The following is a 72,089-nucleotide window of genomic DNA, read 5'->3' as shown; positions in this document are numbered from 1 at the left end:
CGTAGGATCGTGACACGCTTGGGACACACAGTCATACACACAGATATACATATATACAGTATATTTGGGCAAGATCCAATTTACCTACCAGCATGTCTTTGGAGTGTGGGAGGAAACCGGAGTACCCGGAGGAAACCCACGCAGGCACAGGGAGAACTTGCAAACTCCAGGCAGATGGTGTCATGGTCGGGATTCGAACCAGCGACCCTTTTGCTGCTAGGCGAAAGTGCTACTCACTACACCACTGTGCTGCCCTGGGTAGGATAGCATGTTAGTGATGGCAAATATGCATGTAGGCCAAAAATGGATCATTCAAAGGTTACAACATGCATGGGGACAAAGGGGACATTCACAGCATAATACAATCATGGTAATTAGGGAATGATGCAAAACATACAAGACATTAGCATACATTAAAGACATAGATTGTGATGTGAAAGGAGACAACTTACATTAATATAGACCTTCTGCATCACTTGTATGATGGAAGAACACTTAAAACAGAAAGCAACCAAGTACAGCAAGGCCTGTAAAGAACGAACTGAAAAACAGAAATCGAGCGGACAGGAAAGCACTGCAAAACAGATACGACCTGACTGCAAGCACTGAAAGACAGATACGAACCCACAAGCACAAACTGAACCCGAGAAAACGATCTGCAAAGCACGGAGACTGAAAAGCGTGAATCGGCTCTAACCAAACTTTTACTAACACGCGGTAACACGGAATCAGCAAAAGCAGCCCCAAGGGTGGCGCCATTGGATTTGACCTTCCCCTTTATAGTGCCGTCGTACGTGGTTTACGTGTCCGCGTTCTGACACAATCGGTTATTTAACCGATGGTGTGTAGGCGTGACAGACCATCAGTCAGCTTCATCGGTTAACCGATGAAAACGGTCCATCGGTCCGTTCTCATCGGATGGACCGATCGTGTGTACGCGGCATCGGAGGCGTTCCTGGTCACGTCCAGCTTCTTCCGGATTTGGCACAGAGAGGCGTGGAACGCACGCTACACTTACCCATGCGAGTGAGACACAGTGCAGCTGGTGCTCCACGTCACATCTAGCTGTAACACGCTTGATTCCTTAGTGCCAAGGTCTCTGCACTTGCACAAGTAAGCAGCCATTTGGCTTTTGCTTTTAATCTGTTTTACAATAAATTGCAGAACTTCACTATGGCCCTTTTTTCTTCATTTTATCCATGATAATTTCTTCTGTTGGAGTCCATTCCTGGCCAGTCCCATCCAGGTACCAGTACAGATCTTAGGCCACCAACTGTACTAAAGCTCCACCTGATCCTTTTTTTTAAATGAAGGGTCATGGTGGTCTGGTAAGTAGGCACTTACCTCTACCTCTCACCGGGTGTGGTCAGTTTGATATCTGTTCCGTGGTGATGGTGTCTACTCTCAAGTCAACCATTTGATACATGGACTTACCAATGCTTATCATTTAGTGACCATTGCTGCATTTTTTTGGCCCTGTTTGCACCTATTTGTTGATGTTATTATATAAGCACTTGCACTTTAAATCACTATTGCATTGTTGACCTTATAGTTAATACATTGTTTCAAGCTAGAATTTGAAATTTATCTATCACCTACTATTATACACCCCCCACACTCCACAGAAACTGCCCTCCTAAAACTCACAAACAACTTACTAACAGCCAAAACCAATGGTCACTCTTATGCCGCGTACACACTATCACTTTATGTGATGAAAAAAAACGACATTTTCTGTGAAGTAAAAAATGACACTTTTGAAACTTCAATTTTCAAAGACGAAGTTGCCTACACACCATCGTTTTTCTCACAATGTTCTAGCAAAGCGAGGTTACGTTCCACCACGTTTTTCCATTGAAGCTTGCTTCATAACTAGCTTCTGGGCATGCGCGGATGAAAAAACGTCGTTTTAAACGACGTTTTTGCTACACACGGTCAATTTCTGTGAAGTAAAAGTTGACGTTTTGAAAAACGACACATAAAATTGAAGCATGCTTCAATTTTTTTTGGTCGTTTTTTTAGAAGACATAAAACGACGTTTTCCCCCACACACGGTCAATTAAAGTGACGTTTTTAAAAACGTCATTTTTTTTCATCACATAAAGTGATGGTGTGTATGGGGCATTACTCTTGGAGCATTCTGCTGCCTTTGATACAGTTGACCACGCCCTCCTACTCAAAAAAATCTATTTGCTTGGTCTCCATGACTGTGCTCTCCGTTGGTTTGAATCTTACTTATCTCATCGCACCTTCAGTGTCACTTACAACTCCACTTCCTCCTCTCCAACTCCTTGTACCGTTGGGGTCCCCCAATGTTCTGTCCTAGGACCCCTACTATTCTCGATCTACACGTCCTCCCTCGGTCAGCTGATAGCCTCCCATGGCTTCCACTACCATTTATATGCTAATGACACCCAAATCTATCTCTTTGCCCTTCAGGTCACCCCATCAATCTCATCACGCATCACTGATTTAATAACAGACATATCAGCCTGGATGTCAAGCCCCTTCCTCAAACTGAATCTAAAACCAAGCTCTTAATAATTCCTAACCCACGTGCCCCTTCCCCTGACTTTTCTGTCAAGATCAATGGCAAATCTATCAGTCCATCCCCACATGCTAGGGTGCTTGGGTTAACCTTAGGCTCTGAACTGTCCTTTCAGGTCCACATCCAATCCCTGTCCAAATCATGCCGCCTTAGCCTCAGCAACATTTCCAGAACACGCCCCTTTTTAACTAATGACACTACCAAGCTTCTAGTTCACTCCCTGGTTGTCTCTTGCCTTGACTACTGCAACTCACTCCTCATTGGATTACCTTTACATAGACTATCCCCCCTTCAGTCTATAATGAATGCTGCTGCAAGACTCATCCACCTTCCCAACCATTCAGTATCCTCCACCCCTCTCTGGCAATCCCTCCACTGGCTTCCACTCACCCAACAAATAGAATTCAAAGTACTAACAATAATTTACAAAGCAGTCCACAACTCTGCCCCCAGCTACATCACTAACCTAGTCTCAAAATACCAATCAAGCCGCTATCTTCCGTCATCCCAAAACCTCTTGCTCTCTAGCTCCCTTGTCACCTCCTCCCATGCTTGCCTACAGGATTTCTCCAGAGCTCCTCCCATCCTTTGGAACTCCCTACCCCAATCTGTCAGACTGTCCCCTAATCTATCCATCTTTAAACGATCCCTGAAAACTCTTCTCTTTAAAGAAGCCTATCCTGCTTCTAACTAATACACCGTTTTACTTCCTCCATCAGCTCATCCCCCACAGCTATTACCTTTTGTATCAATTGACCCTCCCTTTTTAGACTGTAAGCTCTAATAAGCAGGGCCTTCTGATTTCTCTTGTACCAAATTGTAATGTAACTGTAATGTCTGCCTTTACTTTGTTAAGTGCTGCGCAAACTGTTGGCACTATATAAATCCTGTATAATAATAATAATAATAATGATAACTTAATATATACTGTACAGTCAGATATTTATGCTGTCATTTTTAAATTGTTGTTCTTTACCTAATCAATCAATAGCAGTTTTTTAAAAACTTGTTACTTGATAAAATGGTACTGGATTTTTTATTGTACACTATTTAAATCTGTTTATGCAGGATAGAACACGGTGGCTCATATCCTCTTGCTCAGCTGTCTATCCTAATTATCTATTTATTGTTCGTCATCACCATAATACTTTTTAGTACATTCAAATTTGAAGTGCCTTTTGCTATGCTAAGGACCCTAATGCACTGAATACTCAAACCGTACAAATTAGGAGTTTACGTACTTAGCTTTTTTTGTTCTCTTTTTTACTGATTAACTGGTTTAGAGGTCTTGGAACATCAATAAACCACGCATACCAACAATCATCTCCCTGAGAAAAGATGTTTGCTCATTTTGTTCTACTCGTAGTTAGATTAATAGTTAATAATCCATTTATAAATTATAAAAATGTATGACTAATTATAGTTTTGACTTTAAAACTAATATCCAAGCACCATACTTACAGCAGTGTGTAAGTACTTAAATATGATTTGGTATCAGCAGTTCTCTGTTCAGCAGAGCTTGGACTAGGAGAAGGAGAAGAAGGGCAAGGTCCAATCATTTGTGCTTCAGCGTTCATGTACTATCCAGGAAGATGCTGATAGAGAGAGCAAAATGTTAAAAAGATGAGCTCATCAGTTTACTGCTTCTTTCTCTGTTCAGTCACAGGCTCAGGGCCGTACAATACCCGGAAGTGTTACCTAAATTCTGCAGACAAAAAACAGTCCTTCTGCCCTGTCAGTAAGGGTTGTGCCCTGTGCCAAGCAATGTACACCTTAGAACTGAATAATCAAAATAAAAAAAACATTGGCAGGTAAAACTGCTCTTATATATGTGTTTTATATGTATATTTAGCTATTTACAAGGAGTTTAGGTTTACATTTCAAGGGTGCCACTACTGCAAATAAAAGGCTTAAATATTTAGCAATAAGCTGGATGCATAATTTAAAGCGGTGTTCCAGCCATATAATATTTTTTTAAAAAGTCAGCAGCTACAAACACTGTAGCTGCTGACTTTTAATAAGGACACTTACCTGTCCAGGGCGCCCACAATGTCGGACCCCGAGGCCAATCCGTCCATCGTATCGTGTCCCGGCACCGCCATCCTCACTAAGGGAAAGCCTTGCGGCTTCACTGCCCACTTCCTACTGTGCAAGCGATTTGTGAATGGCCGGCTGTCTTCTGAGACACACACAGGGCCCAGAAGACAGTGCGCCCAAATTTCCCAGAAGACAACGCGAGGAGGAGAAGAATGAAGAGTGTCGCGGTATAGGAAGTGGCAGTTTTCAAATGTGTTTTAATGTATTTTAAGGAGCGTGTTTATGTATTTTTTTTTAGGGTGGACCTCCGCTTTAAATGCAAACTATTTATTTATTTATTTTTACTAGCAACCAAACAATTACTGACAGTGGAGGACATATTATTGCAACTAAGTATCAAATAATGTGTGTTCCATATGCAAAAACATTAGCATTAGTCTTCTGGAATCTGGCAAGTAACAGATTTTGTTTTGCATCATCGGGGAGCCAACTAGCGAAGGTACATCTATTTTTTCATTTGTACATAACTGTGAACATTTCTGAATAAAATGTAACCTCAGAATTGTCTCATAACTTAGAAGTGTTAGGCCTTGTTCACACAAAGCGCACTAAATTATATGCAAAAACGAAAAGAACTCTGGACAGCCGCACTCCAAAATGACTTAAAATAAAGTTGGTCTTTTAATGTAAAAAGTACATACAGGCACTGCAAACAACAGATACAGATTGGCCGACGCGTTTCACGCTGCAATTCAGCGCTTAGTCATGGCTAACATAGGTTCACACTGAAAATACATATATACCCATACCACCATCATGTGAGAAAACATTCGCCTATGGCGAGACTGGATCAATTAAACAATTAGATAGTTAATTGCATGCATATTAAAACCAATTTATATGGAACAGGTGATGTAGCATATCTTGCAATTAACATGTTAAAGTGAAGAAAAAAAGAAACAAAAACAAAATAAGACCATACATATGCCTAGGACATGTGGATAGACAAACCGCACCTATATATATCTTGGGGTTTCCAAATAGGCAAGATAACCATTGTAACTAGTGTATGACTCCACTTAGAGTTAGTAAAAATAATAATATAAAATAAAATAAAATGAAAATAAAATAAAATAAAATTTCGTTTATTGTGTTTTGTGAAAGACACAACTATTATAAAAATATGTATGTGAACACTCCTGTGTAAAATAGTGAATATACCCATCGAACTATGTCCTGGGGGTGAATATTGAAGTGCTTCTAAATCTTTTATATTTTATTTTATTTTTTATTTTTTATTTTTTATTTTTTATTTGTGTCATATTTTCTAGACTATAATTGTCTTTTATTATTAAATTTTTTTTAGGTTTTTTAAAGGTTTTTTAGAATCAATTATCTAGTGTTTTACTATATGTGTTATTCTAAACAAAGAATGAAAAATAAAGTGTTAAATATAGAAGATTATCGTAATCGCAATTGCAATTGAAAAGATAAACTTCTGTGTATTAGTGTTAATACCAATATTTTAAATTTCATTGATATTCTTATATATAATATATCAACTGTGACTTAGTGTTAATAAGCACATAGTGGAAGTCAAGATGTAATCCATCTATTTTATACGGTAAACCCGAGAAGATTGCCTCAGGTCATGTATATCAGACCAAAAAATGTATATATATGGAGATTGCTAATGTCAAAGCCTCTATGTGTCTAGTTACGAGTTGAAGACATAGTACTCTTATAGTATGAAGATTAATTGTCGGGAGACAAATACAGGCTCTCCAATACAGTAATCAATATCTAGAACACAGAGGCATGACTCTCCAAAAGGCTATACCGATGTATATGGAGTAAATATCTTTCTCATGGACAGAAAATAAGTATGGAACAAGCTCAAAGAGTTTGCCGTAAAAAGCGGGAAGGAAAAGAACATCCCCTGTACATAAGGGTTAACAGTAATATATGGCTAATGGTTTAACATGATCATAACTGGGTCAAGATTACGTTCTGGTGTGTATGGACATTAAGTCAACAGTGATATAACACTGTGTTAGACACGATAGAAAATCGATATGTCATAGGGACCCTGATCATGACTCTCCAGAAGGCCGGAATGTAAAACCGTTAAGGGCAATAATGCTTGATGTGCATTATCCAGCATATGTGGAACTAAGCTGAAAAATAGATCATGGATTTGAGAAAGATGTGGTTATGATGTATGTTATAGAGGAGGACACATGGTCCCCAAAAAAAGAAAGAAAGAAAAAAGAAAAAAGAAGAAAAAGAAAAAAAGGGAGAAAAGAAGAAAAAATGGTGATGGATATAATGTTCCGTAAAATTGGGCTTCAAAGAAGCACCGTTGGAACCGAAAGGGGGGGAGAGAGGGGGGGGGGGATTTAAATCTTTAGTATCAAGACACAAATGAGAAATGTTCCCATGTTGTGTGAAATGTTATGAAATGAAATATGTGGAAATAAAGATTGAATGTCAATGAACAAAAATATGGTAGACAAAGCAACACAGACACTGTAATGATAACTATGTGTCTGGCCGGCTAGACTGAGTGAAAGTCCATAGTAAGTGTATCAATTGAAATGAAATTGACATTCAAAATGAAATGGCCATAACTGTGAATACTCTAAACACAGATATGTGCCAATCCGTCCCCTCTCCCCTCCTAGCAGAACCCCTCTGCATCTCAAGACATTTAATGAGTAACCCGATTGATGATTGGTCTAAATAAAAGTGAAGTGCAGCAAAATGATGCATGTATATCGGACCCGCATGGAGACTGGTCCGTCTATGTTCCAATATGTACCTGTGTTGTGCAGTGTCATTGACACCGCACAATACATGTATTTTAGACCTAGTGTACTAAGGCAGTATTGTAAATAGATAAAAAACAGTCACTATGTGTGAAATAATATAATATAGGCATGTGGAATGAGGAAAAAGGAAAAAAGGAGAAGAATAGATAATATATGATATAATATGACTGGAGGAATGTGGGAAGAATAAATTAGGAGAGGGCATGTATCTCCACGAGAGGAGGGAATGAGACAGAGGCGGGGAAGGAAGGCGATGTTCAGTCATGATAATGAGAGACATCCCAGTCAAAGTTGAGTCCCCGCGGCTGTCTGCAGTCAAGATGGAAAATCCAAAAAACTTCCCGTTTACAGAGAAGCTTGAACTTATCTCCTCCTCTGGGTGGACACACTACCCTCTCCATACCCTGTATGGATAAACTGGAAATATTTTTGTTGTGTAAATTATTCCAGTGTTTGGCCACGTTTGTGTTATGATTCTTCTCAATGTCGTATAAATGATCACTAAGTCTATCCCTTAATCTCCTTATAGTTCTTCCAACATACTGAACATGACAAATACTACACGAGATGACATAAACTACAAATTTTGTGTTGCAGTTGACATACTGTTTAATTTTAAAATCTCTGCCGTTGGAACATGACTGAACCGTGTTGCCAATGCCTATTAAAGGACAGTATCTGCACCCATGAGTGCCACATCTAAAAGTACCAACAAAATCAAGCCATGTGGGGGAGGCAGATTGTGAGACGTATAGGCTGGGTGAAAGGACACCCCCTAAAGTGGGGGCTCTACGGCTCACTGATTTGATACCCTCAGACAGAATAGACGCATAAGTACTGTCACTATAGAGGACAGGTAGATACTTATTAACGATGTGTTTAATCTTATGGTACTCTGTACTGTAGGCTGTGGAAAAAAGGGGGGCAAATCTGTGAGCCGAGGATCCAGTCTGGATGTCCTTTACTCGTTTTTTGGCCAATAATGAATCTCTAGATATAGTGTTAACCCTACGTAGGGCGTTGTTAATGACAGTTGCTGAGTAGCCTCTGTCCCTAAATCTAAGCGCCATTTGATCTGCCTCTTTTAGAAAATCATTGGGAGAAGTGCATAGCCTCTTCAAACGTAAAAACTGTCCATATGGGATGCTATTGATGGTATGTATCGGGTGGGATGAGTCAGCTCGCAGCAAAGCATTGCCAGCTGTACTTTTCCTGTAGAGTCCCGTGGAAATGCTGCCATTAGCTCCTGTGAGCGTTACATCCAGGAACTCTATGGTGGTGGTTTGTAGATTACCCGTGAATTGCAGGTTCAGCTTGTTGTCATTGAGATATTTCAGCCATTCGTTTAAATCTGCAAATTCATCAGATACGATAAGTAGCAGGTCGTCTATGTAACGACAATATAGAATAGTATCTAGGCGGCGGGGGCTGGTATCTCCAAATATGCGGGACTTTTCCCACCATCCCATGTACAAATTGGCCAGGGATGGTGAGAACTTGGCCCCCATCGAAGCCCCGCATCTCTGGAGGTAGCAGACCCCGTCAAACATAAAAAAATTATGTGTAAGCAGATAACGTAAGGCTGAAATAATGAACTCTTGTAGGGCAAGCGAATGGCAACCCGATTGCTGTAAAAAATAGGACACCGCCTGCAATCCCAGATGGTGTGGGATGCTGGAATAAAGGCTGCACACGTCAAAGCTCATCCACCTGTATCCATGCCCCCAGGGAACCCCCGTTAACTTGCATAGAAGATGCTTGGTGTCCCTAAGGTACCCCGGGAGGACGGATACTAGTGGCTGCAGCTGGCCATCCACCCACTCACCGAGTCGCTCGTTGAGCGATCCGATGCCGGCCACAATCGGTCTGCCGGTCAGGGGTGTAAACCCCTTGTGTACTTTGGGCAGATAATGAAAAACAGGTAAAATAGGATGTGGGGGAACAAAAAGTTTGCTGTCAGACTCTGAAAAGATACCGGCAGATACGCCCCTATCCAAGAGACAAATTAGATCTTGTGTGAACTTAGCAGTGGGATTATTGTTAAGGCATTCATATGTGGAAACGTCCAACAATTGTCTCATGGCCTCAGCCTTATACATACAAGAGTCCAGAACTACTACCGCACCCCCTTTGTCAGCATTTCTTATGACAATGTCCCGGTTAGAACTTAATGCTGTCAAGGCTTCTCTCTCGGAGTGTGTCAAATTAGAGGGGTGCGGAACACCATGACATCTGTGTGCCAGGTGAGTAAGATCTCTCTCCACTAATTTTTGATATAAATCAAGCTCGCTGCCCCTGGAACCCAGCGGATAGAACCGAGATAGTACATTAAAAGATATTGGGGTAGGGGCATCCGCAGGATCTAAAAGGCAGGGATCCGATTCTATGAGTAGATCGGTGAGATCTTGCAGACAGCACACGTCTTTAAACAAAGTGGGAGAAGAGACTGACTCACCCGACTCCAGACTGTTAACCGATGCGGTGTCCTCTTCGGTGGATGATGAAAAAAAATGTTTCTTAAGCGTGAGCTTTCTAGCAAACTTGTTGACATCCAGGATAGTCCCAAACAAATTAAAATGATTAGAAGGGCAGAAGTTTAGACCCTTGGATAAAAGATGTAGTTCATCCGTGTTTAAATCTTTCTTAGAGATATTAATAACATTATCGGTCACTTCCTTCTGGTTCCTCGCAAGGCATATGGGGTGTGTGTGGTTTTTGTTCCCCTTGCCTCCCCTTCTAGTCTTTTTATGGTGGGTTTTCTTTTCTTGGTGTCTTTGTTCCCGTGAGGGTGTCCATCCGATTGTGGTTCCTGATCCGGCTGTGAGTTAAGGGTGGTGTTGGGGCGATCTGGAGATGACTCTGACCCTGATGTGGCTAAGGTGTCGTATGATATGGCATACGACACCTTAGCCACATCAGGGTCAGAGTCATCTCCAGATCGCCCCAACACCACCCTTAACTCACAGCCGGATCAGGAACCACAATCGGATGGACACCCTCACGGGAACAAAGACACCAAGAAAAGAAAACCCACCATAAAAAGACTAGAAGGGGAGGCAAGGGGAACAAAAACCACACACACCCCATATGCCTTGCGAGGAACCAGAAGGAAGTGACCGATAATGTTATTAATATCTCTAAGAAAGATTTAAACACGGATGAACTACATCTTTTATCCAAGGGTCTAAACTTCTGCCCTTCTAATCATTTTAATTTGTTTGGGACTATCCTGGATGTCAACAAGTTTGCTAGAAAGCTCACGCTTAAGAAACATTTTTTTTCATCATCCACCGAAGAGGACACCGCATCGGTTAACAGTCTGGAGTCGGGTGAGTCAGTCTCTTCTCCCACTTTGTTTAAAGACGTGTGCTGTCTGCAAGATCTCACCGATCTACTCATAGAATCGGATCCCTGCCTTTTAGATCCTGCGGATGCCCCTACCCCAATATCTTTTAATGTACTATCTCGGTTCTATCCGCTGGGTTCCAGGGGCAGCGAGCTTGATTTATATCAAAAATTAGTGGAGAGAGATCTTACTCACCTGGCACACAGATGTCATGGTGTTCCGCACCCCTCTAATTTGACACACTCCGAGAGAGAAGCCTTGACAGCATTAAGTTCTAACCGGGACATTGTCATAAGAAATGCTGACAAAGGGGGTGCGGTAGTAGTTCTGGACTCTTGTATGTATAAGGCTGAGGCCATGAGACAATTGTTGGACGTTTCCACATATGAATGCCTTAACAATAATCCCACTGCTAAGTTCACACAAGATCTAATTTGTCTCTTGGATAGGGGCGTATCTGCCGGTATCTTTTCAGAGTCTGACAGCAAACTTTTTGTTCCCCCACATCCTATTTTACCTGTTTTTCATTATCTGCCCAAAGTACACAAGGGGTTTACACCCCTGACCGGCAGACCGATTGTGGCCGGCATCGGATCGCTCAACGAGCGACTCGGTGAGTGGGTGGATGGCCAGCTGCAGCCACTAGTATCCGTCCTCCCGGGGTACCTTAGGGACACCAAGCATCTTCTATGCAAGTTAACGGGGGTTCCCTGGGGGCATGGATACAGGTGGATGAGCTTTGACGTGTGCAGCCTTTATTCCAGCATCCCACACCATCTGGGATTGCAGGCGGTGTCCTATTTTTTACAGCAATCGGGTTGCCATTCGCTTGCCCTACAAGAGTTCATTATTTCAGCCTTACGTTATCTGCTTACACATAATTTTTTTATGTTTGACGGGGTCTGCTACCTCCAGAGATGCGGGGCTTCGATGGGGGCCAAGTTCTCACCATCCCTGGCCAATTTGTACATGGGATGGTGGGAAAAGTCCCGCATATTTGGAGATACCAGCCCCCGCCGCCTAGATACTATTCTATATTGTCGTTACATAGACGACCTGCTACTTATCGTATCTGATGAATTTGCAGATTTAAACGAATGGCTGAAATATCTCAATGACAACAAGCTGAACCTGCAATTCACGGGTAATCTACAAACCACCACCATAGAGTTCCTGGATGTAACGCTCACAGGAGCTAATGGCAGCATTTCCACGGGACTCTACAGGAAAAGTACAGCTGGCAATGCTTTGCTGCGAGCTGACTCATCCCACCCGATACATACCATCAATAGCATCCCATATGGACAGTTTTTACGTTTGAAGAGGCTATGCACTTCTCCCAATGATTTTCTAAAAGAGGCAGATCAAATGGCGCTTAGATTTAGGGACAGAGGCTACTCAGCAACTGTCATTAACAACGCCCTACGTAGGGTTAACACTATATCTAGAGATTCATTATTGGCCAAAAAACGAGTAAAGGACATCCAGACTGGATCCTCGGCTCACAGATTTGCCCCCCTTTTTTCCACAGCCTACAGTACAGAGTACCATAAGATTAAACACATCGTTAATAAGTATCTACCTGTCCTCTATAGTGACAGTACTTATGCGTCTATTCTGTCTGAGGGTATCAAATCAGTGAGCCGTAGAGCCCCCACTTTAGGGGGTGTCCTTTCACCCAGCCTATACGTCTCACAATCTGCCTCCCCCACATGGCTTGATTTTGTTGGTACTTTTAGATGTGGCACTCATGGGTGCAGATACTGTCCTTTAATAGGCATTGGCAACACGGTTCAGTCATGTTCCAACGGCAGAGATTTTAAAATTAAACAGTATGTCAACTGCAACACAAAATTTGTAGTTTATGTCATCTCGTGTAGTATTTGTCATGTTCAGTATGTTGGAAGAACTATAAGGAGATTAAGGGATAGACTTAGTGATCATTTATACGACATTGAGAAGAATCATAACACAAACGTGGCCAAACACTGGAATAATTTACACAACAAAAATATTTCCAGTTTATCCATACAGGGTATGGAGAGGGTAGTGTGTCCACCCAGAGGAGGAGATAAGTTCAAGCTTCTCTGTAAACGGGAAGTTTTTTGGATTTTCCATCTTGACTGCAGACAGCCGCGGGGACTCAACTTTGACTGGGATGTCTCTCATTATCATGACTGAACATCGCCTTCCTTCCCCGCCTCTGTCTCATTCCCTCCTCTCGTGGAGATACATGCCCTCTCCTAATTTATTCTTCCCACATTCCTCCAGTCATATTATATCATATATTATCTATTCTTCTCCTTTTTTCCTTTTTCCTCATTCCACATGCCTATATTATATTATTTCACACATAGTGACTGTTTTTTATCTATTTACAATACTGCCTTAGTACACTAGGCCTAAAATACATGTATTGTGCGGTGTCAATGACACTGCACAACACAGGTACATATTGGAACATAGACGGACCAGTCTCCATGCGGGTCCGATATACATGCATCATTTTGCTGCACTTCACTTTTATTTAGACCAATCATCAATCGGGTTACTCATTAAATGTCTTGAGATGCAGAGGGGTTCTGCTAGGAGGGGAGAGGGGACGGATTGGCACATATCTGTGTTTAGAGTATTCACAGTTATGGCCATTTCATTTTGAATGTCAATTTCATTTCAATTGATACACTTACTATGGACTTTCACTCAGTCTAGCCGGCCAGACACATAGTTATCATTACAGTGTCTGTGTTGCTTTGTCTACCATATTTTTGTTCATTGACATTCAATCTTTATTTCCACATATTTCATTTCATAACATTTCACACAACATGGGAACATTTCTCATTTGTGTCTTGATACTAAAGATTTAAATCCCCCCCCCCCTCTCTCCCCCCCTTTCGGTTCCAACGGTGCTTCTTTGAAGCCCAATTTTACGGAACATTATATCCATCACCATTTTTTCTTCTTTTCTCCCTTTTTTTCTTTTTCTTCTTTTTTCTTTTTTCTTTCTTTCTTTTTTTGGGGACCATGTGTCCTCCTCTATAACATACATCATAACCACATCTTTCTCAAATCCATGATCTATTTTTCAGCTTAGTTCCACATATGCTGGATAATGCACATCAAGCATTATTGCCCTTAACGGTTTTACATTCCGGCCTTCTGGAGAGTCATGATCAGGGTCCCTATGACATATCGATTTTCTATCGTGTCTAACACAGTGTTATATCACTGTTGACTTAATGTCCATACACACCAGAACGTAATCTTGACCCAGTTATGATCATGTTAAACCATTAGCCATATATTACTGTTAACCCTTATGTACAGGGGATGTTCTTTTCCTTCCCGCTTTTTACGGCAAACTCTTTGAGCTTGTTCCATACTTATTCTCTGTCCATGAGAAAGATATTTACTCCATATACATCGGTATAGCCTTTTGGAGAGTCATGCCTCTGTGTTCTAGATATTGATTACTGTATTGGAGAGCCTGTATTTGTCTCCCGACAATTAATCTTCATACTATAAGAGTACTATGTCTTCAACTCGTAACTAGACACATAGAGGCTTTGACATTAGCAATCTCCATATATATACATTTTTTGGTCTGATATACATGACCTGAGGCAATCTTCTCGGGTTTACCGTATAAAATAGATGGATTACATCTTGACTTCCACTATGTGCTTATTAACACTAAGTCACAGTTGATATATTATATATAAGAATATCAATGAAATTTAAAATATTGGTATTAACACTAATACACAGAAGTTTATCTTTTCAATTGCAATTGCGATTACGATAATCTTCTATATTTAACACTTTATTTTTCATTCTTTGTTTAGAATAACACATATAGTAAAACACTAGATAATTGATTCTAAAAAACCTTTAAAAAACCTAAAAAAAATTTAATAATAAAAGACAATTATAGTCTAGAAAATATGACACAAATAAAAAATAAAAAATAAAAAATAAAAAATAAAATAAAATATAAAAGATTTAGAAGCACTTCAATATTCACCCCCAGGACATAGTTCGATGGGTATATTCACTATTTTACACAGGAGTGTTCACATACATATTTTTATAATAGTTGTGTCTTTCACAAAACACAATAAACGAAATTTTATTTTATTTTATTTTCATTTTATTTTATTTTATATTATTATTTTTACTAACTCTAAGTGGAGTCATACACTAGTTACAATGGTTATCTTGCCTATTTGGAAACCCCAAGATATATATAGGTGCGGTTTGTCTATCCACATGTCCTAGGCATATGTATGGTCTTATTTTGTTTTTGTTTCTTTTTTTCTTCACTTTAACATGTTAATTGCAAGATATGCTACATCACCTGTTCCATATAAATTGGTTTTAATATGCATGCAATTAACTATCTAATTGTTTAATTGATCCAGTCTCGCCATAGGCGAATGTTTTCTCACATGATGGTGGTATGGGTATATATGTATTTTCAGTGTGAACCTATGTTAGCCATGACTAAGCGCTGAATTGCAGCGTGAAACGCGTCGGCCAATCTGTATCTGTTGTTTGCAGTGCCTGTATGTACTTTTTACATTAAAAGACCAACTTTATTTTAAGTCATTTTGGAGTGCGGCTGTCCAGAGTTCTTTTCGTTTTTGCTACAATCAGCATTGCCGGCACCCTGGTGGTTCAAACTACCCTTGATGATCTACGAGACTCACCTGGAGCGGTGAAAGAAATTGCCCACTAAATTATATGCCCATGATGGGCTGTGTTTACCCACACAGGGATGCACATGGGCATCCTCACGCAGGCAATCCTCACTCGAACATCGTATGTTCGATCGTTCGTCGAATTACGAACATTTTGGGCCGTTCGCGCCAAATTCGAGTGGAGTGTCTCAGCCCATAATTCACTGCGGCATTGCAGTGCATTGCTGGCTGATGATTGGCCAAGCATGCACTATGACCCGCATGCTTGGCCAATCACAGCGCGCAAAAATGGTGAGCCATAATTGGCCAAAGCCAGGGTGGCTTTGGCCAATTATGGCTCAGGGGGTTTAGTACATGCCCCACACTATATAATGCTGCCTGGAAGTCGGCCTTGTGTAGTGTGTTGGTGGTTGACAGAGAGAGAGAGAGTGTCATTTTTTGGAGTTAGATAGAGCAGGCAGGCAGGCAGGCTGGTCAGTTAAAGTTACAGTGTGTAGAGGATAAATATGCATCCCAGGTGTTGTATATATATGTAGCGCTACCCCCGCAGGAGCCGCTGGTTTGTTGTTGGGATTGGCATATTAAGTTACCTCAATGTTGTCTAGGGGTGTAGCCGATGAATAAAGCAGTGAGCGAATGTCCAGTACATGAAGGAAGGTTTTCAAATGCTTTATTTCAGGCCCAACATCAACATGCAGTAGGAAGGAAAAGGTTGATGAAGCGATAGAGAACTTGCGGTATCAGGCCTGAATATGAACAGAGCAATCTTGCTCTCAGCAGCACAATAATAGTAGTTACAGTTCGTCGCCACTCTAGCCAGAGTGGGTGAAGTGCCCCCGGACAGACTCCTGCCACGAGCCTGGCAGCTGAAGTGTCACTTTAAATTGCTGGGAGGAACAGGCCTCAGCCACAGACCTGGCTCTCGGGCCTCTGCCACAGGCCAATTACTTGAATGAGCTAAATGAACGAATTGAGCGAATCCTCCCAGTAGATTGAACATAGGTCACCGGATGACAGCAAAGAGTACCTGTCAGCATTCCGGTCACCAGATCCCCGATGGTTCGTTCAAGCCCTGTTGGACAACCTGCCTCCGGGTTCTCCTCAAGCCGACCCCCCAATCGAGCGGCACCGAGCCTGGGATCTTCTCAGTAAAGCGGGGGACCCAGTAAGTCACTGGGGCCCCTCTCAGCCATATGGAGCTCCGCATAGCATGCGACCCCGACCTGGAAGGCCATCGCCGGGGTCTGTTGGATGCGCACACCCTAAAGGTGGATGCCGCACCTGGAACCCGCGGGAGGAACTAACAAAAATGGCGTCTGCCACAGATATACCCCTCCCCAGCATGCCCCACGAGGGAAAAACTCCTCCAATTGGCTGCTGGGGAAAAGTGGCTCTGCCAGAACCCCTCTAGCGCTACCTGTTGCCCAGGGGTGGAAACAACACCCCTGGAGCGCAGACTGACCTACAGGATAGTTCAGGAATGACAGCAGCCCACAATTTAACAAATTGTGAATGGGAGCAAAATAACTCTCCCATTCCCCACTAACTTTAGCGTAGTGCCCATACTGAAAGTAAGGGGGCGCTACATACTCCCCCCACTTGAAATGACACTGTCCCCAGTGTCCTAAGGCATTCAAGCCTGAATGCCAGCCTGATACCTGCTAAACAGTACAGGGAAGGGAGGAAAAGAAGAAAGGACAGAATGTAAAACATTGCATTATAATATTGACATTAGTTAAATAACAGGAGACATACAAACACACACAACCCTATCTATCTAGCTGCCCATTCTCCGCAGTGTTGATAGTAGGTGGGTCCAGAAAAACCTGTATAGGAAAGATATAAAAGAGTATACAAAAATACACAATATACATCCTGATGTATCAATATCATTTTCTATATACAACCTCCAAGGTCAGAATTGAAACTGCACGCTCACGTCTGAACGCAAAGTTTCCATTCCTCCCGAAGAGTCCTAAATGTAAGTGCTTGAGCATATTACTCCGTTTGCAAGAATATAAACCATAAAAGAAATAGCATTTCTGTCCTGCAATGTAAACGTTGCAGAACACTGCCCCTAGCGGTCAGTGCGCTGGTACTGCGGCAGTCCAGTTCAAGTGCAAAAAAAAAAAAGTAGCAGCAAAAGGGAAGTGAAAAAGGTGAAATAGTTATTTTTCTTGCTGTATCTTCCTGGACTGCTATGGAGAAGTTGGCAAGGACCCCCCCCCCCCTCTTACTGACTGAACCCAACCCCTCCAAAGAGTTCTTCACAAAATGTCAATGTGGATCTGGAGGAGCAGGGGGGAAGGGAAAAAACTGGGAAAAAACAATGTGTCCAGAACTTCTTTTTTTTTTTAGCAAGCTATGCAAAGCCTACATGTATTTCACTATAAAATTGGGGATCAGGCAAGATGATGATGGTGCCATTAGCAGTGGTTGTGGTGGTAGAAAACACCTGGTCTTCTCTTCCAGGCGACTTAAGCACGACTTGATCGCTGTAAATATGGCGGCCCCAACTCCAGTTGCGGTGGCAACGTTCAAATTTAAATTTTAAACAAGAGAGCCTGGGATTCCGCACCCACTATAATGCGTGGTACTTTTAGGTGTGTCCATATGGCCTCCTGGCACCAAGTTTCTCCTTCCCGATCAATTTGCAACAGAAGGGAAGGTGGCACGTACGGGTATTTGTACCCATGCTGGGCAGCAACTCGTTGATTTACCAAGCACTGCAGCCTGGCCAAACTTGGCAAAGTACGTAGGTCCCCGCGTCCTGGTAGCACTATTGCATCCGGTGCCCTCTTTAGTGGGGGAGCAACAAGGGGCACAGGGGTGGTGAGCGTGACAGGAACAACATTTAACTCACCGACTCCCCAGGTTAGACACGGAACGTCCATGGACGGCTGCTGGGACCCACGCGATGCGCTTCGGCCGGAGCGTTTCTTCCTCCTCCGAGTACCATGGAAGGCACGGGATCCTCCGGGGCCCTGCGACTCATGGAACTGGGACTCAAAGAGGCAATCAGGAAGGTCATCTGATAAAGGGTCAAAGTCCGACAATTGTAACTCTTCTGCTGGCAGGTAACCACAGGGTTTGGCTATTGTAGAGTCTCTCTGCCAATCCGACAAAGAGCGTTGAATAGGTAGGCTTCAACCGCGGCTGCGGGAGGTTGGAGCAGACCCTGCTCCTAAGGAGGCACACCAAATGAAGGGACGCTGTAGAAGTGGTTGTCTCCGACGTGGTTTCGGCCTGTGTGCAAGTCACTTCAATTGAACTGGTCACGCTGGATGGGTCACCTTCTGTGTCCGGGCCGTCCACAGGGCTTACCTCCAATGAGCGAGGTGGCGAGGCAGCCGAGGGCAGGGTCAAGGTGGACGATACTGAGATTATCTCAGGGTCCCGGACTTCTGGTTCCACGATAGCTACCGACGGGGATGGCTCCGGATACTCCTTCAATGGGGTTCTAAATGTTCGCGTGAACGGTCGGTCTGTTCGAACGTTCTGGTGCGAACCAAACCCGGGTATGTTCGGCTCATCCCTAGTTGAGAGATTAGATGTGTAATTTATGCTCCTAGAACGCCTGAAGGTGCTATTTCAATGTTCGGCTTCTGCATGTGGCCAGGCTGTGTAAAAGTCCAACACATGTGGTATCGCCATACTCAGGAGGAGTAGCAGAATGTATTTTGGGGTGTCATTGTAAGAAAAAAATCTTAATTTTCCCAATTTTTTGTGGGAAAAAATTACAACTTCAAAAAATTCACCATGCCTTTTACTAAATACCTTGGAATGTCTACTTTCCAAAAAGGGGTCATTTGGGGGGTATTTGTACTTTCCTGGCTTCTTAGGGTCTCAAGAAATGATAGGACGTCAGTACATCAGCTGTGATCAGATGTGATAATTTTTCAATGATTTGCACCATAGCTTGTAGACTCTATGACGTTCACAGAGACCAAATAATATCCACTATTGTGGGTTATTTTTATCAAAGATATGAAGCAGTATACATTTTGGCCCAAATTTCTGAAGAAAAATTAATTCTTTGCAAAATTTTAAGATAGAAACTAAAAAAAAGTGTTTTTTTTTCAAAATGTTCTCTCTTTTTTTGCTTATATTGCAAAAAATAAAAAACCCAGCTGCGATTAAATTCCACCAAAAGAAAGCTCTGTTTGTGAGAACAAAATGATAAAAAAAATATATTGGATACAATGTAGCATGACTGAGTAATTGTCATTCAAATTATGAGAGCACTGAAAGCTGAAAATTGGTCTGGGCAGGAAAGGTATATTAATGCCCTGTATTGAAGTGGTTAATAACCTCTAAATATTTTAATTCCAGATAATTAGAAATACAAATAAGATGGGTAGTGTTATTCACCAAAACAGGGGATATCTTAATATTGTGAAATTATATATTGAAATATAAAAAAATATAGAAAAATATAAAAAAAATCTGCTAAATAATGTGAAAGATATAAAAATTAATAGCCTTCTAGGGCGGAAAAAAATGTTCCTCAGAGGAGTTTCAAGGTGAAAGAAAATCCTCCTCTTTCACGCATTCCTGACCCCTGCACTCTGTGTTTTCTATTCCAGTATATACCCCTTGACCCCTGCACTCGACATACTATATTATACATTACATACTTCTCACCAAAGTGTTTATTGTCATAACAGTTGCTGGTTGCTAAGCAGTCCCAATTAATTGAGGTGTTTTTTCAAGGTAGGCTCAGACAAAGTGTTAGCTCTGCTTATTTCATTGTGTAAAAAAACATATGCAATGGCGTTTTTTTTTTTTTTTACTTAGTTATTGTGCTGAGGTTTTTATGTGTCTGTGAGACATTTTATTTGAGAATGGGGGAGGGGGAGTACAGTTTGCCATCTTTGCCCTGGGCACTGGGTGACCTTGTCCCAGCACTAATTGGGACAACCCATTTTTTATTTATTTTTTGACAGAGGTGCTTACATCAGTAAGCTTTTATTTATTTAAAATATAATATATAATAAATATAAACTATTTATGTAAAACTTTATCCCAAAAAGGAACAAAACTTAAAAAGTGTTAGTTGAAGTTCACCTTCAATTTGCTAATGTATCTAAATCTGTATCTAAATCTAACACAACCCTCTACCCAGACTGACAATTCTGCTGTCCAAACGTGTCTATGTTGCACTTTCACCCAGAGTGTAAGCCCCATAAAACAGGAGGTATGTTACTGGCCAAATCAACATGTGAAAACATCCTAAAAAAAGATGCAGTCAACACATCTAATGATAGGTAAGATGCAATATATTACAATTTTGGTCTTGTGTTTAATACTGTGTTCGTTTTCAAATTTGACTGGAAAGCGCACTTACATGGATCAAACATTGGATAAACAATTTAGGCCAGTATATGATTTTTTTTTCCATTATACGACCACATTAAAGAGGAAGTAAACCCTTTTACACAGCATACTAGCTCATTATGATCGACTTACCTAAGAACGAAGCCCCCGAAGTTCTCCTCTGTGCCCTCCGTCGCCGCCGCCATGTCTCCGGCTATCTTCTTCCTGTAATCTCCGCTCCGGCTCTGTAATTGGCCGGAACGGCGATGACGTCATTCCCGCGCATGCGCGCGGGAGCCGTCAAACACAGCATTGCCGAGTTTAGCTCGGCTATTTTTAGTGCGCCTGCGCGCCGTTGTCTACACCTTGCCTTCCAGTGGCTTCCTGTATTCAAACTGTGAGATCTTCCTTTTTTTTGCAAAGATGAGACAACAAAGCCGGATCTAACATGATGCATGATCTGGTGCTGACATCATAGGCAGAACAGTAGAAGAAGCTAGCTGATGATGTCTACTTTTCAAATGGTAGTGTGGGTGCGAGGGTGGAACCAAGCACTTGAATGTGGGAATATTAAAAGAAATGAGGCAACGCAACAGAATTATATATACATATTTCCAATACTAATTTTATTCATGGTGGGGGCTTAATATAGGTGGAGTGGAGCTTCCTTTAAAATATTGTTACTAAGTCTAATTTGGAGCCAGTGCACCTTTCAGAGGTCTCATTACAGAAACGAATCATGTGAAATCAGACTGCTTTTGTGGAGCAAACAATACACTTAACCGCAAAGTACACTGAGTATTGATAATAAAGTTCTCATTCAACTGTTGGCTCTAATTCATGAGCGATTACCTAGTACATATTCATTCAGCTATGCATTCCTCTCAAGTGGCAAGGCTCACAGAACAACCTAAAATACTTCATACCCACTTCACCTATTATGTGGGGCATTAAAAGCATCATTAGTAAAATTTAATGAATAAGAATACTGTTAAGAATGGTATAAGTGCTTCCATACACTGTGAAGATGCTGTAGTACAAATCACATACTTATTTTTATTTAGAGCTAAAAAAATTACGCTGTGGACTTCTGCTAGGTCTCTGAGTTTATTAAAGTGGGAGTTCACCCATTTATTTATTTTTTTCTCTTTTCCCCTTAGATTGATGCTCGTTTTGTCTAGGGGAATCGGCTAGTTGTTTTAAAATATGAGCCGTACTTACCGTTTTCGAGATGCATCTTCTCCGTCGCTTCCGGGGTATGGGTCTTCGGGAGCGGGCGTTCCTTCTTGATTGACAGTCTTCCGAGAGGCTTCCGACGGTCGCATCCATCACGTCACTAGTAGCCGAAAGAAGCCGAACGTCGGTGCGGCTCTATACTGCGCCTACGCACCGACGTTCGGCTTCTTTCGGAAAATCGTGACGCGATGGATGCGACCGTCGGAAGCCTCTCGGAAGACTGTCAATCACACATAGGAACGCCCAGTCCCGCAGCCCATACCCGGAAGTGGCGGAGAAGATGCATCTCGTAAACGGTAAGTACGGCTCATATTTTAAAACAACTAGCCGATTCCCCTAGACAAAACGAGAATCCACTTATGGGGAAAAAGTGTAATGTGCAGGTGAACCTCCGCTTTAAGAAGTTTATTTAAATACCTTTGTACAATTTTGTACACAATCAGTTTCTTACAATGTTAAAAAGGTCACTGCCCCCCCCCCCCCCTCTAACTTCACAGCAAAGAGCACTGGAAGGGCAAACACATGTCAAATAAAGCCAAAGAATTTCCAAGCTCAACTTACCAACCAACCTGAGACCAACCAAATTAACCCATCTAACAGTATGTGTTAAAAAAGGGGTTTAGTTGCACACATTTGCAAATACATTTGGATTTGAATCATTGCACTTTAAAGTTTATATAAGTTTGCCACTACATAAAAAAAAGGCCCGGAGTAAAACCCAAAGGCCATAAACGGAGAGCCAGCATTACTTGGGTTAAAGGGGCTTGGGAGAGGTAAATAAGGAGCAGGTTGCTGTAGGATACGGCCAGGAACAGGCTGACTTGGCATGGTCTGGGCTGGGTGGAGCGTTGGGGGAGTGGTGAGGAGACCGAATGGGGAAGGTCTTAAGTAGGAGCAACAGCGTGGAACAGCTTCCAACACGCTGACACACAGCTACTTACTATTGCTGTACTGCCTAAAAATGGCCGAATTGGATGCCCTTTTGTCTCAGCTGCGGGCTGTTGCTGATGTGTATCGCACGGACAGGCTGCGTGTACAGGTTAGTGGGCTGTTGTAGGAAACTGGGCAGGGGGGTTCCAGTCTTGCACTCCCCTGCCCCGCCACATGCTTAGAGGTCTAGGCCTCCGGAAGGCCTTAGCCCTGATATGGCTCCCAGGGTTCAGCGCTGCCATAGGAGCCCCACAGAGTCTACCTTCAGGGACCTTCCTGTCCCCGCACCAAAGCGACGGTCAGTTGTGGTGTCGGTGCGGCCCGTGAGGAATCCTGTTCCTTGGCAAGACCCGATTGGGCTTCAACATCTAGTACAGCCCGTCCCCCCTGCTGCTGTTTCAGAGCTGGTTGCGGTGACCGCGAGTGGTTCCATGGCCACTCGACGAGGGAGTGATCAAGCGACGGGAACCGGCCTGTTACCTAGCATGGCCATCATCCCTGCGCAGCCTGTAGATGAGGAGCAGTGAGGTTCCAACAGCATAGCAGCGTGAGTCTGACTGACATAGCGGGTGTTGTCCAGCTGATCAGAGATGAAGAATGGCCTGGCCCCTCCGGTGTGATGGCGGTGGATGACGTCACGGGCGGCCGTGCAGGTGCGTGGCAGGCTATGGATACTGTGGGCCGGGGCAGGGCATCTGTCGTGGAGGACGCTCCCTTGTGTCAGGGTAGTTGGAAGAGAAGAGTGACTTGGAGCAGGCAGAGGAGCATGCAGCGGTGGAAATCCCTGTGTCGGCTGGTGAAGGTCCGCGGCAGCCTGATGGGCGGCCTTTGGGCCTTTCCTCTTCTGCTTGCATGAGTGTACCTATTTATTGGGTGGCTTTGCATGATTGGGGGGCTGCTGTGTCTGGGTCTGATACAGCTGAACGACATTTTGGGGCGCCTGGACTCTCACTCTGGTGCAGGGTTGCCCACGTCGACATGGGTTCCTCCAGCTGGTTCCGGGGGGGCATGGGGACTTTGGGGTGACCGGTGGTGCAGTTACGGGGGGGGGCAGGGCCTTTATCGGTTCCCCCAATGGTGACTCCAGGGGTTTCGTCCTCCTCTGACAGGTCACTTGCCAGGTTCCGGCGGCCGGGGACAGTAGTGGAACGGACAGAGGACAAAGTAAGGCGCAGGACGAAGAGATAGACCGCGTGCGCTTGGTGGATTCTGCTAAATGTGAGTTGTACGTTTGTTTTGAGGGGCCATTAGGGGCACACCTCAAGTCATAAGTGCGTGAAAAGATTTGGAAGGGTGAGTAAGTCGCAATTTTTTCCCTGCTTCCGCTAGAAAAATTTCACCTGGATAGAGGTAAGTTGGATGACAGCAAGAAGGAGGAGGAGGAGAAGAGGCAGTATAGACTCATTCCCCGGTCATTCACCATTTGGCTACAGGCTTTTGTGATTTTAGCCAGTGTTATCAGGGAGCGGGCGCCAGAAAATTGTTCTGCGCTTTTTTGTTACTTGGACACTATAGGGGAAGCTTATCGTGTCTGTGGCTCATGACATCGGCGCGTGCTGGGACTTTGTTTATTTCCATCGGGGCTGGCGGATCTTTCTCCTCTGGACAGTCGGCCAACAAGAGGTCGTTCAACGAGGGAACATGCAAGTTTGGAACGGTGTGCAAATTCAAGCATGAGTGCTCCGGCTGCGGGGGCTCCCACTCTTTTAATCGATGTGCACAGAAAGGGAAGGGGAGACCTGGGGAGCTTGCGGTAAAAGGGCACGACTCTGGTGAACATAACAAGGAGGCGTCCGTTTCTAGGTAGGTATCCAAATCGCGAGTTGGCGGACCTGCTGGCTTCTGGATTCGCAGAGGGATTCCGGATTCCTTATAGCCATCTTGTGGACAATTAGAGGTTGCCAATGGCTCATCCGGGGGTTGTGTCGGTGAAGTTGGCTAAGAAGGCCAAGTTGGGCCACATGGTTGGTCCATTTGACACTTCGGAGAGACTTGATTTTTGTTGCTACAGCACAGTTTTTGGAGAAAATCCTGTCAACCCTTGGTAAAACACAAATCCTATATTAAAGACACTAATTATTTTTTACAAAAGCTCAGGAGTATATCACAATGCCAGGGAGATGAGATACTGGTGACCTGGGATGTTAACAGCTTATACACATCCATCCCGCATCAAGCTGGTATTGATTAAGGGAAGTAATAATTACTCAGATTTGCAAATATTAATGTTTAAAAAATAGTTTCAGGTTATTCTGTCTAATAACTATTTTTTATTCAAGGATCAGTTTTTTGTACAGCTCAATGGAGTTGCCATGGACTCAAACGTTGCACCGCCATTTGCTTGTGCATTTATGAATGCATTAAACAGAAGTATATTTATCCAAATTATTTATTTCAAACGCATTGCGCCACCTAGTGGCGCTTCATTGATATTTTTTCCATATGGCGGGGCAACGTACAATCTTTGAAAATATTTGATGAAATGCTTAATGATTATTATCCGGAGATCCAATTTAAGATATACGTGGGTGGTATGTCGGTTCCATTTTTAGACACTAGGATTTATATCAATCATAATATGATAGAATTCGATTTATTTACCAAACCTACTGACAGAAATCAATTGCTGCTATTTGATAAATTTAAATACATGGGGTGGTAAAAGCTATCGTACAGAGTCAACTCTGTAGGGTTAAACGAATTGTTAGTGACAAGGCCATGAAAGAAAGATGGCTCGAAGAGATGTGGCAAAAAGTTAGGGAGCGGTAATATCCCAAGAATATAATTTCACAGGAATTTAGGAAATTACAGGAGGAAGAGAAGAAGGTAGCTATGAGTAGATATAAACAGGAGGTGAGATTGCCCTTTCCATGCAATTCCACAGCTACAGTGAAGATGTCGAGAAATTGAATGCATTTGGAGATGAGCCATGGAAATATACAGGGCCAGATTCACAAAGAGATACGACGGTGTATCTCGAGATACGCGGCGTAAGTGTAGATGTGCGCCGTCGTATCGATGCGCCGTACCCACAGAAGCACATACACGCAAAATTAGGCTTCACCCGTCCAACGCAACTGTCCTCCGCCGGCGAAACTTAGGCGCATATTTAGGCTAGACGTATTCTTCGTTCCCATTGATTTGCTATTCAATTATGCAAATGAGGGAGAAATGCCGATTCACATGCGTACGATTGTCCGTCGTAGGCTACGCGCGGTGCTCGTAAGCTGCTCGCCCGATCTAAAGTTACCCTTCATAAAAGCAGGGGTAACTTTGCAACGGACTTGCACAGGTCAGCTGGAGAGCAGCAACAGCAGCAGCGTGACAGAGGAGCTGAGCAACAACACTTGCAGGACAACACATCTGTGTGCCAACATGTCAGGGGCAGCCGTGGTCATACTACTACGGCGTCTACAAGCACGCAGGAGGAGGAGGAGGGCACAGGAGAGGGTACCCCGAGATCGCATGGACCTCTTTGGCATGGTTGAATCGGAGGTGTTTCGCTTGTTGAGATTTGACACTGAAGCCACCATGGAAATAGTACGATCCCTGCAGGATGACCTCACCAGCCCAACACATCGATCACAAGCAGTGCCGCCACTGCTCAAGGTCATGGCAACCCTGCATTTTTTAGCCAGTGGATCATTTCAAAGAACCAGTGGAAATTTGACTGGGATGTCCCAATCCACAATGAGTAGGTGCGTGCACCAGGTTGTACTCGCTATCCTGAGACGGATGTCCCACCACATTGTGAGACCCACCCAGGAGGTCCAGCAGGCAAAGGCAAGAACCGATTTCTATAAAATAGCCAGATTTCCACGCACTGTGGGGGCCATTGATTGTTCTCATGTGGCACTCCAGCCCCCCCGTGACGCTGAGCATATGTACCGTAACAGGAGGAATTGGCATTCAATTAATGTACAAGTAATAACCGATGCTCAAGGCCTCATATGGCACGTCTGTGCTAAACACCCCGGGGCCACCCATGACAGCTTTATCTACCGGCAAAGCGACATCCCAAGACAATTTGAAGAGAACGTGTATGGGGACAGCTGGCTGGTTGGTGAGTGACATGGGTGTCAGGTATGACTGTCCCCCCCCCCAATGATGCAGACATCACGAGGGACACATGCATGACTAACCTCCTCCTGTCTTTTCCCTTCCAGGTGACTCTGGATATGCCCTGGGACCCCACCTGATGACCCCATTCCGGAACCCACAAACACCAGGAGAAAGAAGCTACAACGAGGCTCATATACGTACCCGGGGAGTGGTGGAGCGCACGTTTGGCCTCCTGAAGTCACGGTTCCGATGCCTAGATAGGTCTGGGGGTACACTGTTGTATGCCCCAGACTTTGTGTGCCAGATTATCGGTGCATGTTGCATTCTGCACAATTTCGCCATGAGAAGGGGCCTGCAGGTTGAAGTCCGTCATGACCTGAGCCCAGAACCAGAAATTCCCCCCCCAACCGAGGGTCCCCCGTCTGCTGAGGGAACAGCAGTCAGGAGATGCCTCGTGATAGGCTTATTTTCACATGCAACACGCACATGAAACATGTCACAATGATAATGCACGCATGCACACCAATGTGGTCCCTAACACACCCCCCCCCCCAAACCACAATAAATTGGATTAGACCGAAGTACACCGTGCGGTACTTGGGAGCAGCAACGCCACGTCAAGGCTCCAATTATGTTGCTGTATCTTTCTCTGAAAATAATTTTCAATAAATATATCCAGAATAATAATAAAATAAATACAACTCCAATCGAGTATCATAATAACAGAATATCACTCATATCATGAGTATCAATTAATAACCAAAAATCATATCGAATATAAAAATAAAATAATCTAACTGGCACTCATCTGGCCCGACGTGGACTACGCCTAGTGCCAAGGCTCCGTGCCCTCTGTTGCCTAGGGGCAGCAGCGGGTGGGGGGGGTGGGTCATTGGGAGGAGGAACATCCCCCGGTCTCTCCCTGGCTGCCTGGATACCCTCTAAAGCCAGGGCTATGCGGGTGAGGACCGCAGTGGTCTGATTCCCCACCGCCTCAATGGCTGCTGTATTGGCCTGTATGGCCACTCCCAGGCTCCTGACCTCTGCCACAAGGCCTGAATTAGTGTCATCCAGGTCCCTAACGCAGGTCACCAACGCAGTGCTGTTGGCACTGACCTCCTGCACATTTTCGGTGATGGTGGCAGTGAAAGCAGCCTGGGTCTGCTGCATGGAGGCCAGGCTGGCTGCCACCCGGCGCATATCACATGCCACAGAACCCACATGGTGGGTCTGCCTGGCCAGGTCCATAGCCAAAGTGGCTTCTAAGGCGTCAGGATCACCCCTCGTCTTCCTAGTTGCCTTCCTGGGTGCAGGTGAGGCTTGGGGACGAATGTATGGGGAGGCCCCTGAGGGCACTTCCCTTAGGGAGGATGGGCTTCCCAAAAGGTCGGAGGCCCTTAGGGGGCTTCCCAAAAGGGTGGAGGCCCTTGGGGGGGATCCCACATTTGAGGGCCTTGGGGGGGTTCCCATGAAGTTTGAGTCCCTTGGGGGGGTATCCCCAATGGAGGTGGAGGTATGGGAGGGTCCAGATATATGCCATCATCCAGATGCCCGTGATCCTCCTCCACTTCCTCTAATGGAGAGGTGTGGACACTGGTATCCTGGGATGGGGTTGGTTGCCCAGCAGCCGAGGATGGGCCCGCTTCATCCTGCACATCTGTGGATGACACAAAACATTCACATGTTGGTGGACCCACACACTTGTCACATATTCACTCCCCCCCCCCCCCACATGCTAGACACCAGATAAAAGATAAAACACACTCACCTGTCCTCAAGGGCTGATCAACTGACTCGAAGCCCTCCAGGCCCTCCACCTGCTCCTTCTCCAGGCACCTGGCAATGACCTCCTCATCAGGTGTCAGTCTTATCTTCAGGGCTGGTCCACCTCCGGTGCCCCTTCTGTGTTTCTTGATCTTGGCCACCTTCTCCTTCACAAGACGCCGCAGGTCGTTGATCTTCTTGGCGATCTTGTCTGGGGTCCGGTTGGCATAGCCAAGGGCACTCACCTCCGCTGCAATCTGTGCCAAGATTTGATCCTTACGGACCTTGCTGGTCGAGCCACTTTCCTTGCCGTGGAGGAACTTATTATATTTAGTCATGGCATCAATAATGACCGCCTTCTCCTCATTACTAAAGTTTTTATCCCTCCTATCTTTCGACGCAGCCTCAGACATCTTTTTGGATATGAACAAAGCAAAAGTAGCCACACCAAATGACCAAAACCAGCAGGTGTACTTTTGCACTTGACTGGCGCATGTCTGGGCGGATTTATGCCCTGGGCGGAAACGGTGGGCTGGGTTATCGTGGGGGAATACGATAGGCGAATTGGGGCGCATGCGCAGTGGGACGCGGGGCATGCGATCACGTGACGGCGCATTCGCCGTTCGTTCGGACCTTAATTTGCATGGGGTCACGCTTCATTTAAATGGATCACGCCCACCTCCTTCCCACTTCGAATTACGTCGGGTTACGCCGTCAAAATTACGTTACGATGGCGCATCGCAGCGCGCATTTGCTTGCTGAATAGGCTGCTTGCCTCTCTAAGTTTCGACGGTGTAGTGTATCTGCGTTGCGCTATGCCCGCCTAATAATGCGCTGAGCTACGTGAATCTGGCCCACAGTGTCGAATGGAATTTTGTACTATGATATGATGAATTTTCTTACAATGTAAATACATTTGTTTTGTAATAAGTGGTGAGGCAGGAGATGAGTAGTAGAAGTGATCAATGTTTAATGCTTGTATTAGCCTGCATAGGTCGAAGTATATGCAGCATATTGACATAGTTGCCAACATTTGAAAAAAAATTCCAGGGACACTTTGCAGCACAGCTATTAATTAATTACCACACTCACTTCCCCGAAGCTCCACCCACTCCGCAGTATGTACAGGAGAGGAGGAGTGCAGAGGGTATGATGGGGGCAGTATGTACAGGAGAGGAGGAGGAGTGCAGAGGGTATGATGGGGACAGTATGTACAGGAGAGGAGGAGGAGTGCAGAGGGTATGATGGGGGCAGTATGTACAGGAGAGGAGGAGGAGTGCAGAGGGTATGATGGGGGCAGTATGTACAGGAGAGGAGGAGGAGTGCAGAGGGTATGATGGGGGCAGTATGTACAGGAAAGGAGGAGGAGTGCAGAGGGTATGATGGGGGCAGTATGTACAGGAGAGGAGGAGGAGTGCAGAGGGTATGATGGGGGCAGTATGTACAGGAGAGGAGGAGGAGTGCAGAGGGTATGATGGGGGCAGTATGTACAGGAGAGGAGGAGGAGTGCAGAGGGTATGATGGGGGCAGTATGTACAGGAGAGGAGGAGGAGTGCAGAGGGTATGCTGGGGCAGTATGTACAGGAGAGGAGGAGGAGTGCAGAGGGTATGCTGGGGGCACTATGTACAGGAGAGGAGGAGGAGTGCAGAGGGTATGATGGGGGCAATATGTACAGGAGAGGAGGAGGAGTGCAGAGGGTATGATGGGGGCAGTATGTACAGAAGAGGAGGAGGAGTGCAGAGGGTATGCTGGGGCAGTATGTACAGGAGAGGAGGAGGAGTGCAGAGGGTATGCTGGGGCAGTATGTACAGGAGAGGAGGAGTGCAGAGGGTATGATGGGGCAGTATGTACAGGAGAGGAGGAGGAGGAGTGCAGAGGGTATGCTGGGGCAGTATGTACAGGAGAGGAGGAGGAGTGCAGAGGGTATGCTGGGGCAGTATGTACAGGAGAGGAGGAGGAGTTCAGAGGGTATGCTGGGGCAGTATGTACAGGAGAGGAGGAGTGCAGAGGGTATGATGGGGCAGTATGTACAGGAGAGGAGGAGGAGGAGTGCAGAGGGTATGCTGGGGCAGTATGTACAGGAGAGGAGGAGGAGTGCAGAGGGTATGCTGGGGCAGTATGTACAGGAGAGGAGGAGTGCAGAGGGTATGATGGGCACAGTTAGTACAGGAGAGGAGGTTGGAGGGTATGGCGGTGGCAGTATGGGGAGGGATTTCTTGTGGTGTCTATGGGGTAATCAGGAAGTGATGTTGGGAAGATAAGGGAAGGAAAGTGACCATGGAATGATGTCCCTCAGCTGGGGGGGGGGGTAGGAAGCAGCTTGGAGTGATGTCTGTATGATGTGATCTGGGGGTGATGCAACCTGGGGGCAGTATGTACAGGAGAGGGGGACTGAGAAGTGGTCAGATAGCGATAATGGTCAGATATAATAAAAAAAAAAAACTCATCCACTAAAAACATTTAAAACAATGAATCCTACAACAGTACTAGATGTAAGTACAAACAGACAGATAGTAAGTACAGATCTATGTAATCCAGTTTATAGCACTCTGTATCCAATCCAATTGCTCAGAGGAGATAATGTGGAGTCATTTATAGCCATTCATGTAACCTGTGTGTGTATGTGGTGAGTTCACACTTCTGATTGTACATGTATACAGGTTCTAAGTCTGTACAATGAGAAGTGTGAACTCACCACATACACACACAGGTTACATGAATGGCTATAAATGACTCCACATTATCTAGTCTGAGCAATTGGATTGGATGATGTTTGCACAGACTGTTCATGCTTAGAAGTGATTTGACAAAATGTGTTTGGGCTGCAGACCTCACCCTGCCCCCCTCCCCCCACACTCAAACTCACTATCTCCCCCGATTCTTCTCCTAAGAAAAAATCTCCTTGAAAGTGTGTACTACTATCCACCCTAGGAAACTTCTCCCAGAAAAGTTCAGCTCACTCACCTCCTCCCTTCCTCTGGCCAGCCGACAGGAGCTACAGTGAGCTCCGCCTCCCAGGTCTCACAGCACACCGCGCTGCTGATTGGAGGGGGAGGCTGAGTCAGAGATAACAAGGATCCGCACAGCACGAGACTGGAGGGAGGGGAGGGGACAGAAAGGAGCTTTGCATCCCAAGCACACACCGCAGGCTCAGGTCCCTGCCGAGACCCAGAAGCCGCACCTGCCTTCCCCAATAGCCGGGACAAGTCCCGGAAGGCTAAATTAGCTGGGACTAGGTCCTATTTGACGGGACTGTCCCTTAAAAAACGGGACAGTTGGCAAGTATGTATTGAGGGTAATTTAGATTAGGAGAGGTGTTATGGGACACATGTAAAGAATTGGGGGGTGGGTTTGGGACTTTACATGAGGCATGCAGATGTATGTATGTGTATATATATTAGATATAAATAGATTGTCACAATCCCCTAGAGGTAGTTCATGGTAGTAATACTAGTAAACATGATTGAACAGTGGAATAAAACATTTATGATATAAGAAATATAATCATAAAAAGTCAACATAATTGACATAATAATAATACATTTATGATACATGGTTTATTACTAGACATGATTAGTGACAAACTATGAAAGTCATAAAAATAACTAGGTATATACAATTATGGTTACGGCTATTGGAGCAAGCTTAGCTTGGCATCCCTGGATGAACACTCAATGCATTTCATGGCCTGTTGCCAATCGTCAGGAGTTGGATGCATCGGTTGAACTACAAAACAATAAAAAAAGTTATGAGTTTAATAGCTGGCTATACGCTCTACTCTAGAGATGAAGAAGGGGTGATTTCTTTACTACTTACAAAGTAACCCATAGGTTGAAATCAGCTCCAAAGGTGGGGTTTGACGGTGGTTTGGTGTAAGTGGTTTAAACCGGGGCTGAGACAGGAAAACCCCCAAAGGGGGACCGAGGCAAGAGCACAGCCACGGTGCAGGCCTGGCAAAAGTATTCACCCCCCTGGCTTCTTAACTATTTTGTTACATTACAGCCTATAGTTCAATGGGACCACAGGCATTATGCAAACCCCCAGGAAACATGCAAAGAGGAATAACACAGCGGACAACAATTTCTTTCCAAAAATGTATTAACACTTCTGACACAACATATAGTATTACGTTTGGAATTAATTTCGGCCACGGCCTGATTCATTGGTTTAATAAATCACAACTGGAATATAACTCAAACTCATAGCTTATAAATGTAAATAAATTCACTGATTAACTTTTCCATAACCATCCTCAACCCAGCCACTGAGACTCGAGCTGATTTACCAACATGCTTGAGAATTTCTTAACTCTCCCCTCAGGCGACTTACCTGAGGGAGCCACCACATGAATCGGCCACGACGGGGGGGGGGGGGGGGGGGGCGGTAGGGTGGGGAGCTCCTTCAGCTGGGATTTTGGTTGAAAACGGACGCAGGCCCACCCGGGACCGGGCCTTAAATAGCCTTGCACCTGATTCCCACTGACCAATCCCTGTCCCAAATTTGCTACCTTCCAGAAATCCTAACCCAGCTGTTTTCTGCCTGCTTAATTAAAGGTGCTGAACTGCCATACCCTTCTGACCTGCCACTGACCTCCAAATAGCCCATTTTTATTAAAAAAACTAGCTGCCCCTGCCGTGGTCCCATAAGGAAAGGAGAGCCTAAATGGCTACTCCTTTTCCCTTCCCATGTTTTTTTTATCTGAATTATATGTGATGGATCAGAACACAAGTCTAATTTGGTGAAGTAAAATTTTAAAAATGTATACATAAAACAATTTTTCGGAAATAAAAAAATGATAATTGGCATGTGCGTATGTATTCACCCCCTTTGTTATAAAGCCCATAAAAAGCTCTGGTGCAACCAATTACCTTCAGAAGTCACATAATTAGTGAAATGATGTCCACCTGTGTGCAATCTAAGTGTCATATGATCTGTCATTACATATACACACCTTTTTGAAAGGCCCCAGAGCCTGTAACACCTAAGCAAGAGACACCACTAACCAAACACTGCCATGAAGACCAAGGAACTCTCCAAACAATTAAGGGTCAATGTTGTTGCTTATTTCCCTGGAAAACATTAATGCTAGGTTCTCCCAATTTTTCCAGGAGGTTTACTCCTCGAGGGCCCAATTTCCCCTTTCTGACTTTTTGGACTCGGTGGACTTCCCTGCTCTGACAGCAGATGCTAGGGCTGACTTGGAGAAGGATATTATTTTAGTAGAGGTGCAGGGGGCTATCGGGGGGTTGCAGGGTGGTAAGACGCTGGGGATAGATGGACTCCCGACTGAATTCTATTCACAAAAATAAGGGTCAATGTTGTTACTTGCGCTGTGCTCGCTGAATGGCTGGGGGAAGTATTTAAGGTGAACACAGAGGGACAACGTGGAATTCCAGCAGTTAGTCTGGACTTTGCTGCGGATCCCTCAAGCTTTAGAACGACTACACACACGATAAGGGGATAGAATCAATCCGCCAGACCCTCAGTGTATCCATGTATTGTCTTAACCAAATATAGACTGTCGGAGACAACTTACAGGGCAATTTCCTTCTTAATGCATGGCTATTAAGAAGTTTTTTTATATAGATCTGGTAAGTTCAGCATTTTGCTGCCACCTAATGGCCATCTAGTAAATATACAGAAATAGACACCAGATTCTTTTAGTTATATCACCTCTCCATTTAGGTTATATATTCTAAGATTCTGTGTTATAGGCTTTATTCCAGTCAGCCTATAGCCAAGTTTTTCTGGATATCTCTCTCTCTCTCTCTCTCTCTCTCTCTATTTTATATATATATATATATATATATATATATATATATATATATATATATATATATATATATATATATATATATATATAAATAATAAACCCCTATATTGCAATCATCTAATGATTTCCAATAATGTCTTATAATTGCCCCGACACTCTTTCAAGGTTTCAGCTCTCCATGATACACTCTTTGTGGTATGCAGCAAACCCCTGCACCGTATGTTGTTTTTAGGTGCAGTGGGTATTTGCTAGAAATACATTTTTAATGTTCTTCAATTGCGGCTAATATCCCCTTAAACTCAATATTCCCACTAGAAAGGTGGGGAATTATACATTAAATCTACTCTATTAAATTACAGGGTCTAGCTGTGTCGACACCAGCATTGGTGTATATGGGAACATTAGCAGGCCTTTAGCGCAAATTCAGCTACATTGACCCATTTTTGGATGTATCAGCAACTCCAGGGCGCTACATTGCTTATTTCTTTGCTTTTAAACACACTATATGGAATTATATATATGCAGAACAATTACCAAGTTGTTTCATTATATTTCATCTAATTATATGCTAATGCAGTATTGTACACCCTATAGACAATGGGCTGAGTCGTCCATTTACCCCTGAAGGAAGAGAGACAATTCTCCGAAATGTCGGGTTTCTGTTTGGACAACCATTTCCCATACATGTGATTGTTTCATTGGGTTACTGTTCTCAAACTGCTCTGTAATCATTTCATGTATGATTCAATTTTAAAACAAAAATCTTTTTGTACACGCATAATAAATTATACTTATACAGAACATATTTTCTTTTTTGAATTTTCTTTTTGTAATTACTGTTTATACTTTGGTGCCGTCAAAGTCTATTAGGGGATTTCCCTTCTTTTTTCGAATGTTGTTGAAAAGTAAAGTCAGGGTTAGATTATTAAAAAAAAAAATCTTTGTGATTCCTAGGAGCACCATCAAATCTATCATAACCAAATGGAAAGAACATGGCACAACAGCAAACCTGCCAAGAGACGGCCGCACACCAAAACTCACGGACTGGGCAAGGAGGGCATTAATCAGAGAGGCAGCAAGTAGACCTAAAGTAACCCTGGACGAGCTGCAGAGTTCCACAGCAGAGACTGGAGTATCTGTACATAGGACGACAATAAGCCATACTCTGCATAGAGTTTGACTATATGGCAGAGTAGCCAGAAGAAAGCCATTACTTTCAGCAAAAAACAAAATGGCACAATTTGAGTTTGCAAAAAGGGCATGTGGAAGACACCCAAAATGTATGGAGGAAGGTGCTCTGGTCTGATGAGACTAAAATCTAACTTTTTGGCCATCAAAGAAAACGCTTTGTCTGGCGCAAACCCAACACATCACAAGACCCAAAGAACACCATCCCCACAGTGAAACATGGTGGTGGCAGCATCATACTGTGGGGAGTTTCCCTCCCCAATTTGTTGTCTCTTTTGGATATTTTTACCTCGTTGTCTGGTTTATCAGTTAATCCGACAAAATCTAAAGCAATGTCTATTAATCTCCCGCCCCTCGTTCCTCCCATGACATTCCCCTTAGGGAGCATTATAGGTATCTGCAACTCCGACATTTTCTCCAACAACTTATAAGATTCCAACCCACGCCCTATACTATGACCCTCTTAGAAGGTTTATGTAGATCGCGTCCTCAGTCCTCGGGGCTCATATCTTTGATTTATACTGCTATCATTAGTTCTTAGAAACCACCACTGAGACCTTATCACCTCCAATGGGAGGCCCAGTTTGGGAAACAACTTGATCCGGAGGACTGGCAGACCATGACCATAGCATTGTCCAAATGCTACAAGAATGTCCTCTTTTTGGAAAACGCTTACAAAGGTGTTCTATAGGTGGTATTACACCCCAACCAGATTGGCAAGTTTTATTCCATCCTACTCCCCTTTGTGCATTCGTGGGTGCTCTCGGGAGGGCACGATGGCGCACATCTGGTGGACCTGCCCCAGGGTATGCAGATTGTGGATTAGAGTTTATGCGTTGCTCCGTAATCTCTTCAACACCAACCTAAGAAGGGACCCTTTTGTGGAAACCAATTACTGAGCTTCTTCGCCCTGAACGCCAGTTAGCGGCGCATATTTTAACTGCAACTAAGTTGACCATAGCAACCTTGGACGGCCCACAACCACCCTACTCGATTTGACCCGGCGTTGCTTTCCCTTTGATGAGCTTCTGTTCCCCACACCCCGCGGGCCACCCCATTCTCTATTTTTTTTTTTTCTCCTCTTCATTCTGGTTCCTTCTCTTTACCTCTTCTCCCATTCTTCTCTCTGCTGCTCTGGCCCACATGCTTGGCTCTGTGAGGCTTGGACACATGTTGAGCTACTGTTTATGCTGAAAAGTGGTGAATTTAACCTTCTTTTATATAATCCTTTTTTTTTTTTTACTAACTATTATAATTTTGACATCTGGTTTTAAGCTTTTTTTTGTTTTGTTTTACTTATAATCCGGCGAGACAGTGGGTCCTCTACATCAGCATAACAAATCATTGCCAGGCCATGCAAGGTATGGACTTCCTTTTGTTGATCAGCTACACCCCACCCTTGGACTTCTGGAGATGTGTTCTAAATTCAAGTCTCAGGATTAATCATTCTGATCTCTGTAGCTCTGTACTTGTTACTCTTTGATGTGTCCACCACTGTTGTGTACGTTTCTACTGATGTGTGTTCTCAATAAATCCTTTTGTACAAGAAAAGGAGGAAAGTCTGCAGGTAAAGGATGCTTATGAAAAAAAAAAAAAATTCCTTTACAACCCTTTTAAAGGATGTATTAATAAATACAGCTGCTTTAATATGTCTTTTATATCTTCCTGTAGTTCAGCTTTATGAAGTGCAAAACAAAATATTGTACTTATTTCCACTCCTATGAATGTGTATTTGAGTAGTGGAGTGTTCATCGGAAGAGGAACAAAAACTAATAAAAAACACATCACACAATTCAAAACACTGTACAACTTAATGTTTATTTCTCATATAATAAAAAACCTGACACAGAGCACACTATTCATTTTTACATACAGTTGTACATTAGTATGCTCAAGGCAAAAGGATTTTCTTGTGCGTTTCAAGAGTTAAAAAAAAAACAAAAAAAAAAAAAAAACACACACACACAAATTATAGTACATACACAAACATTCATACCAAAACAAATCCCTTAATAAATAGCGGGACAAAGACAGAAAAATATAGGTAGCTTGCAATTCTGAAATAATCCTTAACGTTACTTCTCAGGATGTTACATACCAAGCCAAACTTAAAACTGATTCTTCAGTTTTGGGCAGAGACCTGTTGGATGGACAACCTGTTCGTTTCTGGCATCTCAGATTCCAGTGTCATTTTCAGAGGTAGACTCCCCCAGTTGTCTAGTTTATAGATTATTGAAAACTGAGACAGCATGCACCATAATTTGTCTTTGTAAATGGACATAATGACAAAGTGGATGGACAGAACTATGAATTTTGGTGGCACTCCTTCACTGGGGTCCTGAAGCAAGCATGTCACTCAATTTGCCAGCAACTGCACAAAACTGAAATATCAATTATGGGTGCAGCTGACAATTAAGATTCACAAAAACCATATTACAGCCTACAGTGGCAACATATTAATTGAAGAGAATTATGAAAAGATAGGGTCAGAGGCAACTGTGTCAGTATTCTAGAATGGAGTTATCCTACATCCACAAGGAGTGTGAAACTAAATATCAGCCTTTCATAAGGCAATGACAACTCCTTCACCTGACACAGAAGTCAAAAATGGGCCAGAAGTAAACATTGGTAACCTCTCATCTCCAAATGCAACAGGCCGGTAGAATAAATAAAAAAAAAAAGAATAAAACAAAAAAAAGAAGAAGGATAGCTGAAGTGATGCGATTCATCAATCAAGAGGATAGTGTAACTTGTACCCTGTGGGTTAACAATATACCAAAGTATACAGCAATGGTCATACTATTTTATGGTTTAGCTTTCCTTGCTACCACCCTCATCTGTAGGCTCCAGAAAGGGACCCCCTGCTCTTTGTGTGGAACCAGTGGACTCTGCAATGACCCAACATGCTCTCTGCATACAGCTCAAGCTTCCTGCTAATAGGAGAGCTCTTGCCATGAGGGAAAGGGGTCAAACCACTGCAGAAAATGTGCTGTTACATTGAGCACAAGGGCCCCTTCTCTAGGTCCTTGCTAACAGAGGAAGGAAGGTCTATACTCTGTAGTGATCAATTATAGATATAGAACAGTAAGACAGCATCGGGGGGGGTTGTTGGAGAGGATGTGTAGTAGTGGGGATTAGGGATATGGCAAGAAATGTACCTTTTTACTGCACTTTCAATAAATTTACCTTATTTTATTAGAAACTTGAATTGGGCTTTAAGAGATCTTAGCTCGAATGCATAAGCAGTCACCAGGATTGAACACATTTACCCTCAGCCACCAATCAGATTCAAGACTGCTCGAACTCAAAATTACTGGTTAAAAAAAAAAATAATCATATAGTTGATGGGAAACCTGTCCTACTTTAGGGAACACATTTGTGGTCATCCCCCAAAGCTGCATATTACAGATTTAATGTTGAATAGAACAGGGATGCCAAGCATGATACTTTGCTTTATGCATTTGATGTGTAGGATTTATCAATCAATACAGCAGAATGTGGTTGTTTCTGCACAGAATACAAACTCCACTACATCCACAGCAGTTAGCCATTCATATCTGTATCACGTATGTATTATGCCTACAAAAACTGCATCTTGGCAATCTACCCATGCCATTTTATGTTGGATATAGCTGAGAGGTTTAAGTACTCTCCCCTAAAATGATGTCATATTTTCCAGAAGGAAATCCATTATACGGAGTTAGGAATAGATTAATAAAATATTGGAGTACATTAAAAGGCCAACTACACCTTTAAATAAATAAAAAATAACAAATGCACCCATATTTGCAGAAAATAATTAGCATTTATTATGTAAAATGAGCCTGCAAAGTATTGCAACCACAATCAGTGGATCATGGTGCACAGGCTCCTGAAGTTTATTCCTCCATATTTGTCTGTCTGTACCAAGGTACTGACTTTGTTCGTGAACTAAAAAACGAAACCATGGATTCACACCTACGCAGTCTTCATGCTTTTTGCATATTTGCACTACAGAACATGTTCCATGTTAAATGGACTGTAGTGCAAATCTGCAAAATGCAAAAAGCTCTAAAAATGAATAGGTGTGAAAACAGCCTAAGAGTGTGGCAATCACCACTTTGTTCCATGGAGAAGTTACTTATTCGCATATCTGAGGAACTCCTGCACTCTTGTCAGATGGGCTTAACATGGGCAAAAAAAAAAAAAGAGACTGTCTTTAGGGATCTGTTAGTACAATGAAATAAACACTGTGCAAGTTGTAAAAGAAAATATTGAGAAGAGCAATTTTTAATGAATTGCTTACTGCCTGTTTCATGCTGCAAGAAATTAACAATTCTATAGGACAATTTTCACCTTCATGTTAGGAGCCATTGGTCTTTTTTTAATGGATTCTGAAGCAACTCATCAATTAGTGATCCAAATCCAATTAAAAGTTGGGTGTTTGTTTTAAAAGTAAAACTCCACCAAAAGCTCATTCTATTCTAGTTTATAGATGGTAGAAATGTATGTATGTATGTATGTATGTATGTATGTATATAATCTCTCTATCTATATCTATCACATGCTGGCTTATTGGATCTCTATGGGAATCAAGTTGCAAGATATCCCCACCAGAACAGTTTTTAATGGCTACAGCATTTGGACAGTACTAAGACAAAGTGTGGCATCCTACTCTCCCGATGGATTGTCGATAATGCATACAAATAAATTAGCCTAGGGACCAGAGCTGCAAAATACAACCATTGTTAGGGAGGTTTCTACAGCAATAAGTGGAACTGGCACAGGAAGCCCAGTATAATAACTGCATAATAATAATTCTTGCATTTATGACTGCAACTGTCAAAAGACACACTTTATTAAAAGGACCAATAATGGCATGAAAAACATTTTGGAAACGCCTGGATGTAAGTGTCCTGTTTCAATGACTCCAGTGATACAAGGATGAAAGATTGCTCCCAAAACAAAATTAAACATTTTTTTAGGTCAAATAAAATTAGGAAAATTTAAAAGCCTGAGAAAAAGTGCTTTGCAATGAAAGATTTTGATAGAAAACCCATTTGTAGCTTAAAAGCAAGCTGCAGCCTTTTGTATCAAATGTTGAAGCTTTCACCACAGCCACAAGTTCCTTTGATGTTGGGGTTATTAAAAATGAACTCACTGGTGAGTTTATCTTCTACATAGTCCATTTCAGTTCCTAATAAAGTCAGCTGTGCTTTCTTCTCTATGAATACTCTCACTCCTGCGAAAAAAAAAACAAAGTGCATTTTCAAAAACTAAAATTGCTCTTAAAAATGTTAAAAAAGCAGCGCTAGAAAATATATACAATATTTTATATATCACACACACACACACGCCTTGCGAAAGTATTTGGCCCCCTTGAACTTTGCGACCTTTTGCCACATTTCAGGCTTCAAACAAAGATATAAAATTGTATTTTTTTTTTTTTGAAGAATCAACAAGTGGGACACAATCATGAAGTGGAACGAAATTAATTGGATATTTCAAACTTTAACAAATAAAAAACTGAAAAATTGGGCGTGCAAAATTATTCAGCCCCTTTAAGTTAATACTTTGTAGCGCCACCTTTTGCTGCGATTACAGCTGTAAGTCGCTTGGGGTAAGTCTCTATCAGTTTTGCACATCGAGAGACTGACATTTTTGCCCATTCCTCCTTGCAAAACAGCTCAAGCTCAGTGAGGTTGGATGGAGAGCGTTTGTGAACAGCAGTTTTCAGTTCTTTCCACAGATTCTCGATTGGATTCAGGTCTGGACTTTGACTTGGCCATTCTAACACCTGGATATATTTATTTGTGAACCATTCCATTGTAGATTTTGCTTTATGTTTTGGATCATTGTCTTGTTGGAAGACAAATCTCCGTCCTAGTCTCAGGTCTTTTGCAGACTCCATCAGGTTTTCTTCCAAAATGGTCTTCCCATCAATTTTAACCATCTTCCCTGTCCCTGCTGAAGAAAAGCAGGCCCAAACCATGATGCTGCCACCACCATGTTTGACAGTGGGGATGGTGTGTTCAGGGTGATGAGCTGTGTTGCTTTTACGCCAAACATAAAGTTTTGCATTGTTGCCAAAAAGTTTGATTGTGGTTTCATCTGACCAGAGCGCCTTCTTCCACATGTTTGGTGTGTCTCTCAGGTGGCTTGTGGCAAACTTTAAACGACACTTTTTATGGATATCTTTAAAGAATGGCTTTCTATTGCCACTCTTCCATAAAGGCCAGATTTGTGTACGACTGATTGTTGTCCTATGGACAGAGTCTCCCACCTCAGCTGTAGATCTCTGCAGTTCATCCAGAGTGATCATGGGCCTCTTGGCTGCATCTCTGATCAGTCTTCTCCTTGTATGAGCTGAAAGTTTAGAGGGACGGCCAGGTCTTTGTAGATTTGCAGTGGTCTGATACTCCTTCCATTTCAATATTATCACTTGCACAGTGCTCCTTGGGATGTTTAAAGCTTGGGAAATCTTTTTGTATCCAAATCCGGCTTTAAACTTCTCCACAACAGTATCTCGGACCTGCCTGGTGTGTTCCTTGTTCTTCATGATGCTCTCTGCGCTTTAAAACGGACCTCTGAGACTATCACAGTGCAGGTGCATTTATACGGAGACTTGATTACACACAGGTGGATTCTATTTATTATCATTAATCATTTAGGTCAACTTTGGATCATTCAGTGATCCTCACTGAACTTCTGGAGAGAGTTTGCTGCACTGAAAGTAAAGGGGCTGAATAATTTTGCACGCCCAATTTTTCTGTTTTTTTATTTGTTAAAAAAAAGTTTGAAATACACAATAAATTTCGTTCCACTTCATGATTGTGTCCCATTTGTTGATTCTTCAAAAAAAAAAAAAAAAAGTTTTATATCTTTATGTTTGAAGCCTGAAATGTGGCAAAAGGTCGCAAAGTTCAAGGGGGCCGAATACTTTCGCAAGGCACACACAAATTATATATATACATATACACACACACACACACACACACACACACACACACACGTTACTGACCTTTACAGAAACCATTTCAACAAAAGTATTTAAGCGGCCTTTGATCACTTTTTTTTTTAAAAAGGTGAAGGCTCCATGCTCTGGGCTAAACTGCTTAGCGAGTCATAGCATGTTACCAGCAAAGTCTAGAATACAAGTCTGTTTTTCAAGTTAGCTATTAGATTATTTAGCCCAGATCAGGATGAAAGAACTGGAACCTGCACTTTTAAAGAGGAAGTAAACCCACTTAAGACCCGGACCAAAATGCAGCTAAAGGACCTTGCTCCTTTTTGCGATTCGGCACTGTGTCGCTTTAACTGACAATTGCGCGGTCGTGCGACGCGGCTCCCAAACAAAATTGGCGTTTCTTTTTTTCCCCCACAAATAGAGCTTTCTTTTGGTGGTATTTGATCACCTCTGCGGTTTTTATTTTTTGCGCTATAAACAAAAATAGAGCGACAATTTTGGAAAAAAAAATAAATAAATATTTTTTACCTTTTGCTATAATACATATCCCCCCAAAAATATATAAAAAATATTTTTTCCTCAGTTTAGGCCGATACGTATTCTTCTACCCATTTTTGGTAATCTAAAAAAAAAAAATTAAATCGCAATAAGCGTTTATCGGTTGGTTTGCGCAAAATTTATAGCGTTTACAAAATAGGGGATAGTTTTATTGCATTTTTATTACTTTTTTTTTACTACTAATGGCGGCGATCAGCGATTTTTTTCGTGACTGACATTATGGCGGACACTTTCGACACATTTTTTGGACCATTGTCATTTTCACAGCAAAAAATGCATTTAAAATGCATTGTTTATTGTGAAAATGACAATTGCAGTTTGGGAGTTAACCACAGGGGGCGCTGATGGGGTTATGTGTGACCTCAAGTGTGTTTACAACTGTAGAGGGGTGTGGCTGTAGGTGTGATGTCAACGATTCTGTTCCCCTATAAAAGGTATCACCTGATCGATGACGCCGCCAAAATGAAGAACGGGGAAGCAGTGTTTACACACGGCTCTCCCCGTTCTTCAGCTCTGGGGACCGATCGCGGGTCTCCAGCGGCGATTGGGTCCGCTGGTCCAGCGGTCACGGAGCTGGGCTTAAAGGACAACGTGTATATATACACACACGTTGATGTGCCCAGCCGTGCCATTCTGCCGACGTATATCGGCGTGAAGGGGTCCTTAAGTGGTTAAAATACAAAAAAACCTGCAAGAAAGAAGGCATAATGAGTTAGTATGCATAGCATACTATCTCATTATGTATTACTTACCTGAGATTGAAGCCCCCGCAGCGGTCGCCTCCGTCTTTCCCTGAGTGTCTTCCTCGATGCCGGCGCCGTGACTGGCCAGAGCCACGATGACGTCACTCCCACGCATGCATTTTGGAAATGGCTCCCAAGCCGTGTAGGTGTAGATTTAGGAGATAATTCTTGCACCTACAGGTAAGCCTTAATCTAGGCTTACCTGTAGATCCAAGTAGTCTGTAAGGGTTTACAACCAGTTTAACCACTTCAATACAGGGCACTTATACACCTTTCTGCCCAGACCAATTTTCAGGTTTCAATGTTCTCACATTTTGAATGACACTTGCACGATCATGCGATGCTGTACCCAAACAAAATTTTTATATTTTTTTGGTGGTATTTGAACACCTCTGGGGTTTTTATTATTTTACGCTACAAAACAAAAAAATACATACAAAGATCTTTGTGTATTTTTTGCTAAAAACTGTAAATAAGTACGTTTTCTCCTTCACTGATAAGGCAGTACTGATTGGCACTGCAAGGTGGCACTGTTAGGCAGCACTGGAGCAGAGGTGGTCATGGGTGGGCACTAAACAGATAATCAGTGCAGACCCCCCGTTAGAGCAGTCGATTGGCTTCCCTCTACTTGCATCTGAGCTTTTCCTGTTTACACTGCGATTGGACACAGCTGATCATGTGATCTTTGATGGAGGCTCTTTGCCCACATCAATACTGGGCCTTTCTCCCCCTTCCTTCCCAGACCGATTTTCAGCACTCTCACACTTTCAATGACACAGTTGCGCGGTCATGCTATGATGTACCCAAATTAAATTTTTATAATTTTCTTCACACAAATAGAGATTTCTTTTGGTGGCATTTATTCAGGACTCGGTTTTAAATTTTTTGCGAGATAAGCGAACCCCCCCCCCCCCCCTCTAAGCTCTCTACCACCCCTGACACTTTACAGCAGTCTCCCATTTGAGAACAGCACCAAGAGTGCCTCCTCCCATTCCCTTTCAGCTACCATGTGCATAGTATATGGCTAGCTACTGCCACCAATTGCTGTTTCTACCATGGACTTTCACAGGTCGGAACTGCAACCAGTAGCTAGCTAGCTATACACATTGTAGCGGTAAGGGAATTATATTTCAGTCCCATTGTGTGCTGTGTGGGGAGCAGGAGCTCTGCATGTATTCTGGCCGTGTACAATGCAGGGATGGAACCAAGCTCTGCCCAGTGGCACCTGTACTGTGCCTGGGAGGGGGATTTCCCTGCAGAGACAGCAATAAAACCTAATAAGTGCTCTAATCTCCACTCTAAAAATGCCATAAATCAACCTATTTTGTAGGCGCTATAACTTTTGCACAAACCAATCAATATGCGCTTATTGGGAAAAAAAAAAAAAAAAAAAAAATTAATTATATATATATATATATATATATATATATATATATATATATATATATATATATATATATATATATATATATATATATATATATATATATATATATATATATATATATATATATATATATATATATATATATATATATATATATATATATATATATATATATATATATTACATGTCGGCCTAAACTGTATTATGAAGTCCATCTTTAATAAAACCCAGTTGTGTGTCCAAACAGGAAGCAGTTTATGGAAATAACAGGTTGTTGTGATATGTAAAGAAAGCTGATCCTGATGTGCTGACTGAACACAACTTGTAAAAAATGCAGCAAATCCTTGCATGCAATTAGGCAGAATCTGTATAAAGAGTAGCATATGCGTGGATTTTAAAGAGGGATTGCACAACCCTCAGCGCAGCTGCGCTAACAGCCATGCAATCTTGAATTAAAAAATATATAGGAGCGCAGACCGACTGTACTTGAAAATCATATCAAAACTATTCTCTTGGGAAAACTAAAACCATGCCAAGACTGACAACTTTGGTTGAGTGTAGAAAGACAATCTTGCCAGAAAACTTACCATCTTGCATTACTTCTTCATCTGATACACCCTTACACTTTGCATAGTCTAAGTAATAAGTCAACCCATTGCAGCCCCTTGTACGAACTCCTACTTTTAAGCCAATCTGTTATAAAAAAATTAATAAAAAAAAACACACATGAGTTACAAACCAGTTTTTACAGACTTTAATTAAAAAAATAAAAAAAAGTTTGATGCTTACGTACTTATACACACACCCGATTTATTTTTTGCATTACACATTGAACAGTTATGGCATCACCATATACCGTATTTATCGGCGTATAACACGCACAGGCATATAACACACACCCTAACTTTAAGAGGGAGATTTCAGGAAAAAAAACTTTCCACAGCCCCATGCGTATAACACGCAGGCACAGTTTACCCTCTATTTTCAGGGTAAAAAAGTGAATGTTATACGCCAATAAATACAGTAGCTAACATATTGATCACATGATCAAGAACCGCATTTACTGAGACCAGGAATGTGCGCTGCTCATTCAAAAATATGTAGATTCACCAAGGAACAATGATCCACATATTGCAGATATTAAAAGGGTTAAATAGACCCTATCACCAGACCATTTAACATTCTTCCTGTGAAAGAACTTGAGAGAAAAATGCATTGACAGAGAAAAGAGCAGGTTTTTATGAAGGATGGAGCAGGAGGTTAACCATCTTGCGAGAAGCAAGGCATTTATCTGCAGCATCTTAGGTGTGATGTTAGCAGCCCCAGAACTGTCACTCTAGTGACACTATAGCGGGGATCTTCAAACTACAGCCCTCCAGCTGTTGAGTAACTACACGTCCCATGAGGCATTGTAAAACCAACATTCACAGGAATGATGGGAAATGTAGTTCCTGAACAACTGGAGGACCACTGCTCTATAGCAGTGATGGGGAACCTTGGCACCTCAAATGGTTTTAGAACTACATTTCTCACGATGCTCAACTACACTGCAGAGTGCATGAGCATCATGGGAAATGTAGTTCCAACATCTGGGGTGCCAAAGTTCACCATCACTGCTCTATAGTACTCCCCTTTGCTTCTCCCCTGTCAACTACATAGAAATTATGTGGGGAGGGGCAGAGATGCTGGGCCAGCACAAACAGTAATTATATATCAGACAGGAGGCTTCGTATCTTATGCATATCTTTCTTTACTAAAGCTCATAGCAGAAATACATAAAAACTTTATGGTAATCTAAAAATAAAACATTCAAAGGACTACCAATCCCAGCAGTCCCTGGGGCAACGTAGCCCCTCCCAGGCCTCAGCCTATATAAGGGACTGTCTGAGGTAACCACGTCCTCTTTCTTTCTGCTCATCGCAGGATTCAGATAAGTATTTGATTGACATTGATAGACAGCTGTTTTGAGTGACAGTGGGGTACCCCCCCCCTGCGGTTTTTTTCCCGTTTGTTTCCACAGCTGTTATTCATTCATATTCCCTTATGTATGCTATGTACGCTTTATTCACTGTTATTTATTCTATAACAACAATTTAAAGTTTCTCCTCTTCCTGACGGTTCCGGGTTTATGTGCCCTTTTCTCCTGTGTACTCCATCTACACCCGCTGATCGTGAGGTGCGGACGCTGTCCCCTCACTTGCACACTGCACGGAGTGGTGTCCCCCCGCCCGCCCCCACCGCTTGCCTGTCAGCGTTCGCAGCGTGACAGGCAGCGCCATCTTCTCCCTTCTCCTCACGTTCTTTCACTGAGGAGGTGCGGGACTCGGCGGCAACCAGCCAATCAGCGCTCTGGTAGCGTAGTCTCGCGAGACTTCGCCCAGAGCGCGAAAGTAACGCGGGTTTTCTCCCTCACACCGCTGCCAGTGCAAGACGAGCGGTACTGAGGTGAGGAAGCCTGCTGACCTATTCCCCCTATTACCTACATTTGTGGATACTTGTTATCCACAAAAACCCCCTAAACAACCCAAATTTGTTTCTATGCTTACATAACTGTAAGGATAGAGTTGATCCACATAAATAGTTCTAGGCTTGAATAACTGTAAGGATACACTTCACTATACATTACAGTCTAGACTGGTGACTAACGGATCTAAATAACAGATATATATATATTGATTTAAAGAGGGACCAGTGAGTTTTAAAACGCCGGCAATTTTAAAAAAGCATGTCTGAGGAGAATTATACTGTCCCCCTTGCAGGGGAGGCTTTTACCCTGGATACCACTCAGTTCATGACGGCGGCTCAGATCCAAGATCTGATCAATATCTCTGTCCAAACGGCTCTGGCCTCGGCCATCCCGTCCACTGGAACACATCCCTCAAAGCCTGCTACGATTAATCCGCCTCAAACAGGCGAACCGCCACACAAGAAAGGCAAAGTTTCTTTTAAACAGAAACACATTCTAGCAGCACCTGACTCCCCGACAGGGGAAGAGAATAATTTGTTTCAGGCAGTTCCCTCCCCGGCCTGCCAACCACAGCATCCAACAGACTCTGACCGACCCCTGGGCCTCAGGGAGTTACACACTAAGAGGCTTCGGTCCACTAGAAGGACCAAACCTGACTCCTATGTTGATTCCTTGGACGAGGATTCACCAGGTGCTTCAGGGAAAAGCGAGTCTGATGACTATGGGTCTGACGATGATAGACAGGATGCTGAGGATACGGCATTTCACACCAATGCCAACCCTGATGCACAGGGAGAAAGCATTTTAGATGCCTTGGGGGAACCATTTTTTCACCCAGATGCCATCGCTCACCCGCGATCCGGCGATTGGTCCCCCTTACCTCACGTATCTCAGTACGTGGAGCTCTGGGCCAGGAAATCCCTGGACAGGCACGCCCGCAACAAACTGCGGGCCGAATGCCCTAGACCCTCTATCCCCAACAAGGTGGTAACCACACCTGAGGTGGATCCCATGCTGGCCAAATATTTGGCAAAATCGGGGAAACTTCCCAAAAAAGGAATTGAGCGTTCCTTTAAATCTATCCAGGAACGCATCTTAGATCTAATGGGACCCCTAACCAAAATTCTGAATTTATCAGAACAGGCAGCCGCTTCGGGTCAACCGGTAGATTTAATGCAACTACGCGGCTGGGCGCAGAGGGCTATCTGCCTAGTAGGCACGGCTAACACCTCCTGCTCGGTGGAGAGACGCCGCTCCATCTTAATGCGGTTAGACCCCCAACTTTCCCACCTGGCCGAGACCGAACCCGGTCCGGCGGCAGTCGGTATGCTCTTTGGGGATAACCTCCTCAAAGACATCAACAAATTTGTGGGTTTGTTTTCAGGACTTGATAAAGCCCAAACATCTCTCAGAAAGTCAGGGGCTGTGAGAGTTTTCAACAGGGCCGGCAGAAGTAGAGGCCGATCTGCCGGCCGTGGGTCCACCTATAGGCCACAAAACAGACCAAACCCCCAATACCAGTACCAGCAGGCTCCTTCCACCTACCCCGTTCCAGTGGCGCAACCAGCACCGTTCTTCCCACCCCGGGGCAGACCATGGCGCGGACGCGGCGGACGCGGATACACCCGAACCCGACCTCCATTCGGTGAGTATACCTTACACTCCACAACCACACATTCCAGTGGGGGGACGCCTGAGGTATTTTATCCACGCCTGGTCTGCGATTACGGCAGACCCATGGATATTGCAGACGGTAGAGGGTTTTCAAATAGAACTTCTGTCGTCACCGACATTAAATGTGGTCCCTCACCCTATCAAATTCACACGCCAGAACGTTACTCTCATCGAGAACGAAATACAGGACCTCTGGTCCAAACAGGCGATTTTAAAAGTAGAGGATTTTTCCCCGGGTTTCACAAGCAACCTTTTCCTTGTCAAGAAGAAAGGGGGCGGGTTCCGGCCCGTAATAAACCTAAGAGATCTGAACCAACATGTCTGCTACAGACACTTCAAGATGGAGGGCATTCACTGCCTCCGAGACCTCCTACAACCGGGGGACTGGTTAGGGAAAATAGATTTGAAGGACGCCTATCTCACCGTCCCTATTCACACGGAGTCACAACACCTACTCCGGTTCCGCTGGGAAAACCAGATATGGCAGTTCACCTGCCTTCCATTCGGGCTATCGTCGGCACCATGGTGTTTCACAAAGTTGATGAAACCAGTGGTAGCTTTGCTTCGAAGCAGAGGGGTTCGTCTAATTATCTATCTGGACGATATCCTAATCATGGCCCGCTCAAGGGCCCTAGTTTCCCTTCACATGACATGGACGGTCTCCCTGCTTCAAACGCTGGGTTTCCTAATCAACCACGAAAAATCGGTTCTAAATCCGGCCCAGGTGTTGGAATTCTTGGGTTTCCTAGTGGACACCAAACAAGCGGTCCTCCGACTCCCAAAACCAAAACTAGCCCTAATTCGCAAAGAAATCAGGGCAGTGCTTCGCAAAGGCTCCTTATCCTTAAGGGTTCTGGCCCGCTTGGTGGGACTTTTAGCTTCATCCATACAGGCCATCTTTCCGGCCCCACTTCATTACAGAGCCCTTCAGAGACTCAAAATTTTGCACCTTCGCCAGGGCCTCAGATATGCGGACGAGATCCCTCTCTGTTCGGAAGCAATAGAGGAATTACAATGGTGGCTTCGCCACGCAATCGAGTGGAACGGCAAGACCATATTCAATTCAGGTCCCGACATCATCATAGAGTCGGACGCCAGTCGCCACGGCTGGGGCGCCCGATGCGGGGCAGCTTCCACAGGGGGGACTTGGTCTGCCTCCGAATCGGAACTGCACATCAATGCTTTGGAATTGCTAGCGGCATTCTTCGCCGTCAAGAGCTTCATCCCACAGGCTTCCGATTGCTGTGTACTATTCCGCATGGACAATGTGGCCGCGGTTCAATACGTCAACCGCTTAGGTGGCACCAGGTCCAGGACCCTTGCAGAACTGGCGAAGGAGTTCTGGCACTTCTGCTTGGCCCGCAACATTGTCGCTATCGCGGAATATATCCCTGGAGTCTCCAACACGGTAGCCGACTGGTACTCTCGCCACCTTGTCGATTCCAGCGACTGGCGACTGGATCGTCCTGTGTTCCACCTATTGGAACGTCTTTGGGGCCCGTTGAACATGGATTTGTTCGCCTCGCGCCTCAACCACCAGCTACCCCAGTTCTTCAGCTGGAGGCCCGACCCAGAAGCATCCGCAGTGGACGCTTTCCGTCACATCTGGCCAGAGGGAACTCATTACGCGTTTCCCCCATTCCAGATGATTCCCAGAGTTCTCCTCCACGCCTCGAATCAACAGGCAACTATTGTGCTGATCACACCCTGGTGGCCGACACAACCCTGGTTCCCTCTCCTCTTAGGGATGGTCGTGGATTACCCCAGACTGCTCCCTCTGTTCCCATTACTGCTGACCAACCCATCCGGGGAACCCCATCCACTAATAGTGGAGGGCAACCTCCACCTCCTAGCATGGCTGATTTCAGGATCTCCGAAGCGGATATCGACCTTTCAGGGTCAGCTAGGGATCTCCTCGACGTGGCCTGGGCCCCCGGGACTAGATCAACATACCGGCATGCTTGGCGACTTTGGGTTCGTTGGTGTGCTCAACAACAGGTTGATCCCATACATGCCCCTGTATCTGTAGTGGTGAATTATTTGGCGGAATCTTTTGATTCCGGCAAATCTTACAGCTCCATCAACATATACCGCTCGGCTATATCAGCATACCACTGTCCAGTTAACTCTTTAGCCGTAGGCAAACACCCTTTGGTCTGTAGACTTCTGCGGGGTATAAAATTCCAACGCCCCCCTAGACCTAGGTATCAGACAACTTGGGACGTCTCCAAGCTGCTTGACATGTTTGTTTCATGGGAAGACAATGATGAACTATCCCTAAGATTACTGTCTTTCAAACTCACAGTGTTACTCTGCTTGGTCTCGGTCAAGCGCGTCTCGGACGTGAGAGCGTTAGACATTTCCAGGCGCCAATTTTCGCCTCAAGGGGTCAGATTTTCGGTGGTCCGTAGGACAAAGACAGGTATTCAATCTGTCTTCTATCCCTTTTTTCCCCACTCATCCGCGACTGTGCGTAGTGCGCTGTTTACAATCTTATGAGGCACACACGTCTGTTCTTCGACCACCGAATTTCTCCCAACTCCTAGTCTCATACGTAAAACCCCATCATCCAGTCTCTTCCGCTACCTTGGCACGGTGGGTACGTTCCACCATGGAGATGGCGGGCATAGACATCTCCCTGTTTGGAGCTCATTCCACTAGGGGCGCTATGGCTACGAAGATCGTCTCCTCCGGAGGCTCACTTTCTGACCTACTTAGAGCAGCCGATTGGTCCTCAGAGTCCACCTTCCGTAATTTTTATTTCAGACCGGAGGCCCATGTGTCCATGTCAATTTTATGAGGTTTATCTGCATGTATACATTGTTAATTCTATTGTTTGCTTTGAACTTGCATAAGATACGAAGCCTCCTGTCTGATATATAAATTGAGATTTTCCTAGCATGTGAAGGAAAATATTAGTTATATGAAGACAGGAGGCGAGTATCTTCCCTCCCTTCCCATCCCTATTACGATTATTCTCTTCTCCTTGCAGGTTATTGAACAGTACAGTACTCATCCTGGAAGGCGGAGAGCCTGAGTTGTTCACAATCCCTGTTGGATTGCAGTTGGTATGTTTTACCTGAAGGCGGCACCCCAGTCGGTCCAAAGGATCCGGTTTTCCCTTGATCCCCGTTGGGATGAAGTCAGTTCGTATGAAACGATCCAGTTGGGCACCCCCTGCCGTTCCAGTCAGATGCGGATAACGTGTTCCAGTATGGAAATCCCTGACCTTCACAAGGAGAGAGGATCGAACTTACATTTCCTGATTACAAGGATTCGCACAAAGAAAGAGGACGTGGTTACCTCAGACAGTCCCTTATATAGGCTGAGGCCTGGGAGGGGCTACGTTGCCCCAGGGACTGCTGGGATTGGTAGTCCTTTGAATGTTTTATTTTTAGATTACCATAAAGTTTTTATGTATTTCTGCTATGAGCTTTAGTAAAGAAAGATATGCATAAGATACTCGCCTCCTGTCTTCATATAACTAATATTTTCCTTCACATGCTAGGAAAATCTCAATTTTTACACTCCCAAAAGGAGGGCCAAGATTTTCAAGAATGAACGGGGGCTACGCTAAAGGAACTGGCTTTTTTCAGTGGCTGGTTTCTGAAGCTAGTCATATGGTAATTACCTGATCTCCTAGAGGCAACACACACACACACACACACTTGTTTGGGCCTGCCTGCACCACAGACAGCTTGCAACATTAATTTCTTCACAAGTGTGCTTTTCTCACAAAAGGGTTATGGTACTTCTGAAATGCCACTTTGGTTACATCAGTTAAGATGCATAGTAGGAGTTATTTTTAATCAATACCCCAATTCCAAAAAGGTTAGGAAGTGGTGTAAAACCTACATAAAAAACAGAATGCAACGATTTGCAAATCTGAAACCCATATTTTACTTGCAATAGAAAACTTATGAAAAATGTTTAAAATTAGAAAAATACTGTAATTATGAAATCGATAGCAGAAACACATCTCAAAAAAGCCGCTTTAAAAGCTGGATATATCTTTCAGCATGTTGCTACGTTCAGGTAATTGGACACTGGTAAACAGAATTGTAAGGACTCTTATACAACCCTCCCTCCACTGACAGACAGGGATTTATTTACTAAAGGCAAATCCACTGTGCAATTGCTGTAGATCTGAGGGGGGGGGGGGGAACACACACAAACACACACACACCATTTTTTGCTTGCACACAATTGAATCATAAAAACAAGCAGAGCTACCCCTCAGATCTATAGCGATTGCACAGTGGATTAGAGAGATTTTTATTTTTTTTTGCTCCAACTTGGCTACATCCAGACCCGTACCCTGCCACAAATGATGTAAGACGCAGGACTGGCCTGTAAAGTTGCTTCAGGCACTGAAGCCTGCATTCGGCACATTGTACTATACAGGACCAGGGCTATGGCCATCCGCATAGGTGTGACCCAGTGCCCTCTGGGGGTATACTAATCCTCTCCAACACTTGGATACCATTTTTCGTGCTGGTGGTATGGGCTACAAGATGACTCCTAAGCTGCTCAAGACCTTTTATAAGCACTCAGTGGTAAAGGAAGCTTTTATACAGTTACTGGTCACATCCCAAAAAGGTTATTAAACCGCAAATGCTCAACCACTTTTTGCACCGCCTATAGCAAAATGTTGGCTGGACGGCGGTTCTGTTATGCTGAATGGATGTCATGAGATGTCTTTCAAGATCACTGCACGCATCGGCTGTTATCGGTGATTCAGTGTGTTATTCTGACACACCGATCTTGGAAAAAAGTCTCAGGCGGAGGCTCTTTACCACGTGATCAGCCGTTTCCAATCACGGCTGATCAGTGTAGACAGACGCAAGCAGAAGAGAGCCGATCGGCTGCTCTGACAGCAGGGGGGGGGGGGGTTGGCTGTGTGTTAACCGTCGTTATACGTCATCACTTTGAAGATGAATATCTCGGTAACGGCAGCAGCTGCTGCCACAACAGAGATATTCATCTCTTCAGTGGGCGGTCCTGTCACCGATAACGGTGGTCTCCGCGGCGGATTCGCCGCAAGATCGCCGTTATCGGTGGCGGGAGAGGGGGCCACCCCCTCCGCCGCTTACCGTAGCGGCGGAGGAGATCGGGACTGTTCGGCAGCTGTGCGGGGTTGCGAGTGAAGGAAAAATCTCCTTCACCCGTCCCCATAGCTCTGCTGGGCGGAAGTGACGTCAAAACGTCAGTCCCGCCCAGCGTCTTAAAGCAACATTTTTTTTTTTTTTGTCATTTGAAAAAAATTTGTTTCAAATTTTTTTTTTTTTCCATTGCTCAAACTCTCTCTTCACAAACTCTGGAAAACAGGATATAGAGATTATATATATATATATATATATATATATATATATATATATATATATATATATATATATATATATATATATATATATATATATATATATATATATATATATATATATATATATATATAAAAATAAAATCTGTTTTCCAGAGTTTGTGAAGAGAGAGTTTGAGCAATGAAATCGGCCAATAGCTGCCACAGGAAGCTGGATCTTTTCCCTCCTTAGGGAGCACGGATATATGGGCCTGTGCGGTAGAGCCTAGTGCACTAAACAGTTTGACAATGAATGGGGCGAGTGAGGGTAGTAAGTTCCTCTATGGTGATGAAGTCTAAGCTTTCCTTGTCTGCAGTCGATAGTTGGGGCATATGTGAGGAGGATAAGTAGGAATCTATGTGTTCCTGAGGGGGTTTGGTCATCAGATTGTATAATGAGTTTTAAAATTCCATCGCTACTACATGAGGCTTTGTGACCTTTGGTCCGCATGAAAGCACACAGGTTGCCAGTTTCTGTTCCCTCAGGGATCTAGCTAACATTCTGTCACATTTATTACCAGACTCATGAAACTTTCCAGCAGATCTGCATTGCTTTGGCTTTGAATTGCAAAAGGTCTGCGATTTGTGTACGTTTTCGCTTGAGCCTTGCTCCATAGTAAAGAAATACATTACTGCTAAAAAAAAAAAAAAAAAAACAAAAACACACACACACACACACACACACACACACACACACACACACACACACACAATAGGCCAAAACTAGTGTTAATTAAATAGATTTGCTACCAAGAGATAAATGCTGGTTGGCATTAGCCTTGTTTGCATTGTACCATAATGAACGTGTTACTAATGAGATTACCATCTACAAGTAAACCTCCTAGTCAGGTCATACACTGTGTGAATTTCATTCCTGTAACTCTAGGTTGCAGGAAAAATTCGCACAATCCACCCCACCACAGATGGCGCTGACAGGGGAAATCTGTCGCCGTTGTATTCTCAGACATTGATTATTGATAGGGAGGCTATAGCAGCGATAATCACAAGTAAAGCCGACAAGCTAGTTGTACCAAAGTTGATCAAAATCAATTTGGTACATACAGCCTGCCCATACATGGTTTGAATCTCAGCTGGTCTCTACTGAACCGGCCAAGATTCGAACAGCCTATGGCTGGCCTTAGCAGTATAAAGATGTAATCACCCGTTCTGCCCTAGGCTATTTAGCATATCTATAAAGCCGATTTTTTTATTTATTTTAAATCAATACAACTTATTTTAACAAGTTAAAAAAAAGGGCACATTTTGCCAAAATGTATTCAGCAAACAGCTCTATATTACTTAACCCTTTTAATAAAATAAAATTTGACTATCCTGGTAAGACTGAAAACAGGAGGTATGAACATCACAGCCAGGTAAAGTTCCAGCATAGAAAGATTTTTTTATTTTTTTAAACTGCCCTTTTAGGTAAAACAGATAAAAAAAATCCAGAGAATTAATAGTTTTGTAATACTCACATGATCTGGTTTATCTGCTAGAAGTTGTTTTACTTTACTTACAGCAGAGGGCGTCTAAAGAGAGGAGAAAAAAAAAAAAAGTTATATGGTTAAATTCCTTTCCAGTATGGATACTGTTTTAGGAAGCTAGGCCATTTTTAGTTATTTTTCCCCCTGTATATACATACAAACACACCAACTTCATATGATATACTTCAATTCAAATTAAAGGTCACAACCCCTTGAAATACATGACTGATAGACACAATTATAAAACCAATTCATAAAGATAATAAAATATCCTAATATTTAATAATTAACATATCAATGATCATGAAATATTTGATACAGGTAAACAATTGATAAGAATACGAAATGGCAAAAACCATAGTTAATAGATTAAATGCAGAAAGACAACATACATCCAATAGAAGTCAAAACATGATATTAGAAATTTTAAATTCATCATAAGAACCAGTTTATCTTGACACCCTTTATTGGAGACTATATGCGTTTCTTGGCCTTCAGGAATGAAAAAGATGCAAGGACTATACTGAGAAATTAATAAATGACTATTAATGTACAATTACCTCTAGGAATTTAAGCATTCCTTTATGGTCACCTGGTGATCCTGCCAGAAAGTCTGTTAATTTTCAACAGACCAAGCTCTCTATCAAAAGCATTAAATCAGAGAAGCAGCCAAGGAGGCCAATTGTAACTCTTGAGGAGCTGCAGAGATCCACAGCTCAGGTGGGAGACTGTCCACAGGACAACTATTAGTCGCACACTCCACAAATCTGGCCTTTATGAAAGAGTGGCAAGCCATTGTTGTTGAAAGAAAAAAAAAAAGCCGCAAGTAGTCCCATTTGCAGTTTGCAAGAAGCCATGAGGAGGACACAGCAAACATGTGGAAGAAGGTGCTCTGGTCAGAGGACACCAAAATGCAACTTATTGGCCTAAAAGCAACACACTATGTGTGGTGTAAAACAAACATGGCACATCACCCTGAACACACCATCCCAACTGTGAAACATGGTGGCAGCAGCATCATGTTTCGCAGGCATGCTTTTCTTTAGCAGGGACAGGGAAGGTGGATGGAGCCAAATACAGGGGAATCTTAGAAGAAAACCCGTTAAGAGTCTGGTGAAAACCATTTGTCACTTTGTGCTGGTCTATCACATAAAATTTCAATTGTTTGGTTGCAACATGACAAAAATGTGGAAAATTTCAAGGGATATGAATACTTTTTCAAGGCACTGTAACCCTCCCTAACTCTATCCACAAAAAAAAAAATGAATTTCATTTAGTTACACTTTATCCTTTTCACTGACAAGGCTGTACAGATAAACAGAAGTGCCTGCTAGTGGCCAAGTCCGTACAGACCTCATTTCTTTTTTTTTTTTTATTATTTATGTCAGAGAAACTGGTCCGTAAGGACTACATCAGTAGGAACATTAATTTAACAGTGCTACAGGTAAAAAAACGGACGTTACTTACCGGTAACGGTGTTTCTATGAACCTTCCAGGACGGCACCCGAGAGATGATGGCTCCTCCCCACAGGAAACACAATCACTTAACAATTTAAAAGTCCCCACCCTTCCCCTTGATCCTCAGTATGAATTAGAGTAGTCCTGAACTGGTTCACAAGGGACATTGTTCCGTATAGGTACTTACCACCTAGCGTTTAGCTTATCTTTTCCCTCCACATAGGGCGGGAAGTAGGCCTGCCGTCCTGGAAGGTTCATAGAAACACCGTTACCGGTAAGTAACGTCCGTTTTCTCTCATCACCTTCCAGGACGGCACCCGAGAGGATAGACGAGTAACCAACAGGCCTACTTTAGGGTGGGACCCTTGCCTGCAAGGTCTTTTGCTAGATGTCGGAATCTGATTTTATTTCACCACTTTCACTTCCTAGTGTGTGATGAGGGTATCCTAGCTGGATCATGAAAATGACCTGCAGGTCTGCTCCACCTATGCTCCTGTCTCCTCTTTGGATGCAGAGTCTAGGTGGCACGTGCTCTTAAAGAAAAAAATTCTGAGAGCTTGAGTATTCTTTAGGATAGAAAGGTTGGCTGCGCCAATATTCTAGCCATCGTGGTTGATAGTGTCTGCAAAGCTGCATAAGACCATCCAAAGTTTAGTCAGAGATTTGTTCTGTGAAACAAAGACCTACTTTGATCAACCCAGAAAAAAAGAAAAAAACAACATGTGGTTTTAAGCCACTAGTCTGTACAGGAGAATGGTTTAGAAAGAAACAGGGTCTCCCGACGTACAATCCTTGTGGGTCCCCCTTTTTTGTTTGCCAAAGTCCTGGTGAAACAAGGAAATAAACCCACTCAAGGATACTAGATTAAGGGAAGTCTATTCCCTTCACTCAAATGACTGGACAGGTATGTGACCAAGCAGGGCGTTTGGTGTGCTCCTGCACTCCCTTCAGTCCACCTGTCCACCTCCATTCATTGGAATGCATGTGACTTTATAGCGAGGACACTTATTGGTCAGTGTCTGGACCACAGGATACCTTGGCGTGGCTCGTTCGTGCGTGCGTCCGCCAATACGCGTGGACAGACTCCTGTCTCCAACATACACTGCTAGACCGGACAAAAACAGCTGCTCTGCAAGCCGGTTGACAAGCAGGTCCCATCCTGGTCATTCCCCATTTCTGGGTTCCTTCCCATCTGAATACCGACATGTCAGATGTGAGATTGTTCTATATACCCTAGGCTCCTTATAACCCTGCGAGTCGATCATTAAACTACGCAGAAAGGAGCCTGTTACGAAATTGCGAGTAACCACTGCATTCATTGGTGTATAACAGAAAAGAACAAAGGTGTCGGGGAAAGAAAACTTTTCACCGCCCCCCGCGTATAATATGCAGATACATTTTACCCTATAATCTCAGGGTAAACCCATGAGTGCCACACGCCAACAGAATACAGTATTCTGTAAAAATCCAGTGTTTGAGGTCATGATCCACTCCACGCACCAAGGAGTGTTAAGTTAAGCAGATCCCTACCACAAGGGACCAATGCCATAGTAGGAGTAAAAGATGAATATTGGTTATTCATATCCAGTTCGTCCGAGGGGGTGACATGAAGGACATACACTGAACTATAAAGCTCGGATCGGAAGAACCAGTCAGAAAGAATCCTGATGCTGAATTTTTTAGGCAAACAGCCCCTAACAGCGTAACCCCTTTCCTACTAAAAAGAACCTACTAGGTGATTTTATGACCTCCTTCTAGTGTCCTATAACCCTACTGGGTTCAGGTCTAGGGAATGTCTCTGGCATGCCTAGAAGTAAAGGCCCGCAATCAGAAATCCTGTTCCATGTGAATGGAAAATAAGGTCTGAAATAAAGTGACCGAAATGAAGTGACCAAAATGTCCCAGATATACAGGTCCTAGATCTTGTATTTCCGAAGGACAGCAAGCTCAGACTTAATATGGAAAGACAGATAGACACCCCCAGCCTCCACTGCTGTGTTTTCTGATATACAGACACCTGTAGAATAGAGAAGACACAACCAACCTTAGGTGTGTATTTCTCATATGTAGTAAGATACCATATAACCTAAGCCCAGAGAAAGGACAGAAGCGCCAAGTGTGAGCTTCTGATGCTTAATAGGTTTATAGGTCCTGTATCCAACAGAGAGGCCACTAGCCAATCTGGAGTTTTTTTTTTTTTTTTTTTCTGAGTAATAAACAACGCAGAGGACACAGACACCTTCTACTGCTGTGTTTTATTTATGTGCAGCGACCCAAGGTAATAGATTCAGGACAGGAGGACAAGAACCACTATAGTGTTGTCTATTCCTGACTGACCGCAGTACGGTCTTCCAATCAACAGAAAATAATACTAGCACCTATAGTATATCTCTGATGATCATAGAAAAAAACAAACAGTCGCATGGCCAGTATGACCAAAAGGACATATGCGGCCTCAACCGTGTATTGCTGGTGTTATACTCCCTGCAGTCATAACTAGCAGAGAGTGGTATTAGCATACTTCAGATAAACAATAGGGTATAGGACAAGGGACCGAAATGTTACAGACAGTAACATTGTGTATTCCAACACCCACAGTCATATACCTGATAGAAACGTCACTAGCAAGAACACTCAATGCTGTGCGTTTCTGGATAGTAACAGTATACCGTCATGAACCCACAATACCAGTTGTGCATTATTTTGATTAGAAAAAAAACTTGGAAAGTTTATATGACCAACAGCATGTTGTCAGCAACCCAATGTGTTACTTAATGCAACCTTGTCGGGTCATCTAATCAACAGAAATGTCACTAGCAAAAAAGGACCCTTAAAGCAGTGCATATCTGAATTTATAAATATCCTTAACAATAATACAATGCTATGCGTTTCTAATCAGCAAAATTGCATAGTCATATAACCAGCAGAAGTGTCGCTATCAGTAACTCAGCATCATGCGTTTCTGATAAGTAATAGTGTACCAACATGTAACCTCCAGAAATTTTTACCAACAGTAACTCAGTGTGGTATGTTTCTGAATAACCATAGTGTGCGGTTTATATAATAGAGGTGTCACCGACAAATCAATGTCATGCTTCTCTGATAAGCAATAATATACATTCCTGTATCCGACAGAAATTACACCGACAGTAACTCAATGTGGTATGTTTCTGAATAACAATAGTGTGCGAATATAGCATAGAGGCGTCACCACCATTCAGTGTTATGCGTTTGATAAGGAACAGAGTACCGTTATCTAATCAATTTTAGGCATTTCTGGTGAGTCATAAGATATCCCTTGATCATCAGTCTACATATATACACACAAATATATATATATACATACACACACACACATATATCTCAGAAATGACCCAAGATAAACCCATGTTGTGCATTTCTGATGTGCGGACAGACCAACGCTCTATCCTAGCATAACCTGAGTTTCAGATATTGATCCTTCATCCCAGTGAAGGAACATGGTAGTTCCAAATACTGGAAATCCGAGGTGTGTGACTATACCACAATAGTGGTAGCTGCTATTCTGCTATTGCAAAGGTCTGAGTAGGTGTAGCTGGTCCACACACAGGTGGGAGCTAGTCCAAGCTTTTAAGGTCTTAATGAGCACAGACTCAGAAATCAATTAGGTCTCTCATGAAGAGGTGACCATAGTCTCAGGCTGGAGGCAATCAGACACCTGTATGGCTGATTTTCATAGCTTTAACACAGGGGTTTGTACCAGAGAAACTCCCAATTAAGGGTTGCAGGCTAGCATTTTATGCTTCTCACACCACCTAAATGGTTTGTTGCCTGAGCCACAAGAGGTTTAGATTAACTCTAACACACTGACAGATATACCAGCAGTGTAAGGAGGAAGTGATCGGTTGGAACTTGGGAGATATTGTAACCAATAAACAACCCCCACAAGGGTAATAAACCCACTAGTATGCCCCCTGTTGGGCCTATCCTAAGAGTTTAGGAGGTCAGTTTTTTGGCTAAAAAACCTAACTGCACCCTTGTGATCTGCCTGTCAGATTCATGGCAGGCTGGCCCTAACTGGATTGAGCCTTGCTCAGCCCCCTTTTATGAGATTATTCTAGGGATTTTATAATCTCCTCAGAGGCCTGTATTTGCCTGCAGGAGTCCAACCAGACCCTCTAGGGCAGGGATATGCAATTAGCGGACCTCCAGATGTTGCAAAACTACAATTCCCATCATGCCTCTGCCTCTGGGTGTCATGCTTGTGGCTGTCAGAGCCTTGCTATGCCTCATGGGACTTGTAGTTCTGCAACAGCTGGAGGTCCGCTAATTGCATATCCCTGCTCTAGGGTGAATGGCTCCTGTTTAGCTTGGCTTACCATATCCTCCCTGTCCTCCTTAAGCTTCCTCTACCTGGACTAGAGGGAATGACTGTGAGGGCGGGGGAAGGGCACTAGGTTCCGTTCGGACGAGGCCTTCTTGGGAGGATATGTCTTCTCTAGGGATAAGCTCCTCTATGTCAGACCTTAAGTTACGGACTGCCTGGCGGCTTCATGGAAAGTTTTTCCTTTCTCTGCCAAGTTATGAGGAGCTATGCCCTGTAGCGGTAGGAGACTGTTTATTTGGGGTCTCCTGGGATCCGCTGGGGGGTTTTTGCAAGACAAGAGATATACATATATGCATAATATTACTTTGTCCTCCCCCAGGACTGCAGGTTTGTACTGGGGAGGTGAAAGGGTGAGAAGTGAAAACCAGTCCTGTGCTGGCTGGCTGGCTGGCCCCAGAGACTCAGACCCTGAAGACCAGGACTCTCACTCCCTTTCCTCCTCCCTTTCCAAGGGGGAATGTACTCACTGCGCCCCGACCTGGATCTGCCTGCAGTCACATTTGCCTTCATCTCCTCCTGTCCATGAGGAGGTTTGGCTGGGTCCCCGGCTGTCGGTACCTCTTGTAAGGGCTATCCGCAAGCCGACCCTTCCACCGCCATGCTTCTCTCCGGCGTCCCTTCCGGGTTGCGCTGTGAGGCAAAAGCCCACCTTCACTCAGAGAGGCTTGGAGCGCCATGTTTCCAAAAGTAGGAAGCAGTACCCGGGAAGAGAGAGCTCTTCAAATGGCGGCGTTTCTTCTGCACCCTAGCGATGGCAAGCCTCCCCGCAGCTCAGAGCGCTGGTGCACGCCTGGGGCGACCTGTGAGTTAGACCCGAAGGCCTACAGGTTAGGTCAGCCCTCCCCGGCCTCCCTAAGACCTGTCTCAACAGGGGTACCTTCGACCCTCCCCGGTCTCTAGGTTTTCAAACAAAACAAACGTGACGATGTGTTCGGAGAAACACAATCAATACTGAGGATCAAGGGGAAGGGTGGGGACTTTTAAATTGTTAAGTGATTGTGTTTCCTGTGGGGAGGAGCCATCATCTCTCGGGTGCCGTCCTGGAAGGTGATGAGAGAAAGGTACATACATACAGCATGTTGCATCAATATTACAAAAAATACGTAATGGCAGATCATACACTGGTGATGATTGCTGATGCCCATATGTAGGTTACTGCATAGATATGTACCCCATTTGTGGTAATGGTATGCCCATCTGTGTATAGAGTGGTCAGCTTGTTGAGAAGTGAAGATGATGGGATTCCTTAGCCCCGCGGGCTCAGTCTCCCTTCGTGTTTTTTCCTTTTTATCATAAGAGGAGAGTGAAATACAGCCAAGACAGGGGAGTGGGCAATGCCCTAGCTGAGAGAAGATAATTGAGGGGTGGGAATGTAAGTAGGAGGGTGGGAAGAGGAGGGGGGATTTGCGAACATGGATTCAGGTGCTTGTCCATTAGGACAGTGTTCTCCCACTTATCTCAAGTGGTCAAACGTTAGGGTTCGTATCAGCCACGTAGTGTTGTAGCGTGAACTGTCAGGTTGGCGTGTCGTTTCCTCTGAGGTTTTGGCCCTCTGTCAAGTATTTAAATATATTCCAGAGTTGCCAGGTTTCTGAGTAGGCCTTTCGTCACTTTTGGCCAGCGAGGATAAGATCCTCCAGTTGGCTGATGTCATCAACCTTCTGGAGCCATGAGGCTATGGATGGTGGGTGCGGTAACTTCCATTTGAGTGGTATGCAGAGTTTGGCTGTGTCCAGGAGATGACGGATAACTGACTTTTTATACACTCGTGCCGGTGTTTCAGTCGCATGTAGGAGAAAAAAGGGTGGATCGTCTAGAATTGTTCAATCCGTGAACCTTTGGGCAACTCGACGGATGCCCTCCCAAAAGTCCCTTACTCGGGGGTATGACCAAAATATGTGCAGGAGGGTGCCCCTACTGCTCTGGCACCTCCAACAGAGGTCTGAGGATGCTGGGCAGACCTTATTTCTCCCACTCCTTTAAATGTAAACCCTCCATACACCCAGTGCCTCTGAACAGCCTCAGATGATACACAGAGATGCACCAAATCTCCATATATACATTTTATATGTATATCTGCTGTCTTCACATTTATATACCGTTTAGAAAGTTCAGATAGTTCAGATTTTGTTAGGAGATTTTCTCTTCCTGGTTAACACAGATGTGTGATGCCTGGGCATTCAGCCAAGATAGCTAACGTTGCTTATTGGAGGAAAGACACACACCCTTCTCATCATAGGCAGAGACTCTCAGGCCGCGTACACACCATCGGTACAAACCATCCGTGTGTACGCCCCATCGGTCTTTTGTCCTTCGGACAAAAATGTGAGAACTTGCCTTAAAATCAAACCGATGGACCGCTGACCGATAGGTCCAAACCGATGGTTAGTACACAAAAGCATCGGTTCAAAACCCACGCATGCTCAGAATCAAGTCGACGCATGCTTGGAAGCATTGAACTTTTTCAGCACATCGTGTGTTTTACGTCACCGCGTTCTGACCCGATCGGTTTTTGGAACGATAGTGTGTACGCACATCAGACTGCTTCAGTGGTGAACCGATGAAAACGGTCCGTCGGACCATTCTCATCGGATGGATCGACCGTGTGTACGCGGCCTCAGGAGGTACTTTGTAATAGGACTTGCTCTCTGCTAATCTATTTTAGCAAAATCTTCTGACTAAAGATTCAGTCTGCTTTTGTCTAAAAAGTCAGAGAATTTGTCAGGAGTTCTCAGGCTGATAACAGAGGAAACAGAGGAACCGTTCAGAAGAGAGCTATAAGACTTTGCTCATTAAAAAAGAGATGACAAAATACTGCAGATATATGTGCCCAGCTCAAATTTCATGACTCGGCTTTACATCCACTTTAAAGGAGTTGTAAATAAAAATAAAAAAAATGTATGCTGAAATGACTGTTTACAGGGTATAGAGACATAATAGTTAACAGATTCCTTTTAAACATAGATAAAAATCAATCATATAATGTACCTGTAGTTTCTAGTTTCATTTCTGCATGTTGTTTCCTGCCTCTCTGCTGTACAGAGCCACAGAGCAGTGATGGTTTGGAAAATGAAACTGGGGTTTTAGACACACAGTAATCACACCTCCTTGAAGTAAGACCCCTTTCACATTGAGGAGTTTTTTCAGGCGGTACAGCTCTAAAAATAGCGCTGCTATCCCGCCTAAAAAACTCCTTCACTGCAGACTCAATGTGAAAGCCCGAGGGCTTTCACACTGAGGCGATGCGCTGGCGGGAGACCAAAAAATCTCCTGTCAGCAGCATCTTTGGAGCGGTGAGAGGAGCGGCATGTATACCGCTCCTTCCCATTGAAAGCAATGGGAAACCGTGGCAATACCGCCTGCAATGCGCCTCTATAGAGGTGCATTGCGGGCGGTATTAACCCTTTATCGGTCGCTAGCAGGGGTTAATACCGCACCACTAGCGGCTGATTCCCACGGCAATCCTGGCGGTATAGCGTCGCCATTTTTTTTTTTTTTTTTAATAATAATAATCCTTTACAAACCCTTTAAGCTTATGGTCACTTCAATGACCATAAGCTTATATCAGAATTGTTCAGCAGACTCTGCTGAACAATTCTTTAACGCTGATCAGTGAATTACAACCCACCGAACAGAGGTATTAACCCTAAGGGCCCTTTCACACAGAGCGGATCAGTAATGATCCGCTCCGTGTGTCCGCTTTGCTCACCGGGGATCTTCCGTAAAATCCCCGCTGAGCTGGCAGCTGACAGGGCGGTCCCCGCACACTATTGGGGGATCGGACGAACACGGACCGTATGTCCGTGTTCATCCGATCCGTCAGACGGAAGAAAAAATAGGATTTCTTCCGTCTGCAAATGCGGATCTTTGCGGAGGCGGACAAATTACGGGTGTCAGCGGATGTTCATCCGCTGACACCCGTAATCACATAGGGACCCATGTATGTCCCGTTTTCATCCGCAAACGGACGAATGAAAATGCGGACATACGGTCCCCTAGTGTGAAAGGGCCCTAAATGTGACCCCCCCCATGCCATCACTTCCCTGCAGCTCCCTTTCATCTTAAACTCACCAGCTGAATCACCAGATGAAAACAAATGCAGCCACATCTAATGACTGGCAATATACAATAAATTATATTTTTAGTTTAATACAATTTTAAGATAACATACTTTAAAGCAGTATCTTTTACATGTGTCTATTTCTCTGTTCCGCTTTGTTCTCTTAGTACTCTGGTGATCCTGCCAGTCCCTTCACATCCCTTTGCAAACTGACCACCCCAAGCATAGAAGCACATCATGTTTCATATCAGTGCATCCTTCTAGGACAGTGGCCTCCAAACTGTGGCCCTTGGGGCAACATTTTATTCACCGACATCAACGATGGGACACAACCCCATCCACTGACACCAACGGTGGTGACAACAGCTATTCCCAGTGGCCACAGTCCGGTCCCGCTAAAGGCTTATAAAAAAGGACCCCTGTTCTAGGCAATACAGAACAATGTGCCTGTACCTCCAGTGGCCGGTTTAGCCGACGCGCCTTCCACTGCAGCTGACTGTGAAAGTGGCTGAAAACCACTAGCAAGTCACAGCCTTTGTTTTGCAGCTGCACGAATCACAGAAGGGACGCTCTTCTGAAACACATCTCACACAGAACGGAAAGGTACTTTGTGTGGGAGTGACATAGTATACTGCCTGCCCGGTAAGGGGACACATCCCCAGATAAGGGCAAGAGGCGCTGAACAAGACTGTGCGATCAGGAGATCACAGAAAAAAAACACGTTTGTTGATTTTCTAATTTTTAGTGGGGTCAAATTGACCACAGTGACAGGTAGTGGTGAAATGGATCGCCATTGATCTGAACGGGTCACCATGTTCGGATCAGGACACCACGCGATCCACGAATTGAGCTACATTGTAAAGGCCACGGCTTCGGCCTAGCTCCGGAGCGGTGGCCATCTTGGTATGTTACTATGCAAATGCCACAAAGTATAGCGCTTACAATACGCCAAACAGCACAGAGACAAGCCTCAAACCTTCTGGCACAAAGTCATTTGGAGTGACAAGACCAAAATGTAGCTTTTTGGCCACAACCAACAAGGCCTATGATGAAAGGTACACCCCCATCCCTACTGTGAAACACGGAGGTGGACTGTTGATGTTTTGGGGGATGTGTGCGCTACAAACGCACAGGAAATTTGGTCAAAATTGATGGCAAGATGAATGTATGTTATCAAAAAATATTGGAGAAACATTTGCATTTATCAGCCAGGAAGCTGCACATGAGACATTCCAACATGGCAAAAATCCAAAAAACAAGGCCAAGTCAACCTGTCATTGGCTACAGCAGAATAAAGTGAAGATTCTGGAGTGGCCATCTCAGTCTCCTGACCTCAATATCATTGAACCACTCTGGGGAGATCTCAAAACGTGCAGTTCGTGCAAGACAGCCAAAGAACTTACAGGGCCTGGAGGCTTCTCCCCCCCCCCCCCCCAAGAGGAATGGGCAGCTTTACCATCTGAGAAGATAAAGAGCCTCATCCACAAATACCACAAAAGACATCAAGCTGTCATTGATGTTAAGTGGGCAATACATGGCATTAAGAACTGGGGTATGTAAACGTTTGATCAGGGTCATTTGGGTAGGTTCTGTTGCCATTATGATAAAAAAAAAAAAAAAGGAGTAAACACAGTTGATTAATAAATGGCTTCAGCCAAACACTAAGAGTCGGTTCACACAGCAGCGGCACGACTTCGGGGGCGACTCGGCAAGGCGTCCTGAGGACGACTTCAGAGGCGATTTGCAAAATGACTTCTGTATAGAAGTCAATGCAGGTCGCCCCAAACCGCCCCCCCCCCCCCCCCCCCCAAGTCGTACAGGAACCCTTTTCTAAGTCGGAGCGACTTGCGTCGCTCCTATTAGAACGGTTCCATTGCATTGAATGGGAAGCGACACGTCAGGCGGCTGAGCCGCCTGTCGTGTAGCCCCAGTGTGAATACAGCACAAGGGGGTTAATTAAAATGAATGTAAACCCTTTACAACCACTTTGACCTCCAGGTAAGCCTAGATTAAGGCTTACCTGTATGTGCTCGAAATATCTCCTGAACCTCCACAGCGCACTTTAGAAAAAGGCGATCGTGCCGTTCCTAAAAGGAGGCTGTGCCATGAGTGGCGGCTCCCGCACACATGCGCAGGAGTGACATCATTGTGGCTCCAGCCAATCACAGCATCGGAGCTGCAATACCCAGAACTAATGACTGGGAGAGATATCGGCCGCCCGAGTGGTGTACGAGGACGGATGCGGGGGCTTCGATCTGAGGTGAGTATTACATAATGAGCTAGTATGCTATACATACTAGCTTATTATGCCTTGTCTTGCAGGTGTTTTTTTTTTATGTGGGTTAACAACCACTTTAACACTGCCACTGGCCACTACTGCATTAGTGATTAATAGCAGTGTTAATTAACCCCTTGAGCTCAATTAGTGGCCAATGTCAGTGTTAATTAGTTCCTTCATGCTGTGTAGTTTTAAAATAGCATAATGCCACTGACCATCTATGCTGGGGAGTCCATTGCAGAAACTGGCACCAATGCTGGCGGTTATTATTGCTGAAACTGACAGTAATGCTGGTGATTGTTAGTGAATAAATGGGCACTGATCCTGGGGAAGTCTATTTTTTCCATATCATATTGTTATTTAACCACTTCAGTACCAGGCACTTACACCCCCTTCCTGCCCAAGCCAACTTTCAGCGCTGACGCTGTTTAAATAACAATTGCGCGGTCATGCTACACTGTACCCAAAAAGAATTTGTATCATTTTGTTCCCACAAATAGAGCTTTTTTTGGTGGTATTTGATCACCTCTGCGGTTTTTATTTTTTGCTATACAAATAAAAAAAAATACCGAAAATTTTGAAAAAAAAATCAAGTTTTTCTTTTTTTTCTGTTATAAAATGTTGTAAATAAGTAAGTTTTCTCCTTCACTGATAAGAGCCGGTTCACACAGGGGCGACCTGTCAGGTGACTCGGCCGCCAGACAAGTCACGGTCCGCTGTATTCAATGGAACCGTTCTAATAGGAGCGACGCAAGTCGCCCCGACTTAGAAAAAGGTTCTTGTACGACTTTGGGGGCGACTTGCATGGACTTCAATACAGAAGTCATTTTGCAAGTTGCCTCTCAAATCGTCTTGAGATCGCCTTGCCGAGTCGCCCCCAAAGTCATGCCGCCTGTGTGTGAACCGGCTCTTAGGCAGCACCGATAAGGCAGCACCAATGAGGTGGCACTGATGGGCAACACTGATATGTATCCCTGGTGGGAATTTTGGGTGGGCACTGGTTGGCAGCTGCCTTGGCACAGATTGGCATTTCCCTGGTGGTCCAGGGGCATACCTGGTGGTCCTGGGTGGCACTGATAAACTATCAGCACATACCCCCCCCCCTCCGATTTGTCGGGAGAGCAGCCGATCATCTCTCCTCGCGTCTGTCAGACGCGAGTGAGGAAAAGTCGATCAACGGCTATCCTGTCTACATTGTGATCAGCCGTATTTGGACACGGCTGATCACGTGGTAAAGAGTAGTCGTTGGAGGCTCTTTACCGAGATCGGTGTGTCAGACTGACACACCGCACCAACGATCACCGCGATGCGCACCCCCCACGGGTGCCCAGCGGCTGTTATCCTGCTGGACGTCCAGTCAGGATAACTGAACCACCGCCTGGCCATCATTTTGCTATAGGCCGGGTGGGAAGTGGTTAAATTTACTAGTTGCTTTATAGTTAATGGTACTACTATTGCCATGATATGCAGTGTTATATGGGGGGGGGCGCATGTTTTACAACACCAGGTGACATTAACCCTATTGCTGCCACTGCCTATGAGACTGCAGGATTACTGACCCTCTGTGTGGACAGTGAGGATTTGCCCTGTGCTTATCACATGCATAAGCTAGTGGGGGCACACTGTTCCTATGGGACAACTCCCCTAGACAGAAGCCATGCATTGTAGAAGTCAGGACAACTAAACATAACAAACGTCTCTTATGACTGCATTACATAAACTTCAACCTAACTTCCAGTCCCAGTAGGTCACAGCCAGGGTGACCCTATAGTTCCAACATGTGAGCAGGCCTCGCAATGTACCCCGAGAAATGCAGTCCCTCCACAGTGCACTCACACACACGAGTTCCTGGTAACTGTACTGTACTGATAAGGTGAGTGAGATAGGAAGGCCGCCTCCTGTCAGGCCCTGCCTGTGAACGTCACGCACTAGGTCGCACTTACCAGAGTGAGCGCCGCCCGGGACGCTTGCAGCTTCCTTTTGCTGACCGCCCTGATGGTAGCCCTCACCAGCGAGGCGGACATGTTGTTGTTCTTGAGGTTTTCGCCCCTTCGCCCATAGGAATATGATAAAAGCCACTCTAGAAATATAGCAGGAAAGGATGAGAAGTGACGACAGCAAGTTTTAGCTCTAGCAACTGCACCGACGCTCCACCCCCAGCGGCGCCGCTGATTGGTTGCGGTGGTTATCAGCCTCTCACACGCGGTATGTTATTGTGTAGGGACGAGGCTGGCGCATGCGCAGAAGGAGCCCTAAGGACAAGGACAGACTGTCCCTGTCAGTGGGCAGCCAGCCACATTGGCAGCGTGTGAGCTGTGCCATCTATTATAAACTGGAAGAAGCAGCTTGGATTTATACATCCACATCCATTGTACATACACCAACTTGTATTAGACACAGGCTGCTGCCACAACCTCAGTGCTTATTGTGAAATACATTTTGTTTTGGATACAGTGTGAAAACAGACACCCTGTCAGGTTTTTATTGCTGTTTTTCCACCCTTCACTTTACCTGGTGGTCATTGTCACTGAGACTGATGGGAAATCCCCAATTTTACAGCTGTCAGCAGAGATGGAAGATCACCCAATAGGGACACTTGCTCTGTCTGAGGCGGCAGTTCTGTTCAGTTTAAAGGGATTTCCTTGCATAACCAGGACAGGAAGTAAAGGGAAAACATAATAATCGGATAGGGGTTTTAAAGGAGAAATATGGACTTGAAAAAAAAACAAAAAAACATACATCTATACGTGGTGGTGCAGCTGTCCCACGCTGGCACTAAGACCCTTCACATGACCGTTGATCACTCAGTTCTCGGTCTGCAGAGATCAATGAGTGTCATTCGCCGCTCTCTGCTCTGCCCTTCTCCAGCAGTCACACAGCATGGGGAGAGTCTCTTTATATTATGTAATCCCCATTTTTTGCTGAATTAATTAATTAATTTCTTAATTAATTTTATTCTACCATTTTTAATAAAATAAAATATATATATATATATATATATATATATATATATATATATATATATATATATATATATATATATTAGGGCTGTGCAAATTAACTTTTAATTAATCGATTAATCTTTAATTTTCTTGATCGATCAAAATCTTTTTGATTGATTAAAATTCTTTTGATTGGTTCTCACCTCTCCGCCGGCTTCTGGGCCTTCAGGGAGTTCCGTCGGAGATCCAGTAACGTCACGGACACCGGCGTGGCTTGCCGTGTCCATCTGAAGGGCTCCTTTGTTGTGCCTTCATATCTGCATGCCGGCGGGACCTTACTATCTGCCAGTCGCAAGGGCTGTTACACTTCCCTCTATCACTTCTCTCTATCAACCTGGGATTCTACAGCCATCCACTGGGAGTTGTGATAGTTCCCTTCATGGGACATCTACATGCCGACGGACTGATGTTAACCCCTCCTCATCTGGATTCAGCAGTGGTATCGTTGTACACATTTTTATACCAGTATCATACTTGGCTACATGTTTTTATGACTGCTTTTGGTACCGTTTGGTATTACTCGCACCATTTTTACAGTTTATGTAGCTACAGCGATTTTATCTCCAGTGCAA

The 72,089-nt window shown here is 44.0% G+C and overlaps 1 protein-coding gene across 1 annotated transcript; it reads right to left on the bottom strand.

The window, feature by feature from the left end:
* Positions 1-40,540: 40,540 nt before the first annotated feature.
* On the bottom strand, positions 40,541-70,682 carry ISCA1 (iron-sulfur cluster assembly 1). The gene is made up of 4 exons (XM_040355507.1): positions 70,459-70,682; positions 56,345-56,398; positions 45,957-46,062; positions 40,541-40,956 (listed from the first exon to the last, which is right to left on the bottom strand). Exons 1-4 carry the CDS (start codon positions 70,537-70,539, stop codon positions 40,808-40,810), a joined length of 390 nt encoding a protein of 129 aa, XP_040211441.1. The 5' UTR covers positions 70,540-70,682; the 3' UTR covers positions 40,541-40,807.
* Positions 70,683-72,089: the final 1,407 nt, after the last annotated feature.

This window comes from Rana temporaria, chromosome 1, assembly GCF_905171775.1.
Source record: "Rana temporaria chromosome 1, aRanTem1.1, whole genome shotgun sequence".
In the NCBI taxonomy this organism is placed as follows: Eukaryota; Metazoa; Chordata; class Amphibia; order Anura; family Ranidae; genus Rana; species Rana temporaria.
This window is presented reverse-complemented; position numbering and strand designations above follow the sequence as displayed.

What these genes read in the sequence shown, in the direction of transcription:
- ISCA1 (XM_040355507.1), bottom strand. Translation starts at nt 70,539, where the DNA reads ATGTCCGCCTCGCTGGTGAGGGCTACCATCAGGGCGGTCAGCAAAAGG. An exon ending in TAGCAGATAAACCAGATCAT is followed by an intron (nt 46,063 to 56,344) that starts GTGAGTATTACA and finishes TTTTTATAACAG; the next exon opens with ATTGGCTTAAAAGTAGGAGT. An exon ending in TGAAGAAGTAATGCAAGATG is followed by an intron (nt 40,957 to 45,956) that starts GTAAGTTTTCTG and finishes TTTTTTTCGCAG; the next exon opens with GAGTGAGAGTATTCATAGAG.